General features: G+C 38.8%; 2 protein-coding genes across 3 annotated transcripts; both read right to left on the bottom strand.

Annotated features, from left to right (window-relative positions):
- Positions 1–18,035: 18,035 nt before the first annotated feature.
- Positions 18,036–61,884, bottom strand: lmcd1 (LIM and cysteine-rich domains 1). Of its 2 annotated transcripts, none has more exons than XM_084416158.1 (8): positions 61,762–61,884; positions 61,274–61,463; positions 54,430–54,518; positions 49,716–49,971; positions 29,813–30,130; positions 22,022–22,237; positions 21,155–21,889; positions 18,036–19,047 (listed from the first exon to the last, which is right to left on the bottom strand). In XM_084416158.1, exons 2-7 carry the CDS (start codon positions 61,298–61,300, stop codon positions 21,761–21,763), a joined length of 1,035 nt encoding a protein of 344 aa, XP_084272284.1. In that variant the 5' UTR covers positions 61,301–61,463; positions 61,762–61,884; the 3' UTR covers positions 18,036–19,047; positions 21,155–21,760. The 2 variants fall into 2 exon arrangements, with proteins under 2 accessions (XP_084272284.1, XP_084272285.1); XM_084416159.1 differs by having other exon boundaries at positions 61,274–61,338; positions 61,762–61,843.
- A 967-nt stretch (positions 61,885–62,851) lies between these two features.
- On the bottom strand, positions 62,852–71,684 carry gmppb (GDP-mannose pyrophosphorylase B). Its single transcript, XM_084418006.1, has 10 exons — positions 71,481–71,684; positions 70,769–70,958; positions 70,593–70,673; positions 70,459–70,507; positions 70,237–70,379; positions 68,427–68,585; positions 66,335–66,413; positions 65,353–65,480; positions 64,376–64,558; positions 62,852–63,863 (listed from the first exon to the last, which is right to left on the bottom strand). The coding sequence occupies exons 2-10, from the start codon at positions 70,895–70,897 to the stop codon at positions 63,732–63,734; spliced, it is 1,083 nt and encodes a 360-aa protein (XP_084274132.1). The 5' UTR covers positions 70,898–70,958; positions 71,481–71,684; the 3' UTR covers positions 62,852–63,731.
- Positions 71,685–72,089: the final 405 nt, after the last annotated feature.

Raw genomic sequence — 72,089 nt, 5'->3', positions numbered from 1 at the left:
CGCTGAATCATTCAGCGTTTGAAACATGGCTGAGTGTTCATGTGAGATGCGCGTCATCTGTGCTATCAATCGCCACTTACATTAAATGAAATAAAACCAGAATCATCCTCGCGGTTTCGGTGATTCCCTAGTAATTTTGTTATTTTTTATTTTATGTTAAAAATGATTTTAATCATGGCATTTGTCCGGTTGGGCCGAGTACACTTCTCTTTCACGTGTCCCTTAAAAAAAAACACACACACAAAAAAAACACACAAAAAAAAAACACACGTGTCCCGGCCAAGTTAATGTGGAGCCCTGATATGTTTTCCTTGACTGGTTTTCCCTGAGGAGAGTTACGTGGTTGAAAACGAAAGTAAAAAAGAGTGACGCACGTTCATTGCGTTTTACAGTGATGACTTTATTAAACTCAACACATTATAATGATTTATCTGTCATCCACCCTCGATTAATTAGAATGTTTTTTTATTTTTATTACTTATGGTTATGATGATCCGCAGCGCTATCGGCAAACTATACGGTTTGCATTGCACTGCTTTGGGTGTCTCTGCCGACCTCTTGTGGACAAAAATAGTATAACATGGCATTTCATGACTATTGCCACTAGATGGAGCAAATGAACATTTCTTACGCATGTTAATTTTTCATCTCTGTTTTTTGTGTTTATTTAAAATAAGACAAATCTGATATTATTTTAATCTTACATCTGTTATTTAACAGTTGAGATAGTTGTTTAATGCAGAAACACTCGCCGGGTTTAAACTAGCAAAACCGGTTTAAAGTGCACACAAATTAATTAGCATGTTGTCACAATGAGTTATAATGAATGTTACTATTAGAACTATATATTCTATTCTATACTTTTATCAATTCTATTGAGAAACCATGAGAAAAAGGTGAATAAAGACTGAAATTATTCATTATTATTATGTTTTGAACTATGCTGTATAGCTGTGTTTTGCAGTGTGTGTGTTGTCAAAATGTATTTTTAATTATTAAAATTGCCATTATTTTATATGAAAAAGTTAATTTTATTTTATTGACAAAATATTTTGTTTGGTCTTTTTGTATATTTTTTTATTAGATTAGATAACATTTTAATCTGTCATATGATCATGTGATAATGTACTCCACCTATGGGGCATGTTGTCTCATTTCACTTCATTCATTCAGGGTAAATCAAGAGAAAAGTATATGCTGTATTAATGAAAGTTCCGTGTATCTTTTGATCATTTCATTTCCTGTTTGGAATGGAATAACGAGAAATGAAAACCAGCTCGTTTATTCGTTTTTTAGTTTATTTGAAAAAACGAAAAATTAGATTTTTGGCTTGATTAATTTGCACACGTGGGCGGCGCTGAAACGCCCCTTTCATCTGATTGGTCGAAACGCCCCGCCTTCAGTAAGCGACGAGCTTTTCTTTCTGTCAGGCAGAATAAGAGTCGGTACGAGTGCGGCACTGACAAATGCACTGTAATAAAATAATTTCTGAAACCACCACTCACTGTTAACTAACTACAATATTTGAACGTACACGGACCTACACAGGCCGTCATGTCACTCTGTCATCACTCTCGTCTCATCACGAAACTCTACAGTTTCTCCAAACGTGTTTATTATTTTAGGTAGTTATTATCACGATAATCCATGTCCAAGAGTCCATTTAACATTTAGATTTAGATTTAGATTTAGATTTAACATTTAGATTTAACATTTAGATTTAGATTTAGATTCATATTTAGCATTTAGATTTACTGTAACATTTAACATTTAGGTGTAACATTTAATATTTAGACTTAAAATATCTCTAAGTTGACAAATATTGTTGTAAATGTGCTAAAAAGTGACCGTCAAAAATTCATACCAGTTTTTTAAACATTGTTTGAAGCTAAATGTGACAAAATGTTGCTGTTATTTTCAGTGTGAGCCGCTTTACAAATGGCGCCCCATAAATAGATATATGGAATAGATGTATGGATGTATGGAATGAATGTATGTAATAGATGTATGGATGTATGGAATAGATGTATGGAATAGATGTGTGGAATAGATATATGGAATAGATGTATGGATGTATGAAATGGATGGAATAGATGTATGTATGGAATAGATGGATGGAATAGATGGATGTGTGGAATAGTATGGATGGATGTATGTAATAGATGTATGGATGTATGGAATAGATGTATGGAATAGATGTATGGATGTATGGAATAGATGTATGGAATAGATGTATGGAATAAATGGATGTGTGGAATAGATGGATGAATGTATGGAATAGATGTATGGAATAGATGTATGGAATAGATGGATGTGTGGAATAGATGGATGTGTGGAATAGATGGATGGATGGATGGATGGAATAGATGTATGGATGTATGGAATAGATGTATGGAATAGATGGATGTATGGAATAGATGGATGGATGAATGTATGTAATAGATGTGTGGAATAGATGGATGTGTGGAATAGATGGATGTGTGGAATAGATATATGGAATATATGTATGGATGTATGAAATAGATGGATGGAAATAGATGTATGGAATATATGTATGGATGTATGAAATAGATGGATGGAATAGATGGATGTGTGGAATAGATGGATGTGTGGAATAGATATATGGAATATATGTATGGATGTATGAAATAGATGGATGGAATAGATGGATGTGTGGAATAGATGGATGTGTGGAATAGATGTATGGAATATATGTATGGATGTATGAAATAGATGTATGGAATAGATGGATGTGTGGAATAGATGTATGGAATAGATTGATGTATGGAATAGATGGATGGATGGATGGAATAGATGTATGGATGTATGGAAAAGATGTATGGATGTGTGGAATAGATGTATGGATGTATGGAATAGTATGGATGGAATAGATGTATGGATGTATGTAATAGATGTATGGATGTATGGGATAGTATGGATGGAATAGATGTATGGATGTATGTAATAGATGTATGGATGTATGGAATAGTATGGATGGAATAGATGTATGGATGTATGGAATAGTATGGATGGAATAGATGTATGGATGTATGGAATAGATGTATGGATGTGTGGAATAGATGTATGGATGTATGTAATAGATGTATGGATGTATGGAATAGTATGGATGTATGGAATAGTATGGATGGAATAGATGTATGGATGTATGGAATAGTATGGATGGAATAGATGTATGGATGTATGGAATAGATGTATGGATGTGTGGAATAGATGTATGGATGTATGGAATAGATGTATGGATGTATGGAATAGATGTATGGATGTATGGAATAGATGTATGGATGGAATAGATGTATGGATGTATGGAATAGATGTATGGATGTGTGGAATAGATGTATGGATGTATGTAATAGATGTATGGATGTATGGAATAGTATGGATGGAATAGATGTATGGATGTATGGAATAGTATGGATGGAATAGATGTATGGATGTGTGGAATAGATGTATGGATGTATGTAATAGATGTATGGATGTATGGAATAGATGTATGGATGTATGGAATAGATGTATGGAATAGATGTATGGATGTGTGGAATAGATGTATGGATGTATGGAATAGTATGGATGGAATAGATGTATGGATGTGTGGAATAGATGTATGGATGTATGGAATAGATGTATGGAATAGATGTATGGATGTGTGGAATAGATGGATGTGTGGAATAGATGTATGGAATAGATGTATGGATGTGTGGAATAGATGTATGGAATAGTATGGATGGAATAGATGTATGGATGTATGGAATAGATGTATGGATGTGTGGAATAGATGTATGGATGTATGTAATAGATGTATGGATGTATGGAATAGATGTATGGATGTATGGGATAGATGTATGGATGTGTGGAATAGATGTATGGATGTATGTAATAGATGTATGGATGTATGGAATAGTATGGATGGAATAGATGTATGGATGTATGTAATAGATGTATGGATGTATGGACTAGTATGGATGGAATAGATGTATGGAATAGATATATGGATGTGTGGAATAGATGTATGGAATAGATGTATGGATGTGTGGAATAGATGGATGTGTGGAATAGATGTATGGATGTGTGGAATAGATGTATGGAATAGATGTATGGATGTGTGGAATAGATGTATGGATGTATGGAATAGATGTATGGATGTATGGAATAGATGTATGGAATAGATTGATGTATGGAATAGATGGATGGATGTATGGAATAGATGCATGGATGTATGGAAAAGATGTATGGATGTGTGGAATAGATGTATGGATGTATGGAATAGTATGGATGGAATAGATGTATGGATGTATGGAATAGTATGGATGGAATAGATGTATGGATGTATGTAATAGATGTATGGATGTATGGAATAGTATGGATGGAATAGATGTATGGATGTATGGAATAGTATGGATGGAATAGATGTATGGATGTATGGAATAGATGTATGGATGTGTGGAATAGATGTATGGATGTATGTAATAGATGTATGGATGTATGGAATAGTATGGATGTAATAGATGTATGGATGTATGGAATAGATGTATGGAATAGATGTATGGATGGAATAGATGTATGGATGTATGGAATAGATGTATGGATGTGTGGAATAGATGTATGGATGTATGTAATAGATGTATGGATGTATGGATGTATGGAATAGATGTATGGAATAGTATGGATGGAATAGATGTATGGATGTATGGAATAGATGTATGGATGTGTGGAATAGATGTATGGATGTATGTAATAGATGTATAGATGTATGGAATAGATGTATGGATGTATGGGATAGATGTATGGATGTGTGGAATAGATGTATGGATGTATGTAATAGATGTATGGATGTATGGAATAGTATGGATGGAATAGATGTATGGATGTGTGGAATAGATGTATGGATGTATGGAATAGATGTATGGAATAGATGTATGGATGTGTGGAATAGATGGATGTGTGGAATAGATGTATGGAATAGATGTATGGATGTGTGGAATAGATGTATGGAATAGTATGGATGGAATAGATGTATGGATGTATGGAATAGATGTATGGATGTGTGGAATAGATGTATGGATGTATGTAATAGATGTATGGATGTATGGAATAGATGTATGGATGTATGGGATAGATGTATGGATGTGTGGAATAGATGTATGGATGTATGTAATAGATGTATGGATGTATGGAATAGTATGGATGGAATAGATGTATGGAATAGATATATGGATGTGTGGAATAGATGTATGGAATAGATGTATGGATGTGTGGAATAGATGGATGTGTGGAATAGATGTATGGATGTGTGGAATAGATGTATGGATGTGTGGAATAGATGTATGGATGTGTGGAATAGATGTATGGAATAGTATGGATGGAATAGATGTATGGAATAGATGTATGGATGTGTGGAATAGATGTATGGATGTATGTAATAGATGTATGGATGTATGGAATAGATGTATGGATGTGTGGAATAGATGTATGGATGTATGTAATAGATGTATGGATGTATGGAATAGTATGGATGTAATAGATGTATGGAATAGATGTATGGATGTATGGAATAGATGTATGGATGTGTGGAATAGATGTATGGATGTATGTAATAGATGTATGGAATAGTATGGATGGAATAGATGTATGGATGTATGGAATAGTATGGATGTAATAGATGTATGGATGTATGTAATAGATGTATGGATGTATGGAATAGATGTATGGATGTGTGGAATAGATGTATGTGTGGAATAGATGTATGGATGTATGTAATAGATGTATGGATGTATGGAATAGATGTATGGATGTGTGGAATAGATGTATGGATGTATGTAATAGATGTATGGATGTATGGAATAGATGTATGGAATAGATGTATGGATGTAAAGCAAATTTAAAAGTGCTGGCTAATGCTAATCGTAAATTCTCTAAGATCATTATTCATGTCGGCACTAATGATGTTCGACTCCGCCAGTCGGAGATCACCAAAATTAATATTAAAGAGGTGTGTGAACTTGCAAGTACGATGTCAGGCACTGTAATTTGCTCTGGCCCCCTTCCTGTTCGCAGGAGTGATGAGATAGTTAGTAGATTGTGTTCACTGAATCGCTGGCTGTCTGAGTGGTGTCCGTGTAATAATATAGAATTCATAGACAATTGGAAAAGTTTTTGGGGCAAACCTGACCTGTTGAAAAGAGATGGTATTCATCCCTCCTGGGATGGTGCTGCTCTTCTATCTAGTAATATGGCTCATAGTCTTAGAGCTCAAACATGACAAATTGGGCACCAGGTCAGGAAGCAGACAGACTGGCTAAACCAACCGTCTGCTAGCGGCCTCGCGTCACCCAGGTCAGATAAATCCCATCACATAGAGCCTCTTTCACCTAGCTATCATCATATAGAGACTGTGTCTGTTCCCCGATTTTGGAAATCCAAAAAATGTTTAAACCTATCTAAGGTTAAAAATTTAATTGATGTTCAACAAATAAAAAACAGCTATAATACAGATGAGCAAATGATAAAGCTTGGGTTGCTGAATATTCGATCGCTTACTTCAAAAGCACTCATTGTTAATGAGATGATTTCAGATAATAACCTAGATGTGCTGTGTTTGACAGAAACCTGGCTAAAACCAAGCGATTACATTACTTTAAATGAGTCCACCCCGCAAGACTACTGTTATAAACATGAACCTCGTCTTAAACGCAAAGGGGGTGGTGTTGCTGTAATTTATAGTAATATTTTCAAAACCACTAAGAAATCAAGTTTCGAATATAATTCTTTTGAAGTGTTAGTGCTTAATGTAAAAATATATAGTAAAAATGATAAATCACGTTTGAGATTTGTGCTGGCTACTGTATACAGGCCACCAGGGCACCATACAGACTTTATCAAAGAATTTGCGGACTTTCTATCAGAGTTAGTATTGGCTGCAGATAAAGTACTAATTGTTGGTGATTTTAATATACACATCGATAATGAAAAAGATGCATTGGGATTGGCATTTAAAGACATTGTAAACTCAATTGGAGTTAGACAACACGTGTCAGGACCTACTCATCGTCGTAATCATACTCTAGATCTAATATTATCACATGGAATAGATGTTGATGCCGTTGAAATTCTGCAGCAGAGCGATGACATCTCAGATCATTATCTAGTCTCGTGTAAATTACATTTAGCCAAGGCTGCAAAGCCGACTCCGTGTTACAAATATGTTAGACCTATCACTTCTGCTACTAAAGATTGCTTTATTAATAATCTTCCTGATCAGTTTCATCATTTTAGCATCCCGGATAGCTTAGAAAAACTTGATATTGCAACAGAAACTTTTAACTCTCTCTTTTCCAGCACTTTAGACACAGTTGCTCCTTTGCGCTTAAAGAAGATTAAAGAAAATAATCCAACGCCGTGGTACAACGAGCACACTCAGGCCCTTAAGAGAGCAGCCAGAAAAATGGAGCGCAACTGGAAGAAAACAAAATTAGAGGTATTTCGCATTTCATGGAAAGAGAGCTCGATTGCTTACAGAGAGGCTTTAAAAGCTGCTAGATCTGCTTATTTTTCAAACCTATTAGAAGAAAATAAACATAATCCTAGGTATTTATTTGAAACAGTGGCTAAACTAACGAAAAAGAAAGCTTCAAACACAGAAGGTTCCAAGCAGCACAGCAGTAATGACTTTATGAACTTCTTCACTTATAAGATTGATAATATCAGGGATAAAATTATAACTATGCAACCGTCTACTACAGTATCGCATCAGGCAGTGCATTGTAGTCTCCCTGAGGAAAAATTTGATTCATTCATTGCTATAGGAGAGGAAGAATTTACTAAACTCGTTAAATCATCTAAATCTACAACATGTATGTCAGACCCTATACCGACTAAGCTACTGAAAGAGATGCTTCCAGAGGTCATAGATCCTCTTCTTAATATCATTAATTCCTCTTTGTCTCTAGGATACGTACCAAAAAACTTTAAGCTGGCTATGATTAAACCGCTTGTTAAAAAAATGCAACTTGATCCTTCAGAATTAGTCAATTACAGGCCGATCTCGAATCTACCCTTTCTGTCAAAGATACTAGAAAAGGCAGTATCTTCACAACTATGTTCCTTTCTAGAAAGAAATGATATCTGCGAGGATTTTCAGTCCGGATTTAGACCATACCATAGTACTGAGACTGCTCTCGTTAGAGTAACAAATGATTTGCTCTTATCATCCGATCGTGGTTGTGTCTCTCTATTAGTGTTACTCGATCTTAGTGCTGCGTTTGACACCATTGACCACAACATTCTTTTAAATAGACTAGAAAACTATGTTGGCATTAGTGGAATTGCACTAGCATGGTTTAAATCATACTTATCTGACCGTTATCAGTTTGTAGCAGTAAATGAAGAGATGTCTTATCAATCACAAGTTCAGTATGGCGTACCACAGGGCTCAGTACTAGGACCGCTGCTGTTCACTCTGTACATGCTGCCATTAGGAGATATCATTAGGAAACATGGAATTAGCTTCCACTGTTATGCCGACGATACTCAGCTCTATATTTCTTCAAAACCTAACGAAACTTACCAATTCACTAAATTAACAGAATGCATAGCTGATATAAAAAACTGGATGACTCGTAATTTCCTACTTCTAAATTCTGAAAAAACAGAGATTCTAATTATTGGACAAAAAACTTCCTCACGTAATAACCTAGAATACTGTCTAACACTTGATCGTCGTCGGTTAGGAACCTGGGTGTGCTCTTTGATACTAATCTTTCATTTGAAAGTCACGTGTCTAGTATCTGTAAAACCGCATTTTTCCATCTTAAAAATATATCTAAATTACGTCATATGCTCTCATTGACAAATGCGGAACAATTAGTCCATGCGTTCATGACCTCAAGGCTAGATTATTGTAATGCTCTACTGGGTGGTTGCCCTGCACGCTTAATAAACAAACTACAGCTGGTCCAAAACGCAGCAGCTCGAGTTCTTACCAGAACCAGGAAGTATGACCATATTAGCCCAGTTCTGTCAAAACTGCACTGGCTCCCTATTAAACATCGCATCAATTTTAAAATATTGCTGATTACTTACAAAGCACTAAATGGTTTAGCTCCGCGGTACTTGAGCGAGCTCTTAACGCATTATAGTCCTTCACGTCTATTGCGATCTCAAAATTCCGGCCAGTTGATAATACCTAGAATATCTAAATCGACTGCTGGCGGTAGATCCTTTTCCTATTTAGCACCAAAACTTTGGAACAGCCTTCCTACCATTGTCCGGGAAGCAGACACACTCTGTCAGTTCAAATCTAGATTAAAGACACATCTCTTTGACATAGCGTTCACATAATACATTATAGACTTCTATAATTCAATATTAGGCTGCATAGATTAGGTCAGCTGGAACCGGGAACACTTCCCATAAATCCTGATGTACTTGTTACATCATGAGAAGAATGGCATCTACGCTAATTTTAGTGTCTTTGTTTATCCCAAGGTTTTCCCGCAGCCTGCCGGATCCAGGCCGTTTCCAGATCTGATGAAGGACCTTCGCCTGGACCCGGTGTCAACGCAGTGCTGAAGGGCCAACTAGTCTCTCCCTATGGAGGATCCCTTTCCCACTCTACAGATAACGCGTCGTCGGGAAAACTCAATTTGCGTATCTACCCCGAATTGATAAAATAAAATAAAATTCTGAATCAAAACTTTAAGGAAACACCAGTAATTTGTTTAGGCTTGGTTTGCAGGGAATTCCAAACCTGCACACATATATTCAAACGCACATAACTATAGAACCCGTTCTTAATGCGCATCTGAACGCCATCAGCGTTTCTCACAGGTTCGCTAAAGTCTGTGTAGAGAGAATGGTGTCGTCTTGGCGGCCCTAATTTAAAAACAAATGATCGTTGCGACGGAAGCGAATCAATCAAAACTAACTTTAGCTGGAAAATAACTTTATTAAAGAACCGCTATAAAGCCAAAACAATCTTACGTTAAATTATACATTTATCTCTGTGAAGCTGCTTTGAGACAATCTACATTGTTAAAAGCGCTATATAAATGAAAATGACTTGACATGTATGGAATAGATGTATGGATGTATGTAATAGATGTATGGATGTATGGAATAGTATGGATGTAATAGATGTATGGATGTATGTAATAGATGTATGGATGTATGGAATAGATGTATGGATGTGTGGAATAGATGTATGGAATAGATGTATGGATGTGTGGAATAGATGGATGTGTGGAATAGATGTATGGATGTATGGAATAGATGTATGGATGTGTGGAATAGATGGATGGATGTGTGGAATAGATGTATGGATGTGTGGAATAGATGTATGGATGTGTGGAATAGATGGATGGATGTGTGGAATAGATGGATGGATGTGTGGAATAGATGTATGGATGTGTGGAATAGATGGATGGATGTGTGGAATAGATGTATGGATGTATGGAATAGATGTATGGATGTGTGGAATAGATGTATGGATGTGTGGAATAGATGGATGGATGTGTGGAATAGATGGATGGATGTGTGGAATAGATGGATGGATGTGTGGAATAGATGTATGGATGTATGGAATAGATGTATGGATGTGTGGAATAGATGTATGGATGTGTGGAATAGATGGATGGATGTGTGGAATAGATGTATGGATGTATGGAATAGATGTATGGATGTGTGGAATAGATGTATGGATGTATGTAATAGATGTATGGATGTATGGAATAGTATGGATGGAATAGATGTATGGAATAGATGTATGGATGTATGGAATAGATGTATGGATGTATGGAATAGATGTATGGATGTGTGGAATAGATGTATGGATGTGTGGAATAGATGTATGGATGTGTGGAATAGATGTATGGATGTGTGGAATAGATGGATGGATGTGTGGAATAGATGTATGGATGTGTGGAATAGATGTATGGATGTGTGGAATAGATGGATGGATGTGTGGAATAGATGGATGGATGTATGGAATAGATGTATGGATGTGTGGAATAGATGTATGGATGTGTGGAATAGATGTATGGATGTGTGGAATAGATGGATGGATGTGTGGAATAGATGTATGGATGTGTGGAATAGATGGATGGATATGTGGAATAGATGGATGGATGTGTGGAATAGATGTATGGATGTGTGGAATAGATGGATGGATATGTGGAATAGATGTATGGATGTGTGGAATAGATGGATGGATGTGTGGAATAGATGTATGGATGTGTGGAATAGATGTATGGATGTATGGAATAGTATGGATGTTCAGTTTTGTGAGATTCTAGTTCTCCCTCTCTCTGACACTCTTCTTTCCCCATCACTGTGTCTTCCTTGATCCATGATTCCAAACAAAATCATTCTGAAGACATCCTGATTTACCAAAAGAAAAAAAAAGAAGAAAAAATAGGACAGCTGGGTCGGCTTTCCAGTGAAATTGTAATTAGTTGTACGTGTTTGGAAAAAATATTATTATATTTCATTGTAAATATTCCGCAAAGATTTTATATTTCAATATAATTCATGCGGTCAGTATTATAAACATTATAGACACTACATCAAAAAATGGAGAACAGAATCTGATGCACACTGTTACAGAAAAAAAGTATATTGTAACAAAGTAAACAAATTTTGCAATTACGTAAAAAAGTATAGTAATGACATCTTGCAGTAGTAAGGTGAATAAATTGTATACTTTATGCACTGCATGTATTGTGTTGTACTGAATATTCTATAGTATTGAATGTCTGTATATTCAGCACTTGCATATACTGTGACAATACAGTGACCCAGCGGTAACAGCCAAAAAGGTTCGAGTATAAAACTCTACAGGAAGAGCATGTTACAGTCACTCAGAAGAGTTCAAGGTCAGAGAGAGGTTTATTCTGCTTCAGCATCATGTCTTCATGTTGGTCCGGCCGAGGAGTTTCTCCACATCACAGACTCTGTGGTCTCTGCAGGCAAAGGGAAAACCCTGAAGCAGATCCAGCCTGGGCAACACTATACACACCTGCTCTTCCTCGTCCTCTTCCTCCTTGTTCACCGCCTCTTCCTCCTCTCTGTCTTATATTGTTACTATCCATTGTTGGTATCAAAATTCAATGCAACATTTTAAGTCAGTTTTGGGACTCTGAACTGACTTGTATTATGTATTACAGTTGGTTTGGTCACATCATTAGAAAAAAGTGTGAACAATTTTGAGTCATTGTGTGTAAACGATGACAACTGTGTTGTAGTTGTGTTTAAACCCATACACAAAAGAAATATATGTAAATATATTTTATAGTGTCAAAAATATATGTGGCATATATTCCAAATACATTGACGTTGTCCACTTATATTTATCATTTTGAAATATATTCTGAAATATAACAAAAATATATGTGTGAAATATACAAAAGTGTGAAATATATTTACATTTATAACATGTAATGTAAAATATATGACAAAATATATGGTCAGAAAATGTTTAGCTTGCTAAAGAAGGGTCGAAAATGTATTTTGATCATAGTAATTCCTCTACCTTTTCCCCTATACACAACAGTAGGCTACCATATTTCACTACTGTATTGTGACACACAGCTATTATAAATACTGTACTTACATTTAAATGACTGCAATGTAAAATGACAGATAGTTGCTTTCCTAGGACTATTAGGCCATATTAGGTGGCACGTACCTAACACTAAGTGCAATTATTAGATTTATTGTTGTTTTATTGACATCTTTCCTGAAGTCATTTAAATATTGAAAATATGCACAATATTTATGATGCAAGTATAGCAGTGACACTCCAACAGTGAAGTACACTTAAACAATAGATAGAACTCAGTGTCTAACACTGCATACACACACGATTAAATATCTGCATTCTATGTTGTTTTCTACTGGCCTACTGGTTAGGGCTTTGGGCTTGTAACCGAAAGGTTGCTGGTTCGATCCCCAACTGATAGGAAAAATGTGGGTGTTTGAAGCAGAGCACTGCTCTCCCACATCCACGGCTGAAGGGTCTATCTAAGAAATAAATTGAAAATGTGCTGTTTGTTTGTGAAAATGTTGACTTTTTAAATTTCAAAATATATTTACATATATTTAACTAAAATATATTTATTGGGCCAATATCAAATATTTGCATATATTCCAAAAATATATTCTGAAAATATATTTAAAATACATTTCTTTTGTGTATGGGAAGTTTGCCTGCCTGTGTTTAGCATTTTGACGCATCACAGTGTGAAATGTGTTTTAGTGAGTGAGAATGTGTTTAGAGTTTTGCTAAAAGAGTGCATGAGATTTGCAAACAGTGTTTTAACTACCTGAACTTGTTTAATGTTTTACAGAAAGAGTGATTTATTCGACAAATTGGTTTAGGCTATTGAGAATTTGGTTCAGAGAACGGGAATTTTCTGTCATTTCAAAATGCTAAAAAGCTTTTTTCTACATATACTGACTATATCAAAACACAGCAAACCCAACTCAAAATTGAATAATTCTGTCAAAACATTAGCACTAGTTTTCTATCCAACATAAACCTTATAGTCAATCATAGCGCAATGACTCAAAATACTAACATTTGATTGCATTACAAAAACTGCATTACTTGTCATGTTTCAGTTACACCTGCAGACAATATAATAAGTCCATATTTACAAAAAATATATCATTTTCCTTTTGTCATTCTACATTTTTGGTTGAGTGTTGAATGTGTGTATTTGTAACCCCTTTAGATAAAGGTGTTCCCTTTCGTGGTCACTCCGAGTTACGTCGGATGACGACGATTGGGGTTTCGCTTAGAAGCCTATCACCTTCGAGTATATAAAACGAGCCAATAGCAATGAAATGCCATGGGTCTGCGGAATTTGCATAGCGTATCTCCGCCCACCGCAGGGGGTATATAAGGAAGTACGCCGGCAACATGCAGATATGTCTTCGCTTCAACATCCGTGGAGTTTTCCTCTCACAAAAAGAGCATTGCATGTGGCACGTATTTTTAAAGATGTCTCGCCCGTGCACTTCTGGTTGTGGTCGCGATGTATTTTCTCCTGATGGGCACAATCTCTGCTTAGCGTGTTTGGGCGTTGATCACGCTAAAGCAGCGTTTGTGGATGACTCATGTTCTCACTGCGGGAACATGACCATCTCCATGCTGCGGTCGAGACTCAATGAGCTCACCAGAGCGAGAGTCCCCCTACCCACACCCCGATCTACTGACTCCCAGAGAGCTAGTACTTCACCCTGGGGGTGACTGTGTGGGACACACCGCCGATACGTCCACGGTCCACACGCCCCTCTTCAGCATTGGTACCCGTGAGTGTTCAAACTGAGACCGCTGGTCCCTCTACGGAGGCCCTGCGTGTTTCGTTTGGAGCTCCAGAGGAGGATGCAATGTCGATCGCTGCATCACAAGGTGGGCATGAGTCCTCGGGAAGTGAGGATTCGGCTGTGTTGCCGCCCTCGGGCGTGCCAGCATTGCCCGAGTCTGATCCCGAGCTGACTGCCATGCTTTCCCGGGCAGCTGCGGCCATTGGGCTGGAGTGGTCCCCGCCACCCGATCCAGTGCGCCCGCGGCTGGATGATTGGTTTTTGGGAGCGGCCGCTGACACTCGTCGCCGCCCAACCCCAATACCATTCTTCCTGGAAGTGCATGAGGAAGTCACGCGGTCCTGGGAGGCTCCCATGTCTTCCCGTGATCGTTCGTCGGCTTTCTCCGCCTTTCCTCCCCTCGATGAGGCTGATGCTTGTGGGTACACTGGGATTCCCCCGGTCGAACGTTCTGTCGCGATGCAGCTGTGTCCGGCAAGGACTTCATCGCGTGGTGATCCTAAGCACCCGTCCAAAGCCTGTAGATTCTCGTCTACCATGGTGGCGAAATCTTACAGAGCGGCGGGACAGGCAGCTGCCTCTTCGTCAATCGTCGTCATCCGACGTAACTCGGAGTGACCACGAAAGGGAACGTCTCGGTTACGTATGTAACCCTCGTTCCCTGAGTAGGGAACGGAGACGTTACGTCTTCCTGCCACTTCCGCTGTATCGCTGAAAAACGCCTGGGTCCAGTTTCGACTCCTCAGCGAAGACATATCTGCATGTTGCCAGCGTACTTCCTTATATACCCCCTGCGGCGGGCGGAGATACGCTATGCAAATTCCGCAGACCCATGGCATTTCATTGCCATTGGCTCGTTTTATATACTCGAAGGTGATAGGCTTCTAAGCGAAACCCCAATCGTCGTCATCCGACGTAACGTCTCCGTTCCCTACTCAGGGAACGAGGGTTACATACGTAACCGAGACGTTTCACAGACTCTTAAAAAAAAAAGAAAAAAAAGTAGTACCTACTATTCCCCACAGGAGGGCGAGTAAGGAAGCAGCTATTTTACAAACGAGAGAGAGCGAGCAGAGGAAAAGACTGTTGGAGCGTAACTATTATAAAAGAGTGAAATAAGAGTGTAAGAAAAGAGATTTTTAAAGTTATTTTCCCAGTGAAATCCGGGTGAAGAATCATTTTTCATACTTTTATTTCGAGGAACTCCGGTGAGTGTTTACTTTTGTTCCTCCATTGTTTTTCTGTAATCGTTCATATTTGTTCAATTAATGATTTATGGTAAGAAATCTGATTGATAACTAACAGACGATGAATAAATATTGAAATATGTTGTGACAGCGATAAAAGATAGTTTTGTCATAAAACCAATCGGAGTTCTTTATGTGATGTTAAAATCACATTCCAATTAATGTGCATCTGTTCATGCAAACGGAGCCATTTTGTGATAGTTTGATATTATGAATAAACTCTGGGGATATACTGTTGTATAATGTCTGGGGAAAAGCAGAGTATGTGATTATTTAATGACATTGTATGACATCTGTGACAGTGCAGCACTCAAACCTCTTTTTTCTTTGCAACAGTTACATCATCATCACCCCTGAATGCCAACTAAACCCTGAGGAGACACAGCACTGCACATTTCAGCCAATAATATCTCTCATGATGTCTGAAATGAGGTGACCTGGGCCCGGTTTCCCAAAGCGTTCTTATCTCTAAGTAGTTCTTAACCTATTCCTTAACCTCTCTCTTAACCTTATGGGACGGTTCCCGAAACGTTCGTACGCTAAGTATATCTTTTGTAAGTCACACTTTCGTAAGGTTGGTCTGGACCACTCTTAGCTTTACCTTATCACTGTTGCAGGTCTATATGAATATAATTCTGAAGTTTTAATACACCCAGACAGTATTAAATTAGGATAATTCAAGTGTTTTCATGCAAAGAATAAAATTGTCATTACACTGATTGTTGTTAGATTTTTAATTATATTATTATACAATATTATTAATTTAATTAAAACGCTCTTTTAAAGGCCAGTGAAAGCATAGGCTACTGTCAGTTAAGTCCTATTCGGACGCTAATATTGTTTCTCATGGGCTCGTCCGGTATTTTAAACATTTACAGGGGTAAGTCGGTGATTTTAGTGCCGTCCGAATCCATAATATCAGTGTTTTTCTCACCCAACCCGCGTAAAAATCCCTGGCCAAATTAGTACCTTCTGTTTTTTGACAAACAGGTCGTGTGGTAATTTAATTGCCGTCTGAATCCACATCTCTGAGTTTACAAGAGATTAAAAATTCACGGTTTAAATCCTTTTTGATCACTGCCGAGCACCGTACGCAAGATGTAAACTTTTATTACTGAAATGCTGGAAAGTATTTACAAGAACAATATTTCATCGCAGCTCCACCTCAGCGAACAAAAATGGGAAAGAGAAGAAGGCACGTACATTTTTGAAAAGGTTATTGTGGCAGCAATATATGTTACAATTTTAAAATATGTAGGCTAGGCTATTATAGGCTATTATAGTTTGGATTATTTTTTATAATATCCAATAATCATAATAAATTGCAATTTCAACTATTTCTGAAGTTCTTCATTTATAAAGATCACCGCTTTCTCACATAAACAGCCCCTGCACGAGAGAATAATTGATTGTCGAGCCATCGATATCAAACAATTCAGCACCATCACCACGGACAGAGCCGGGTAACGTCGCACGTAAGAAGGTATATCTTAAGCAGCTTTCCTAAGGTATGGTTCGGGGAACACACTTAGGAACATAAACACCTTTGGTGTAAGATATATCTTTCGAGCTCTCTTAGCGCGCTAAGAGTGAGCGTTATCGGGAAACCGGGCCATGGTCCTTAAAATCATCAGTGTTGTGAAAACTTACACAATAAAAAGATGTCATGTTTGACTGTGTCTACACTGGACGCAGCCGTTGTCACGTCAGCTGGAAACTGTCCACACTAGACGTGAAAAGCCACCATTATTGCAAATCCATTTGTGCTAGTCACAAACATCAGTTTATTGTCGGGTTTGTTGAGTCACTGTACCACGTCCAGTGTAGACAGCATCACTGATTATAATAGGCTCTATTGTCTTTAGTCACGTCTGGCGTAGACATGCCTGAACCAGCTTGAGTAATAATGACTATAAAAAAGTCTATAAAACTGACCATCATGACCAGGGATTCTCAACTCCGGCCATCAAGATACACTTTTCCTGCAGTTTATCTCCAACTCTGTAACATTCTAGTGATCCTGAAGACACTGATTAGCTGGTTCGGGAGTGTTTGATCAGGGTTGGAGCTAAACTCTGCAGGACAGTGGACGTCAATGGCCAGAGTTGAGAGCCCCTGATCTAAACAAATATGTAGATATATGCTCAAATATCTACAGCAGGGATGGGTAAACTCGGTCCTGGAGGGCCACTGAACCAGTTAACCAGTGTCTTCAGGACCACTAAAGCTACAGGCGGCTGAGTTTTTATCAGGGCTGGACAGCGGCCCTCCAGGTTCGAGTTTGTCCATCCCTGATCTACAGTATGTCCCCATCTAGGAGTTCAGATTTAAAATCTGTAATCTTTTTATTCCTTTTAAATAATAAAGTGAAATATACTGTTTTATTTACTTGTTTAAGCTGTGGAACAATGATTATATAGCCAAAAGAAATCTGAATTACCACAGCATCAGATGACAGCACTTCACTTTTTATTTACTTGTAAAATTGTCAAATTTAATCTTGAAACATTGAGCTAATCTCAAAACATTGCTATTTATTCTCGTAAAAGGCCTGCTATGAGATTATCTTCTAAAATTATGACGATTAGTTTTTAGCACTGAAACGCCATTATACTAATCGTGTTAATACTAAATGCAAGTAATAAAATGCAAGCAACCATATCAATGTGCATAGTTTGGATATCAAAATAAGCAGATGTATCAGCTTAGGGATTTGTACTAGTTGACATCAGTGACTAAGCATCCCATCAAACTCTATGGTTTTCTGGCGCATAATATCTTTGTAGAAAAAATAGCCAAATGCTAGCCATGGAAGGCAGCCTCTTAAATGGAGATTGAAATTATCAAGATATTTAGAGAAACTAGTCCTTTGTCAATCATTGTCAGTTATTAATGAATCTTCATCAGTTTGTAGATTAGTGCTATTAAAGGGGTCATGAATTGCATTTCTTATTATTTTATTTTATTTTCCTGATGTGCACTTATAATGTTAGTAGGATTTTCACATCAAATTCGTTATAATTAAGACATCGTTTAAAAATAAAAGGCCTAATTTTAGCCCTCTAATTTAAATGGGTGTCTCAATGTAAAGTCCACTGCTATGACTGGATAACATATATATGTAATAAGTATTATACATGTGGAACTCTTTGGAAAACTTTAACTACGTTTTTACTTTTACAGCTTCTGAAATAACTAATAACTAAAAAGTGTTGATTATAGCATTATATTTAGATCTACTCCCATTGCAAAAGGTTGCTGTATTGTAGCCGATCACAGTCTGTTGAGCACACAAATGCAACAATCTCACAAATTTCAACACGATTTCTGCCCTTTCATGAAATGCTTTCAATATAACTTACAGAGTGCAAACTATGTAAATGAGATTTATTATGCAGTGTATACAAGCATCACTGATTATAACTGGAGTTTTGGCGTTTCAGTCACTGGCTTGGTTGCACTGTAAAACCCAACAAGTTAAGCTAACTCATTTCATTTGAGGAAACCGATTACCTCAATTCAATTAAGTTTATAAAAACAATAGTTATGAGTACTCTGAACTTATTTTAATCGAGTCCACTAAAACAATAATATTTCTTAATACACAATTAAACTTTACACTGCATTTAAATACTTTATATAGCTGAAACTTTACTTTATTGAGTAAAAACAGTGAAATGACAAACTTTAAATGAACTCAGAGCACTTGCAGTTACTGTTAGCTCACAATGTCACACACAAAGTCAAATTCAATAAGTTAAGCTAACTTATTACATTTGAGGAAGCCGATTGCCTTAATTCTTTTAATTTTAAAAACCAATAGTTATGAGTACTCTGCAATTATTTCAGTTGAGTTTAATAAAAGTAGATTTACATTGCAGTCAAGAAATTAAGTGATTAATTAAGTGATTATTGAGCATTAGTGATTAACACCTGCTGTTAACGAGCAGAATCAATGAAGGAAAGAGAAACACAAGAACTACAACTGACTTCCAACCACAGCCTTAGATGAAATCAACTCAAGATAAAAGACGTTTAAATCTCTAAAGATCTCAGCAGAGGAGGATTAAACCACTACACAAACAGCATTACCAGCTTCACTTATTACTAAACAGTTTGACTTTTGTCATGCGTCTACAGAAGTTGTTATTGAGAATGAACAGAGGGTTAGATGATAATGATTTCTTGAGTTTCATTTAAAGACACCATGATAGTGATCAGTGTTTGCTTTAGTTGGGCTCTTGACCCTTGACTTTATAACACCAGTTTTTCCTTTGGCTGCTGTAACTGAGTGTTTATAAAACACATTTGTTATGGCACATACGCCAAAAGAAAATATGAGCATGTGGTTATGTTTGAATGATAAAAATCATCATTTAGTGACTTGATTCTCTGATCTTTTCCAGAGCCTAATCTCTGATTAGACAGGTGATGTATTACTTGTATTAATCATTATAATAGAACTGATTCTGCTGTAAGACCCATTGTTGTGACAATCAGATTTTAAAAACCTCTATGGTCTAATGCTGACTTACACAGTAATCAAGAATCAGCATATGAATCTCAACAATGGTGACCATTAAAAAAGTGATTTATACCGCAATGGATGCTGGGAGCCATGGATAAGTTTTGTATTATGGTAGTACCCAGCATGCATTGCAGCATGAATAATTTTTTAATGGTCACCATTGTTGAGATTTATATGCTGATTCTTGATGTCTGTGAGAGTCTTAGTAATGCAATACTTTTTCTGTGAAACGTTTTGTGCACAACTATTTGTAAAATCCCTCATGTTATCTGACGGTCACAACATGGCTAGCTCTTATGCTGTAGAATCACAGTTTTGAGTAAAACTAATAAGTTGCCCTTTTAATCAGAGATCAGACTCTGAATGAAATCAGTGAATCAAGTCACTAAATGATGATTGTCGTCATCATCAATCCTTCACCATCAACACCCGATCAGACTTTTCCTTGGCTTTTGTGCCATAATAAATATGTTTTATAAACACTCAATTATAGCAGCCAAAGAAAATCTTACGTGCAAAAGTCAAGGGTCAAGAGCTCAACTAAAGCAAACGCTGATCTCCACCATGGTGACCTTAAATGAAACTCAAATCATCAACTTATAAACCTTTGTTAATTCTAATAGGAACTTCTGTAGACGAATGGCAGTAATAAAGTCAAAGTGGTTAATAATAAGTGAAGCTTGTAATGTTGTTTGTGGAGTTGTTTAATCCTCCTCTGCTGAGATCTTGAGATATTTAATGTCTTCTTTTATCTCCCGTTGATTTTGCTGTGGCTGGAAGTCAGTTGTAGTTCTTGTGTTTCTCTTTCCTTCAGTGATTCTGCTTGTTAACAGCAGGTGCTCATCACTAATGCTCAATCATCACTTAATTAATCACTTAATTATACAATTATCATTCTGGGATCTAGAAATGTTCTATAATTCATTCAGTTTGAGTTCTGTTTCAGTCATTCAAGTTTCGGTAATATTTGAGTGCTGTGAGCTCAATTTTATTTAGTACATATTACTGTTAGGTTTTACAGTGTGACTGAGATATTGACTAAACAGGAGTCTGAGATCAGAAATCACTGATAGATTAGACATTACAACTAACGTACATGTTGCCGCATTACTGTTGGGTCCAAATCTTTCCATTAAGTCTGTCCGCAAAGCCTGCGTCAAACTCATTTACCAAAGAACCTGAACAAACCAAGCTCTAACTGATGCGAACGCTCTACTGAGACGTTAATAAACCGCCACCTTCCTAACATTAAAATCCTTTGGTTTTAGGTAAGGTACAGTAATGTTATTTTTAGTCCAGTGATCCTGTTGGTCTTTCTGTCTATATAGAAAGTGGGTTGGTCAAAGAGGAGATGATGACGAAGTAGGCTTGATCTGTGTGTTCATTATGTAATACAACCTTGAAATGGCAGCTTGGTGGCAAGAAAAGCGGTTTTTGGACCAATGTGGAAAACATACAGTATGTTGTTATAGCACAATTATATGTCAAAAGATTTGATTTCTCAGTTCATGACCCCTTTAATTGGTTCTAGACTTTTAATCAAATCATATTTTATTGATATTGATGATCGATGATGGTTTTTCTTGTTGGATGTGAGTGTTCATTGTCTATTTGCCAGGGTGATATTTTGGTTTAGTTTTGTGAACTATTTTGATGGCCGTTTGTCACAGCCACACTGAACTCTGATACTCTGTCCACACAGCCAACAGCACAAGTGCTCCTTATGCCAGGCATGGCCATTGGCCTCCTGAAGGAACATTTCTGAGAAGATCAGCTGCAGAAGAAAGAAAGAAAGAGACAGACAGAGAATTCATAGGTACTTATTTCACATACACATCTCAAGCTAAAGAATATATCATGTTCAGTTTTCTTTTATTGCATTTTCTTTAAGATGAAAGTGTTTTACCTCATCGCAGCCCAGGCAGCGAGGTCTGATGCTCTGGCAGTAATGGCGTCCGCACATCAGGGCTCCTTCCTTCCAAAAGTAAATGAGGTCCACCAGCGGCTCTCCACACTCGCAGCACATGAAGCAGGAGGGATGCCAGAGTCTGGTGTAGCCTGCCCTGTCCGCATACACCACAGGCCTGTCCCGAGCGGCCCGCTGTCCACAGCCGCTGCAGTGCTGCGAGACACACGCACGCACAGCGTAAACATCAGGTATGAAGGAGACAGCATAACAAAGAACGTCAAAATGGGGAAAATAATACTAGTTATTTACTTGCTAACACAGATGACCAAGAAAACGGTCACAGTTGATAAATGTCAGTTTATTTCATTAATTAGCTTTCACTTACAACACTGAATATTTATACAGGAATTGTCTCTGATACAAAAAGTGTTCACTCGCTATAGCAAGTGGTCAGCATTGTTGGTTACCAAATTTGTGCACACATGAAAGCCGTTAAAAACAGAAAGATTGTCGCCTGCACATACCTTGTAAAATGCCCTTTATCAGTGGTTCTTCACCATTGTTATTTATTGAAGTGTTTTTTTGCAAATGGAAGTAAAATAATGAATTTGAAACGAAAAAGCTTGTTGAATTGCACTACTTGAAAAACTATTCATTGCATTAACCCTGCTTGCATTTTAATGCATTGTATTTTTAGGTTTTGCATTTTTATGGGCTGAAATTCAACATGGTTGTATATTTAAGCTGTATATATTTCAATTCAAAACATTTCACACACATTTTTATAATTAAAAATTCAATAATCCATATTCACCTTTCAGATTTCACTTCCAAAATATTCATTCTGTTTAAAAATACAACCTATAATATTCGACAGGCAATTTTCAGTCCATTTTATTTCGCTTTACAAATTCGCCTCCACAAATTCAGTGGTTCAAATTCGACAGAAAATTCAACATTTGACATCCGGGAACGGCAGGAATATCAGTAAATTGCCGATTGATGATCTCCAGTGCTGTTAGTCGGCCTCACCAGCAGGCAAAGAAGAAAACTATAGAGCAGTGAGTGAGTCATTCATTCATAAAAATGGGTTTACAGAAATGGAGCAAGCGGTAAGTGTGTGTGTGTGATGATTATCAGGACCAGTATATGGAAAAGCTGATAAAGACACAAAAGCTGTTTACACATTTAAGTCTTCACAGTTAGTTTTGCACATGTGAACAGTGAACACTTCTCTACCGTGAACGAGATTATAATGTTATCCCCCGATGCTGATGTTCAGATAAAACGTTAAATCTGAGGTAGTAGACATATTTCTCTCGGTTGTTTAGTTTTCTTAACTTTATATCATGGTGCTGTGCTGCAGAACTGGGGATTCCCTCAATACCTCATTCTCCAGGATTCCCCTGCGGTCAGGACACTTAAAGGGATAGTTCACCCAAAAATGAAAATTAGCCCATGATTTACTCACCCTGAAGCCATCCTAGGTGTATATGACATTCTTCTTTAGACGAATACAATCAGAGTTATATAAAAAAATGTCCTGGCTCTTCCAAGCCTTATAATAGTAGTCAATGGATATCTTTTTTTGGAAGTCCATCAAACCCTATCCATCCGTGATAGGTTGTATTTTTAAACATAATGAATATTATGATAGTGAAATCTGAATGGTGAATATGGATTATTGAATTTTTAATAATAAAAAATGTGTGTGAAATGTTTTGAATTGAAATATTCACAGCTTAAATATACAACCATGTTGAATTTCAGCCCATAAAAATGCAAGACCTAAAAATACAATGCATTAAAATGCAAACAGGGTTATTGCAATGTGTATTTTTTTAAGTAGTGCAATTCAACAAGCTATTTTGTTTCAAAAGCAGTTGTCATTATTTTACTTCCATATTTGCAAGTCTATCATTTTTATAACTTTACAACCTTTTCTTCTTTTGAAAGAAATTGGCATAAATGATAACACATATTGCGTTGCTTATTGAGGAGAGGTGTACTGTATGACTGAAGGGATTGGGTATAATCCTATAGACATCAGAAAGTGATCAAATCTTTGCATCTGAAAGTCCTCGGTTCACATCCGTCGCTATGGGCGGGCCATAGGGGGCCGGACCCGCCCCCAAAAATGCTTGTGCACTTGAGGCACAGATCTCTTAAAAAATTACTTTAATTTTAATTTTATATTATCATAGTTGCTAATTTTGTGTTGCATTAATGTTGCATTCTTTATCATTAAAACATTAAAAATATAAAGGATCCATTTGCGATCCATTCCATTCTGAATAAACAAACAACGCAGTTTACATGCTTCGTCGTTGTTGCATTATTCATTAAGATAATAATTAATAAATGCACACACAATTATCCGTGAACCTGATAACTGTTGATAAATGTTTTACTATGCACAAACAAATGCCTTTCAACTTGTGCAAAATTCAGAATTAAATGAATGTGCAGCAATTTGTACAAATAGAGAGTCTACTATAGTAGGCCTACTATACGTGTTGTAGCCATTAAATAAGCCTATTTAGTTTCATATTTGTTAAAATATTATAATGTTATTTTTTTCCATATATGTTGATTATGAAAAGTGAACAGCACGAGTAAGATAGGATGCGCAATATATCGGCAGACATAGAGTGGGTCAGACATGATTTTGACTACTTCATTAAGTTTTGTTTTGTAGAAAAACTTTCTTTAAAGTGAATTTCGTTTTGTATAAATTGTATCTTAATTTTTATCTTTTTTTATCAACCAAGCCTGGATTTAATAAATAAGAAGCAAATATAGCAGACAATATAATCATGGAGGCGCCGGCGCGGTCACTTGCATTGCTCGTGAACTGGAGCGCATCTCATCATAAATTATCCGAAACTCAGTGTATGCCTCACAGACATGAGAAATACATCTAAAGAAAGCTTGAAATGTCTTTAAACGAAACAATTCAAAACGAAAAGAAATAGGCTACTCTCGCGTTCACTACGGAGATGGCGATCGTCAACTTCATCTTTGCAGCCGACACTGACAGAAAACACTAGTTTATTAATAAAAATCAATGCACACGTCACCGAATTTACAAATGCACATCTTGCTTGTTGCACGCACACATATTATGTCGAAACAAGAGATATTATGTTGAAATAACATTATTAATAATAATAAATCTTTAAGAATATTTCATTGAATGCTGGATGGTGCTTGTTCAATTGAATAAAATTAATACTTTAATTGTGACAATTAAAATAATTGAATATTAAATATTAAGTGGCCAATGTTTGCTCATTTATTAATAGCATTTATATATAATATATCTAGCACCACCTCAGCACCTGCGTTAACAAATTCCCTGGCGCCACCCCTGGTTATAACGGCCCACGTATTAAAAAATGGTCGGGTTTAAATCGGGCTCGGGCTCATAATTACAGTTAATGTGTCGGGCCGGGCTGGGCTCGGACACAATGTGCACGGGCTCGGGTAGTGTCGGGCTTGATTTTTTTGGGCCCAATCTAACTCAGAGTACCGGTAGGTTGAAAGTCTCTGTGCGTGTGTATGTGCGTGCGTGCGTCTCATGGCAATGCATATCCCATGTTGACTGCTTTAAAATGCAATGTTTGAGAGATGCGTCTGGTGTTACATCTAATATGTTGTATAGTCAAGTGTTTTATGGATATTCATAACATTGCTTCTATGTAATGTGGTGGAGGCTATAGGCTACCTGGTCATATTGCTGTTGGTCATGTTTAACGTGATGATTACGTGCTGCGCGAATAGAGTATACGATTATTATAAATATACCTACTGTAGGCTAATAATAATTGTGCCCTCCCATGCATTTCATATGCCCCCCTTAAGACTGAGGTCTGGCGACAGCACTGCATTGGTTTACACAGTCGGTGTTTTGACAACCATATTTAATCGCAGTCTGGTTCATACAACAACGTATATGCAGTATTCAAGCCGCTACTGTATTAATCAATAACCAACCTTTTCCATTCTTGTATCTATAGTAACTAAAGTGCAAATCAAAGATAACAACATCCAAAAATCTTTATTAAATGAGTCAAATCAAGGCATCGATGTCTGTGCCGGTGTAACACAGAGAACACAGAGAAAGTCTCGCGACCCACTGGTTGAGAAACACTGGTTTAATTTACAAAAGAAATTGATTCTGCTAAGCAGTGTAGTCGGGGCCATACACATGTAGACACTGTATACATTTCCCCAAGGCTCGTTTTGTTTGTTTTACAGATGGCTCAGCTAAACCGTAAAATAAAGAGACCAATAACTACTATTTTTCCTTTTAATTATACAAATGTCTCATTAAAACATCTACAAATGTATAAAACTGATATACATTTTTATACATTAAATTACATTCAGAGATTAGTTAAAACCCATAAAGACTTTCTGTCAGACCTCTGGTTCAGCGACGAAACAGTTATGACGTAACGAAGCCTTGTCACAGTCACAGACTGTCCTGTTTCTGCTGTCAGTGTGAACCTACATACCCATTTTGTAGGATTCGGCTCATCATTATAAGTTTGTATTCTTATCTTTCTGTCTTGTAGAAGCCTTTTGTTGGCAGAAGGATCGCCTGCTGCCCCGTGTTCAGTTTAAAGGCTACAGTCATCTAAATTAGCCCTCCACTCGTCCTTGGTTCTCACTTCATCCACAAAGAACTGCTCATCCTCACTGTTGTCCTTTGCTCTTTCTACAACTCAAACTTTCTTTTTAGTCAAGCAGAATCGTGCTAAATATTTTTTTTCCACCACACTTGTGACAGTCTTTGCCATAAGCCAGGCATTTCTGTGGTGCATGGTTGTTACCACATCTGTTATAGTCCTTACTGTCCATTCGTCTCGGTTTGCAGTGTTTTTCTTTGCTGCTCTGAGTTGCAAATTTGTTGGCAGATGCGAGTAACTGAGTAACTGTCTTCTTACTTTCTTATCCAGAATGCCAATTTTATCCCTGATCATCAAATCAGACAAACTCTCAAAGTTGCACAACTGGCTTTTCAGATGTAAATCTGTCATGTACTATTCAATAGTCTCTCCTTCTTTCTGCATCCTATTACGAAAACTCTTTTTCTTCGATGTACAGTAGTCTTAGACATCGTACTTATCGTACTCCTCCACAGAGAACTGGAACGCGTTGAAGACATCGATCGCGGATCGGCCCGCCACTGTGAGAAGCAGTGCAATTTTCCGGCGGTCATTATCCCTCTCCAGCCCGTCGCTAACAGGTACAGCTCGAAGCTCTGTTGGAAGGGTTTTCAATTGGCGTGGAAGCATCTTAACCCTCTCACAGACAGTTAAAAAAGAGTCCAGAGGGCGAGACTGGGGCATCAAAGAGAAAGTTTGTCTTTCTCCTTAATTCTCAGTAAATTCAGCCACAGATGCCTCTTCGTCGCCACCATTGTAGCCATTGAACGGCCAATAGTGTGGGCCATCTGTTCAGTGCCGTGGAGGGCTAGATCTGTGGCTGTACGCACTTCCTTCACTGCCTCCGGAGACAACGCACACAGCCGCTCATTTACAATGCTCCAAATTCATTAACAATAAAATTAGATTAAGAAAAAATTTCATGTGCATACTCACATGTTGTGAATCTTGTTCGTACAAACCCGAAATAATCCACACGATTATTAGTGAAGGAGACCCAATGACATTCTTTTTCCTTCTACCTTTCCAATTCTACCTCTCTCTTCCTCTCTTAGCTTGTGTTCTCAATAAATTCCTACAACACTCCTACCCTGGAAACCCAGAGTTCTCGCGAGAGCACAAGCTGAATTTGCTCAGCAAGTTACTCTGGCGTCGAGTAATGATGCTCATTAAATATGCCCTTGTATCCGAGCTGCACCAATCACATCGGGTTATCTGATATAGGCGGGCCAGAGGCAAGATGACAACAGCGCTGTGAAGTCGAAGTCATTAGTAAACATTGCAAGATGGCTATGGATGAACACCAGTTGTTTGAAACGGCTTTGGCCGCTACAATGAACGAGTTAGACTTGGCTTTTTATCTAAAAGAGGAACAGAGGACGCCGCTCGAATCCTTCCTTTGCAAGAAGGGCGTTTTTGCTGTTTTGCCGACCGGATACGGCAAGAGTCTAATCTACCAGTTAGCTCCGCTGGTAGCTAAGCCTATGGGGCTTGTTGTGATTGGTCGTAGTGTTATCCAATTGCGTGCAGAGAGATTTTCAAATGCATGCTTGGTGCCGCCCCTCGAGCTGGCCGATCTTCATTAGTCGATGCCAGACCCTTAATCTTTCAGATTTGGGTCTGGATTTCCAGGCTACAACACTCCAACATCAGACACAGAATTCGACGCAATCCAACTAACCTGCTTCCTCTTCTAGCATACTTCTCACTCTTTCTGTGGGTCTTGCAGGTCAGCTGTAAACAAAGTAGATTTTATTCCAGCCTTCACCACCCAAACAGCTGGGCACCTTAAGCTTGACTGATACCAGGATTCAGAGGACAACACTTACTGTTCTCTCCAACAACTTCCACGACCAGTTAGGCTGGGAGAACAGCTCATTTCTAATAGCTTGAAGTATTAACTTTTCTGTGCAACAATTCCCAAACAGCTTAATGTTCTTGTAATACATCTCCCTTGAGGTCAGCTGGGACTTTCTAAGGGAGTTGGATGTGTGACTTCTGGTTTGTGGGAACTTCATTATGCAGCTGAAGAAACCTTATAGGGCCCTGATATACTTAAAGCAAAATCGAAGAACAAACTGGTGTGAAGTCATTTAAAACAAAATCAGGCCAAAACAACATTTGTTTTATGTTTGTTTTGGGATTTTGAAACTTTCCGGAGAAGTTCACACTGGCTGGTAAATTCACATCACTGTGATCTGATGCTTTCTTAACACCACTGTAATTTTTTGATTTACACTTTCATCTAAACGTCACTCTCAGCAGCGTGGGTGGCGTCAGGATCTCCGCTAACAGTAAACTACTGCTCACATATTTCAAACGCACGTTCACGGAGATGGATGCTGGCGTAGGAAGCGTCGTGACGTAGAATGAACGTAGAGTAGAATGAACGTAGAGTTTTGCGCTGTCACGTTCGTTCTACGTCACAACGCTTCCTACGCTACGTCCTACGTCATACGCCAGCATCCATCTCCGTGAACGCGCGTCGACCGCTACCGGAAGCCAGTTATTTTAGTTTATAAAGTTTTAAATATGTATATTTTTACGACAAAACCGCACGGATTACCCTCAGAAGCCTTCGTTTATCCCCCTGGAGCCGGATGGATTACTTTTGTGAAGGATGCATGCACATTTTGGGACTTGAACGAGGTGGACCCCATAGCTTCACACTATAACCACTGAAAGATCTAAGACATTTTCTAAAATAACTGAAAATGTGTTCGTCTGAAAAAAGATTGACATATGCATCTCGAACGGCTTGAGGGTGAGTAAATCATGGGTTAAATAGCATTTTTGGGCGAACTATCCCTTTAATGAATCTATTTATTTATTAATTTATCTGAGGTGCCGGAACGCAGTTCCGGACAGTTCCGGACCGTTCCGGCCCACTTTAACCCCTGAGTGTACTACAAGTATACTTAAAATGAACTTGAAGTATACTTATTTTTTGTAAGGGTGCTCTAGCCTCAGTTGACATTAAACAGCTCATTACCAAATTTAAAAGTGCTGGCTAATGCTAAATGTAAATACTGTAAGATTGTTATTAATGTTGGCACTAATGATGTCTCCGGTTAGTTAACCCTGTTAACCATCTGCAAATCCTTCACTAACTTACATATTCACTGAGAGGAGACTGTGCTGTTCCATTAGTGCTCTCATCATCTGGCTGTTCCTCGGGGGCATTTTCATTCTTCTTCGCTGTACCTTTTTCTCCAGGCAAGGCAACTTCTCCCACTCCTAAGGATTCCTCCTTATAGTGTTTCACAAACTGAGCCATAGCTTTCAGCTCCATCTCGGACAGGCTGTGGCAGTATGCAGGGTCGTGATCATAGGAAGGTAGCTGTCTGAACAGTTGTCTGTGACGATATAACGATCCTTCTGTGCCAGCCACGGGTCGTCTTTCTTCAGGGAGAAGCTCCATGTACTGCATCGCCTGACAGAAAGACAGAATTATGTAAGAGAATAGCAAAAAAGGGAAAAACATTAAGTATCTTATATGTACTCATTTATTTATAGAGAATTATCAAAAGAAAATTGACCGGTGGCATTTTTTTGTGTCTCACACTGAGGAAAAGTGTGAAATGGTAGCAGTTTTACATCCTATACGATGCTATGCTGGCTTGAGAAAGTCAAGGCTTGATGGTTTTCCTAAAACGGACAATCAAAACTCCCAAAATTCCCTAGACTTAGATTGACAGAATGTTCAAATGAGACAAGACTCTTCAGAGAATATTATAGGGCACCTTTTGTCAATATGATTTACTGTCCACCATCATAAAATGTTCAACCATTGATGTTCAATACTCAGTGATTGTTGAACAATATATATTTTTTCGTTCCTAATAAACTAGTTCCTAAATGTTTGGTGAAAAGTTGTTCACAGAGGACAGTGAAAAAGTTAAAAAATGTAAACACTGTCTAATTATTTAATTATTTCAAATTAACAATTAGGTCCATATAATCTTATTTTACTAGGGTATAGTGTTTCTAAATCAAATAAACGAAAACCAATGCAAGAAATGGTGTAAAACCCTACATTTTCAAATAATTGAGTGCCCAACTCAATTACCAATTAATCTACCTTCTGTGTGCAGGCGGTGTGTCTGAGGGTTTGATACAAGACATGTAATAGTTAAATGCATGAAGACTTTTCTCTTTAAGATGGTAATATTGGAACACTGATATAAAACAGTGGCAATATAGTTATGTCACGATATGCACAAATCGCACAAAGCAGGAGAATATAAAACAAACAGACTTTAATCCAACAATCCAAACGATCACTGGGCATAGAAACTCAGGAGAACAGGAAAACAACCACGATACATAGATGACACCAGACAAAAAAATAAAAAGGGAGTATCTGTTATTGGGACAGAAGACCAGACATAACAATGCAACAAGTAGTAGAAGCTAGTGATGTCCAGAATCCATCTCCTGACCCATTCTCTGATTTGGAACAAAGTGGTCAGACAAACACTTCTACCATCACCTTCGTTGTCTGCCTCTGCAAGGTGGATGAGTGCAGTGGGTGTCTACTCCATTGCTCACTCTTCTTTGAGATGCAACCACAGGTATATCCAAAGGATCAAGCAAAGATAGCATACATCATCTAATGTCTATCCGGCAGAGCGTTGCAATGGGCTAATTCCATCTGGGAAGCAAGTGGACCCATGATGAATTCCTTGACAGCATTTACCAACCCAGTTCAAGGAGGTTTTTGGCCAAACGGTGAGCCCATTGTCAGTGCATGATCAACTTTTCAGTTTACATCAAAGTAAACTTCCTGTTGCAGATTATGCTTTGAAATTCCACACATTAGCAGCGACATCTGGTTGGAATGAAGCTGCATTAATAACAGCTTAACGTGAAGGACTTAATTCCACCATTCGTCAACAAATTTATGATGACATCATTGGTCTGGAAAGTTTTATTCAACGCTCAATCCACATTTTGCCTGTATGCCTGTTTACTGGATCACTCGCCGATCCACCTCACCACCTGTTGCAACTCCAGCACCAGAACCCATGCAAGTCGACACTGTCTATCTGTCCAATGCGGAGAAACGCTCTTCATGAAGAAAATATCTCTTTCTGGTGCTGGAAGGATCCACTGCTGACGTCATCCTGGGACGCCCTTGGATGCTTCAACACTCACCTACGGTATGCTGGACCAGGGAAGAAATCCTGAAATGGGGAGATAGCTGTTTAAACAACACAGCAAGAAATACGTCCTGAGTTCCAGGATGACTTCAGTAAGCAGCTGGCAACCAAATTACCGTCTCATTGGCCATGGGACTGTGCCATCGATCTGCTGCCTGGTTCTACTCCAACTAAAGGAAGGATTTATCCACCCACAGGTACACAGGTAGGAGCTGTACTATCTCAGCGGCAGGGGGAACCTCCGAGACTCCATCAGTGTGCCTTTTTTCAAAGAAATTGATATTGCAGAAACTACTCGCAACGAACCAGCTCTGCCCTGGAGGTCCGAGCGGCGGATCTACGTGCCAGCATCCATTCGTCTGCCCCTCATGGACTCAATCCACACCTCTCCGGGCTCTGGACACCCAGGCAGCCAACAGACCCTCTCGCTCTTCAGTAATCGTTACTGGTGGCCTAGTATGACCAAGGATGTCTCCCAATACGCCAGAGGATGCTCGGTCTGTGCCATGTCGAAGGTTCCGCACCACCTGCCTGAAGGGAAACTGGTACCCATACCACGGAGGCGCTGGTCACATTTGGGAGTGGACTTTTTGTCAGATCTCCCTCAATCTGGACACCTACACCTGCATCCTGGTAGTCGGTTGATCGCTTCTCGAAAGCTTGTAAACTGACCCCACTAAGGAGTCTACCAACAGCCTGAGGCGCTGTTCCAACACATTTTCCGTCACTTCGGAATTCCTGAGTATATCGTGTCAGTTTGATTCATTCTCACGGGTATGGCCTTACAGCACTTGGGAGTGTCAGTGAGTCTGACATCTGGGTACAACTCTGTCCAACGGCCAGACTGAGCAGAAGATTCAGGAGATTGGGAAATATCTGCGGTCATATTGCCACCAGCACCAACACGGCTGGAGCAAATTCCTTCCTTGGGCCGAGTATGCTCAGAACTCTCTGAGACAAGCTACAACTGGATTAACACCATTTCAGTGCATACTCGGTTACCAACTGCCCCTGTTTCCCTGGTCAGGTGAGCCCTATGAAGTTCCAGCTGTAAACCATTGGTTTGAGGAAAGTGAGAGGGTCTGGGACTCAGCTTATGTTCATCTTTAGTGGGCAGTTCGGAGACACGAGAGCCAGGCCGATTGCAAGAAGAACTGCTACACCCCAGTACCATGTGGGACAAAAGGTCTGGCTCTCCACCAGGGACATCCGTCTTCGACTGCCCCGTAAAAAGCTGAGTCCCTGCTACATGTGTCCATTCACTATCCAGAGGCAGATCAACGATGCCACTTCAATCTTCCACAACACAAGCAAGGAGACATGGAAAGATGGTGATATGGCAAGTGGTTATGACGTGTAGCCGATAAGCCGCGTTGCTTTGAGCTGTCGCTAACTTTCTCTCAAAAAGAACCCTGAAAAAAACAAGGCCTACCTATTGGTGTTTAAAGTTAAGGAATGTGATCTACGAGAGATTATGCCACCGAAGAATATAAAATCAGGGCAACAACTGAAATCACAATCTCAAAATGACTCTGAACCCATGGATCAAGCTAGCAAACAAGCAGCTAGCGAGCAGAGTTTGGGAATGTGGCTACAGATGCTATTCTTTCGGCCATTCAATCGCTAAAAGGTGATTTGGCTAAACAATCCACTGATATGATTGAAGCCATTAAAAGTATCAAAATGGAGTTGCTATCTCACTCCAAGAGAATTGGAGAAACTGAGGACAGAATTTTGCATGCGGAAGAAGACCTCGCAACACTCCAGCAGAAAACTAAGAGGCTAGAGGAGACGGTAGAGACATTAAAGTCCCTGTAAAGTCAAAATTAAGTATGTGTTCTGAGTTTGTCACACCACAGAAACATGTGTTATTAGCCACCCAGCCAAATTTGAATGATAAAAAAAGCCGGCAAGTACATAAAATAAGCTATCAAAATCTTGAAAAAATGAGCAGTGGTCTCTGCTCTCAAACGCTGGGGGCGTGTCCGCTGGCTGCGCTGAAACCACGCCCACTCGCGGGAAAGCTGCCGTCGCCGACTCGCCACACTCAACTGTCACCGCTACAGCCGGAATGGATGCTCCTAGGTTTTACAAAGCCATGTTCGAGCCTGGACTAACCTTACCTACTATAATTATAACATAAGCACACAAGGCAACTTACACTCATTGGTGGGCTCGCACTGCCGACGATGGCACCAGTTGTCGGCGCGACGGGAGGATGAAGGCCGAGGCGGGAGATAATCGGTTCGGCCCCATTCACCAGTAACAGCGGATTATCTGTGAATCCCAGTTGTCTCAGACGAAAGTTTATAAAACTAACCCGTGTAAAATGATCACTACAGAGGCGGGTTTTGGCGGTGATCCTCAGCTGTCCATCAAGGTGGCTCTTCACAAAATTAATCCACCTCTTCTTGATGTGATCGTTTTTCGTAAATTTAAATAAGGACACCGATCTGTTTTGTACGTGATCGCATCCAGGTAGTACTCATTTCTGTGACGAAGGCATAGCTAGCTAGCAAACTGTAGGCTGTAGTAACTAATAGTACTGACAGTAACTCGCGATCGGCAAACTGATGTGAATGAATGTGCTATATTGTTAGGAGAGGGGCAGCGTCAGGGGCTCCAGTGCGTCATCAAGTAGGGGCGTGTCCAGGAGCTCAGGGGCTTCAGTGCGTCATCGAGCCCCCGTTTTAGCCCCGCCCAAAAAATCCGGAACACAGCAATGGTGAAAAAATGTTTAACGGTCTAACTCGACAATTCAGTACTTCACAGTTCACAGTCTTTGTAATATGTTTTAGTAATACATTTCTAACATTTATAATGTGTTTAGATTTTTTTTTTAGAATTGCCTTAACAGGGACTTTAAGTAACAAGATCCAAGACCTGGCAGATCGAGGACGTTGCTCAAACCTGAGTTTAGTCGGCCTATCTGAAAAAGTAGAAGGCGCAGATATGTGTGCTTTTCTGGAGGACTGGCTTCCCAAAGTTTTGGCCAACACCTTTTCTGTCGCTCCTATCATTGAACGTGCCCAATGATCTGGTGGGCCAGATCAATCCGAACCGTCCTTCTGCTCCCAGAACAATTGTCATGAAGTTTCTGAACTATAAAGATCACGAAAAGACACTGAGAGAGCGGCTAGGAAACATATTAAGATAAAATACGGAGACCAGCGAATTAATCTCTTTCCGGATCTGTCAGCTGAGACCCGTCAACAGCAGTGACGCTTCTTCGCCGTGAAAGCCCTGCTGAGATCTATGGATGTTCGGTACTGCATGCTTTATCCAGCGCATCTGATAGTAACCAATGCAGAACAGCGGCGAATTGTCAAGACCATCTCAGAAGTGGAGGATTTGATTCTGGGTTTGTAAAGTACCACATAAATAGAACTATGCAGTATAGCTTGCTCTAATGGGCTGGTTTATTTTTTTCACACTTAGAAGAAGGTAAATCTTTTATATGATATACTATCTTGTCCTTTTGCCAGTGCATAGAAACCTGAACTAGGATGATCTATGAATACTGTAAATACCTATATATGGTATTTAAGCGAAATTCAGATGGTCAAATTAAATTAAAATAAAATAAAAAATTCATATATGGGCAAGGTTTATGGTTTAATTGTACAATTTGTAGCGCGTTTGAAATGGAGTAATGTTTACAAAGTCACACCATGTTGCTCCATATAATGTGGATCAACGTTTTTTCATAACCGAAGTTTGTAATTTGGGTTACTCTCATGCATTTCGTTTGGGGAAATGAATTGTTGTGTATATTAATGGGGTTGGTGTTTTTTTGTTTGTTTGTTTTTTCCTTCAGCTCAAACGAACTGTCACATCAACAGATGCAAGGAACTCCTCAATCCACATCATCTATTAGATGTAAGCTAATATGTTAGAGTTAAAGATTTGTAGTTGGAATGTAAGGGGATTGAATAAACTTGTTAAACTCAAACAGGTAATGGATAGGCTTAAACAAATGAAAGCTAACATATTTCTACGGGAGACTCATCTGCTAAAAGATGACACTAACCGAGTTTCAAAGAGGTGGCCGGGGCAGGTTTTTTCTTCCCCCTACACCTCATATGCTAGGGGTGTTATGATACTCATTCACAATTCAGTCCCATTTCAGCTGCATATATCCACTGCGTAGATTTATAATCCTTAATGGTTTGATTGTGAATACTCAAATTAATTTAATCAGTTTATATGATCCCAATGAAGATGATCACTCCTTCTATCAAAATTTATTTTATACATTTTCATCATATCCTGGACAGTATATAATTGGAGGTGACTTTAATTGTGTATTGGACATTCAGCTTGATCGCTCCACAGGTATAGATAAAACTCACCACCAGTCAAGGAAAATAATTATAAAAGGTATAATGAGCTAAATTTAATAGAGATTTGGAGACATCTTAATCCTAATAAAATTGAGTACACATGTTTATCGAATACCCATAAAACCTATTCAAGGATTGACTACTTCCTAATCTAGTAGCTTGATATCCAAAATTGGAAGATGTTGGTATATGATAGCATTTTGCTGTCTGATCATGCTCCAATAACGCTTATATTACAAATAAGTAGTTTAAACCCGGCTCCATTTAGATTTAGATTTTAAGCAAGTTGGCTTCAAAATTCAGATTTTTTTTATTTTTTAGATAAGAAAATGTATGAGTATTTTCAGTTTAATACAGACCAGAAAAGTGCTTCAGTGAGGTGGGAAGCCTTTAAGGCCTATATAAGAGGTAAAATAATGAGCTTTACAAGATTTAAATCCAAAGAATACTATAAACAGTTGGGAAAACTTGACAACAACTCTACCAGAGACAATCCCGGGAAACAAAGAGAACTTGTTTTATTAAAAGCTCAATATAACAAACTGACACTAGTAATAAAATAGCTAAAAAATTGATGTGCACTGTTAGACCTTACCAGTTTTTTTTTTACAGTAAAATAATAGTTTACTGTTAATTGTACAGTTCTTTACTGTAATCTACAGTATGTTACTATAAAAATGCACTAACTTAAAACTTGAGTTAAAACTAATTTAACTTGCAGAAACCGATTGCTTTAAATTGACCAACGGTCATTTAAATATATTAACTAAAATGTATAATGCATCATTAACGTGAGCAAAGTATTATTATGAATTATTTCATTTGAGACCACTAAAAAACTTTTGTACATAAAAAGATCTCCACTGGACCAGCAACTACACAGTCACGGCCTTTTAAATAAAGCAACATGCAGCGTATCATCAATGTTTGTAGATCTTCTCCTGGACTGAAGCACAGGCTCTACTCTTCAGCACAATGGTGACCCAAAAAACAAGATTTTACAGTAAACTACTGGCAACAGTGTTACCAGTATATACCTGTTTTATAACTTACAGTTTATTACTGTTAAAATACATTTTGTGGGTGTGTCTTTTTATCTTAGACTGTTAACCCTTTCAACCTCACAGGAAAGTCCACACTAAAGAGTAAAAGTAACATTGACACAGTGTTGCAGTGAGATAATTAAGTGAATATGTAAGTGATTTGAGCGTTAGTGATGAACACCTGCTGTTAACAAGCAGAATCACTGAAGGAAAGAGAAACACACGAACAGAAAATAGAGAAACACAAGAACTACGACTGACTTCCAGCCATTACACATTTTTACACTTATTATTAACCAGTATGACTTTATTTCTGTCATACATCTACAGAAGTTGTTATTGAGATGTTTAATTGAAAATGTTTGATTTGAAGTTACCATTATAGAGATCAGTGTTTGATTTAGTTGGGTTGCTGATGCTAAAACATTAGTTTTTTTTTTTTTTGCTGCTTGAGTTGTGTTTTTGTAAGTCACACTTGTGCACACACACAGTTTGTGAATGATTGCGGTTATGTTGATTATGGTGACAAAATCATTCACTAAGGAATTAATTCTCACTCATTCAGGGTTTAGTCCTCAATCAAAAGTGTTACATTAGTGCCACTGTGAAACCACAGCAATAAATTAAAATTACTTTTTTTTTTTTTTTTTTTTTTACACATCATGCATAACCAAAAATAACAAAGCTACAATGTCTTGTAGAAACACAGAGATATCACAAATTAGCACATGAATCTCAACAATGGTGGCAAATTTTTTTTTTACATTTTTTTATTCATGCAGAAGGGTATGCTGGGAGTTTTATACTATCCTGGAACCCAGCATGCATTGCGACATGAAACTTTTGATTGTCACCATTGTTGAGATTCATATGCTGAATGTTGATGTCTGTGTGTGTCTGAGTCAATCAGGAGTTAAAAAATGTTTTAAAGGTGCTGTATGTAGGATCCAGCGGCCTCTAGCGGTGATGTTTCAGATTGCAACAACAGCGCTCGTGCTCGTGAAAAGCAATAAAGTTACAACTGTAGTCTTTCAGATCAGATAACGTTAGCAAATGGTCGGCGTTAGCTGGCGAACTAATGATGTCTAACTTGAGCCAACTAAAGCACAAAATCACAATATATTTTACATGCTTTGAAGTATTGTTAGCTTACCTGTCCAAAAGGATGAAAGCCAACTCAGGGTCTGTTTTTATACCTAAAACAAAGCGGAGGTCTCTCCATAATTCAAACGCTCTGCCAATGTTGATTCGTGTTTTCGTCCTGAGTCGATCCGATTGACGTTTGGCCTGACGAGCTTCAGCAGATACTTTTTTTTTTTTTTTTGGAGTCTGTGTTGTGCTGGAGGCAGGTAGTTTTTTGGTGTTATCAGACTCCGTGTCGTTAGCTGCAGTGCCGTCGCAATAGACTGTATATATAAAACAGAGAGGCTCGGGAGCGCGCATGCACGTCACATCCGGTGGATTTCGCAGAAAATCCGACCCGGAGACTTCACATAAAAATAGGAATACTGGCCTTCAGAGGTAATAGCAAAACGCGAAAAGTGGATCATTGTAATGTGTGATTACAACCCCTTCACAGACGGGCAATAAAAAAAGGATTCATTTTATAAAAAAAGTTACATACAGCACCTTTAATGCACTATAAGATTTCAATATTCTTCAGAAAACCTGGTTATTACAGAAATATTGCTGGTTTTCATGTTGTAGATTATCAGATATATGGTAAATATGAAATACCCATAAATTCAAAGCTCATATACAGAATAAGACCAGAAAATCAGAAATGATTACGTCCAGGATGATTATGACATCATCACATCAGCCATTAACACCTGATCAATTTTCTCTTGACTTTTTCTTACCATAACAAATGTGCTTTACATAACACTGTTATAGCAGTCAGAGTGAGATGAATGGTAAAATGTCAAGGTACAAGAGACCAACTAAAGCAAATACTGATCTCCATCATGGTGACAACAAACTTTATTATTAACTAAATCTCTGTTAATTCTCAACAAGAACTTTTGTACCTGTATGAAAGAAATAATGTTAAACTGGTTTGTAAACTGGTTTCACACTCAGTGTGGCTGGAAGTCAGATGTAGTTCTTGTGTTTCTCTTTTTTCTGTTCTTGTTTCTCTGTCCTTCAGTGATTCTGCTTATCAGGTGTTCATCAGTGTCTCAATTCACTCACTTCTTTTCATTCACTCTGTCAAGTGGACTATATCAGTGAACTAATGTAGGGAATAGTGAATGAGGGTATAGGGTATGATTGGGAAAACAGCCTCTGAGTGTCGACTTTGAGCGCTGTTAATTCACAGTATATTCCTGTAGGCTACTTTTATTTTCTACGGTATATGACTGTTTTAATGGCAAATGGTATGATATTGTCAGAATTTGGCCTTTTTTTACAGCAAGGGTTAACAGTGTGGTTAAAACAATCATACTATGATCAAGGTGAAAAACCTGGGAAATTATTGGCATGGAGAATAAAAAAGATCAAAATGAACAGAACTATACACTCTATAACGTATGATAATGGACAAACTTTGACTGACCCATTGGAAATTAATAATGCTTTTAAATTATACTATGAAAAATTATATAGTTCCGAATGCTTGGATACTTCTAGATGAACTTGAATTCCCCCAATTGACTGATGATACAAAAATAAATTTGGAAAATAGTTTAAGTGTTGAGGAATTATTGGAAGCTGTACAATGTATGAATAGTGGAAAGGCTCCAGGCCCAGATGGAATACCTGTAGAAATGTTTTAGAAATGTTCTAAGAAGCTGCAACCGCACCTTTTGGAAATGTTTAATGAATCATATAAAACTGGGATTCTTCCCCCATCTTTAAAATCTGCAATAATTACTCTTGTGCTGAAACCGGGTAAACCTCCTATAGACAGAGCATCATATGGCCCTATTTCATTGGTGTCCTGTGATACAAAAATACTTTGCAAGGCTCTAGCTAGGAGGATTGAAGTGTATATTCCAAAAATCATTATGAATGATCAGAATGGATTTGTTGTGGAAAGGCAAGCCTTTCATAATACTCCCAGAGTATTAAACGTAATACCTAAGAATACATTTTGGCTTCAATTGCCAAATATTAAATTCTATTACTGGGCAGCACAGCTCCAAACATCCATGTTTTAATTTTCAAAAACAAATAATCCAGCCTGGATTGATATTGAAAAGGATTACCGCTCTCATTATACTCATATATGTATATTCAGTGCAAATCAAAACACTTAAAGAGACTCTTAACCCCTTTCTTAGAAACACCATGCAAGTTTGGTATGAGGCTCATTCTTTTTTGGAGGAGACCAATAACAACTTCAGTATTTTTACCAATTTGGGGGAATAAAGATTTTATACCAAGAAGGAATGATATGGGGTTTAAAAACTGGATGCTTAAAGGGCTGCATACATTAATAAATCACAATCAATTCTAAATGTAGCGCGGCTTCATGTCATGCCAGTTGCCCATAAATAGTCCGTGAAATGCCCACAAGTTAATATTCATCATTTGCCACATCTTCAAAGAGCGCAAGATCAGCCATTGTGCGTCATTACGCATTGTGATGGCATCATGGCATTTTATTACCATCCATTTGATTGCATCTGACAATCTACAGATGTGTTATGAGGATGAATTGCATAACATGCCAATATTATTGCAGAACATATTTCACTTTTCTTTTTTGCAAATATGTGTTAATTTGCATTTCTGTTGTAATCTTCGTTTGATTTTGTTTGTTTTACACTGCAGATCGATCAAACGGGTGTTCGTGTAGGCTGTTAATTGTAAGACTTGCTTTATGAAGTCTTCATGCTATTTATGAGAGGCAGTATTGCCATTTCTTTTACACAACGGTCTACAGTTTCACACACTTTCACGTGTTTCTTCCATCTGCTGACGGTGTCGCCATTTCTCATTTCACTCGTTTTTGTGCGTACGCCTGGGTCAGAGTTTGCGTGAAGGACCGCACATTTTCCCGTCAAGTTTGCTTTTTATAAATACCAATTATTGCGTAGAGAGGGGTGTACGCCTTCTTTTGTGCGTACGCAACGTTTATAAAATGAGGCCCCAGGTGCCGATGACGTGCCTCCTCCTCCTGTCGACACTAAAGAAGGTTGTGAGTGCAGCAAGTTGACTCACTAGCTTAGGACTTCAAAGTTCTTTTGTACTCAACACAAAACGTCAGTAAATAAAAGTCTTGAATCCAAAGTTCTTCGTTTGACTGATTAATTGTGAATTTCAAAACATACAAAATAAAAACTTAGGATCTTTACTTTTCTTACAAATTAACTGTGCAGTTCTGTGTAGGTCAAAAGACTGTATTGCTCCAAAAGTCCAGTGGCTTCTGGCTGTTTCGCAGTGTTCTATTTCTTTCATACTAAATCTAACAGCCAATCAAATTACATTATACCAGATCACTGGTAAACTGTTTGCATTCCAATTTCTACGTTCCATTTGCAACACAGGTTTTCTCAGGTTTTACAAAATAAACTCAAAATATTATTATTTCAATAGAAATGGCTTCAACAAAGGTCAAGTCTACCGAGTCAAAACTATCCTGGACTCCCGGTGACGGGGCGGCCGCCTCAAATACCTTGTAGACTACGGTCCAGAAGAATGTTCATGGGTTGCTCGAAATGACATCTTGGATCCTTTACTACTCAACGTATTCCATCACAACAACCCCCGCCATCCAGCACCCAGAGGTAGAGGTCGTTCTCGTCATCGGTCACAGTGGTCATCATTATCACCCGAATTCTAATCACCTGCACATACTCATATAAATACAGCCACTTCTCACTAGCACCTTTGTCTGGTCTCATCTATGCCTTCATTTTCCAGCAGGATTTGCACCTGCCCACACTGCCAAAAGAACCAAAACCTGGTTCAATGACCATGGTATTACTGTGTAATTACTGTGTGATTTCATTTCTAATTTTCTGGGATTTTGATTTCGTGGGTTTCATAATCTGTAAGCCATAATCATCAAAATTATAACAAATAAAGGCTTGAGATATCTCACTTTGCATGTAATGAGTCTATATAATATATTAGTTTTACCTGTTAAGTTGAATTCTTGAAATAAATCAACTTTTTGATGATATTCTAATTTTATGACCAGCACCTGTACATATACACTGTAATACACTATCAGACACTGTAATTTGCTCTGGCCCCCTTCCTGTTCGCCGGAGTGATGAGATACTTAATAGACTGTCCTCACTCAATGGCTGGCTGTCTAAGTGGTGTCCGCAAAATAATATAGGGTTCATAGACAATTGGAAAAGTTTTTGGGGCAGACCTGATATGTTGAAAAGAGATGACATTTATCCCTCCTGGGATGGTGCTGCTCTTCTCTCTAGTAATATGGCACATAGTCTTAGAGCTCAAACATGACAAACTAGGGCTCAGGTCAGGAAACTGACAGACTGGCTAAACCGACCGTCTGTTAGCGGTCTCACATCACATAGAGACTCTTTCACCTAAATGATATCATATAGAGACTGTGTCTGTTCCCTGAACTCTTCTTAATATCATTAATTCATCTTTACGTACCAAAAACTTTACGCACCAAAAACTTTTAAGATGGCTATGATTAAACCGCTTGTTAAACTGCAACTTGATCCTACAGAATTAGTCAATTACAGGCCGATCTCGAATCTGTCTTTTCTGTCAAAGATACTAGAAAAGGCAGTATCTTCAGAACAATGTTCTTTTTAGAAAGAAATTATATCTGTGAGGATTTCTAGTCAGGATTTAGACCGTACCATAGTACTGAGACAGCTCTCATTAGAGTCACAAATGATTTGCTCTTATCATCCGATTGTGGTTGTATCTCTCTATTTGTGTTACTCGATCTTACTTATCCAAACATTAACAGACTGTAGTAGTAAATGAAGAGATGTCTTATCCATCAAAAGTTCAGTATGGAGTACTACAAGGCTCAGTACTAGGACCGTTGCTGTTCACTCATGCTACCCTTAGGAGATATCATTAGGAAGCATGGCATTAGTTTTCACTGTTATGCTGATGATATGCAGCTCTATATTTCTTCACGCCCTGATGAAACTTACCAATTCACAAAATTCAGGGAATGCATAGCTGATATAAAAAACTGGATGACTAGTAATTTCATGCTACTTAATTCTGAAAAAACAGAGATTCTAATTATTGGACAAAAAAACATCCTCACGTAATAACCTAGAATACTGTCTAACACTTGATGGCTGCTCTGTCAAGTCTTCGTCGTTGGTTAGGAACCTGGGTGTGCTCTTTGATACCAATCTTTCATTTGAAAGTCACGTGTCTAGTATCTGTAAAATCGCTTTCTTCCATCTTAAAATATATTTTCTAAATTACGACATATGCTTTCAATGGCAGATGCAGAACAGTTAGTTCATAGCACAATTCAGGCTAGATTATTGTAATGCTCTTATGGGTGGTTGCCCTGCTCGTATAATAAACAAACTACAGCTGGTCCAAAATGCAGCAGTTCGAGTTCTTACTAGAACCAGGAAGTATGACCATATTAACCCAGTTCTGTCAACACTGTATTGGCTCCCTATTAAGCATTGTATACATTTTAAAATATTGCTGATTACTTACAAAGCACTAAATGGTTTAGCTCCGCAGTACTTGAGCGAGCTCTTAACGCATTATAGTCCTTCACGTCTATTGAGATCTCAAAATTCCGGCCAGTTGATAATACCTAGAATATCAAAATCGACTGCTGGCGGTAAATCCTTCTCCTATTTAGCACCTAAACTTTGGAACAGTCTTCCTAACATTGTCCGTGAAGCAGAAACACTCTGTCAGTTCAAATCTAGACTAAAAACACATCTCTTTGACCTAGCATTCACATAACACATTATAAACTTCTATAATTCAATGTTAGGCTGCATAGATTAGGTCAGCTGGAACCGGTAAAACTTTCCATAAATCCTGATGTACTCGTAGCATCATAAGAAGAATAGCGTCTACGCTAATATTAGTCTCTCTGTTTATCCCGAGGTTTACCGCAGTCCGCCGGATCCAGGCCGTATCCAGATCTGATGAAAGACCTGCGCCTGGACACGACGACAACGCAGTCCTGAAGTGTCAACTAGTCTCTCCCCTGTGAAGGCCCCATTCCTTCCCTTTACCTCTGTACAGACAAGTAATTTGGTGAGGTCAATTTGTAAAGAAAGACTACGCACCTGTGCACATACAGTATATATTCAAACGTGCATACCTATACACTGAACACGTAATTTGCATGTGCACGCCATCAGCGTTTTCACAGATTTAAGTTTACGCAGAGATGATAATATAAAAAAAAAAAATAATTCAATGTTTGCACCTTGGAACCCATTTCAAGGTTTGCGTTCTCAAGCCACCAGGTTGTTGTGCAAATGAGCGACCGGAGCGCGTTATGGGTTTTCTGTTAGAACGGTGTCGTCTTAGCGGCCCCTAAGTTAATAACTACTGATCTTTGCAACGGAAGTGAATCAATCAAAACTAACTGGCTGGATAATAACTTTATTTTAGAGCTGCTGTAAAGCCAAAACAATCTCTGTTACTTAAATTTCCTATTATCACTGTAAGCCTGCTTTGAAACAGTCCATATTGTTAAAAGCGCTATATAAATGAAGGTGACTTGACTAGACTTGACTATTATTTTAAGAAACACTTATTACTAATGCAATTCTTGTCTAATAAAGGTTGTTTTAAGCCACATAATCAATGACATTTTCACATTTTATATGACCTAATCTAAAGCGAGAACTATTAACAGTTAATAAGTTGTTAAAGCACAATGAATGAAAAACTCACTATTTGTATAGCCTATTAATATATTAAAACTATAGAGACTACAATACATTAACTATGAATTAACTATAAATTATTTATTTATTTATTATTTATAAGTTTGCAAATTATTTGTAAATACTTTATTACTGTATACTTAATATAAAGTGTAACAGAATAAAGTATATTTGTAATGCAATGCTAATCGACATAGCCTTTATCCCTAAAAAAATACTATAAAATAATAGCATTTCTGCTTCATATGATACGAAGCCACATCAGATCACAAAAGGAAGTTATTTCAAACACTTGACTGACGTTATGAATTAAGTTTGGAGCAAAAACTTGTCATTAAATGTTCTCTTTTGTTAGACAAGTTTGGAAAGATGTTTGGCGCATTGCTTACAAGCGACTCAAACTCGCAGCGCTTGCAGATATGGATTTTATACTCGCACTAAGCCAAATCTCGGGCTCAGTTTAATTTCAGTTGATCATGCAGTCCTAGATTAACCTCACACACAAACAAACACACAACATTGCACGGCCGTAACAGGCTCGTAACGGGATGAATGGGATGAACGTCGTGGGCTCAGGCTTTTTATCCCAATGTCTCTGCTTTTGCAGGGGGCTCTGGCTCGTATTTCGTTCTCTTTAAATGTATTTGTGGATCAAAATCTATTTATCTGGAAATATGCAACAATTATACATACAAAGCTCTCCAAAAGGCTAGATTTTAGAGAAAAGATGAAAGGGCTTTAGTAGGCGCACAGGCGGCATGCTTCCTGGCAGCCAATTGTGGACAATAAAGTATAGGGCTTATTTCCAGAGCCCTGGCCTACTCTGAATGGTCCACTGCTGGACTAAATAAGAAGTTTGTGTAAGAAAAGCTGGCCCTGTGAGCTGCTGTACTCCCTGGAGGTGGTGCAAAACGCCAGCGCATTCTGCTATCAAAATAAACCCTACAAATCCCGACCTAGTCTGGCATCCTTCATTCCACCCCTCCTACAGTACCTTGCGATTGAAATGATCCCCTTAAATGCATGTGAGATCAGTGGGACAAATTTATATGCGGCTCTTTCCATTAAGTCAAATGTGAGGTATGTGCCCAGTGAGATGATAAAGCAAGGCCGTTCCATACCTTTAGCTCATGGAGAGGGTTATTTTTAACATGGGATGTTTCACCAAACACCAGCCAAATTCCTGTAAAACATCAGACTCTAATTTGACAAGAAATGCTAATGCTTAGAATAAATAACCTTCGAGATAGTTGAGGATTGTTGTTTAACTGCACTGCTGCGTTCGCATTACAGTTTCATGATACTTCATCAAAGTCTTTCAGTTATTTAAAATCAATGGATAATGGATTACAAACACTCCTGTTAATCTAAGTAGTTCTTTTTTTAAAATCAGAAAGAGTACTTTTTAAATTGTTTAAAATTGTGTATTTTTACTTGAGTACATTTTATGTACAATTTTATTAACGTGATTGGATAGGGAGAGAGTAATCGGTCTCCTGACTCCTATCAAATCTATTGCACATACAAAACCTTAACCACAGGTTTAGGTTTGGATCTAAACCGGCAGGTTCTGCTTACTAGATCTGTAGGCTATATCTACAGGGCCTAAAATTTGGTGCGAGGTTGTCTTGAGTACAATCAGTGCCTGTCCTCCCTATACACAAAGCACGCAAGTTGCGTAGGGCCCCGAACCACCAGGGGCTCTCAAAATAATGTAGAGACTAGGGCTGTGTTTTAGTTTAGTTTCTGATTTTGTCTTACAGGCAGCGATTGAGAAAACATGCATTCCGTTCCTTTCCTTTAGAGCGGTGCGCTGTCGTCCTTTCTACGTAACATCAAAATTAGTCAAATCATGTAGCATGACTGTCGTAATATACAGTCTCCTGACCGACGTGCTCGATTCTAAAAAAAGAGTTAAAAGCGTATTGAGCCGCGAAAGAGGCGGGTTCCCCAGGCGGCTTTCTATGCACACGATCCGAGATGGAGCGAAACACAGATAGCCTACTTTGGACTTCAGGTGTCCGCTTAGACGAACATATAGAGAGAGGTGCGATCTGCACTGCCGCGTCACATTCTCTTAATAAAAAGGAAATATAGCTTACCATGACTAAATGTACTATAATTGGAGGACCAGATTCAGTATGCACCTTATTGATGACCTATGCGTTGGTGATAAAACTACAGCTCGTTAATAAACACTGTTTTTTGTTTGATTCATTTCATACAATCTGCACTTGCACAAAAATATTTTTCAGTCAGCAAAATGTTTTGTTCCAGTCAGTTGTGAATGCTTCCAATATAGCAGTTTATTTGCCGAGAGCGCCGCGGCCCTCCAAAGAGATGTGCTTTTGTGTGTGTATTTTTATTTTCTTTTGAAAAAGTTTCCCCAGAAATACTTCCATATTTAATGCAAATTTTCCTTACAGATTATATTATCAGCATAGCATCTTGAGTGAATGTAGCTGTGTAAAAGGTAGGGGATGATGCTTTATAACTATGTGCATTTACATTTAAATTGTAACATATTCAATGGAATTGGATTACAATGTAGTTCATGTTAGCTCGCTATCTTAACCTATTTCAGTGCACTAGGTGAGGTAAACGGTTTGATAATATTGGTGATCACAAAACACTAAAGAGAGAAATACGACTTTTTAATCTCTCTTTTTAACCCATCTCTTTTGTGTAATGAACTCTTGTCTGAGTTTCTAAAGGTTTTTGTATTCTTTGTACTGTTCTGAACATTGATATTTTATGTGCAACAATTGATCGCTCGGTGTTTAAGGCCTTACAAATGATTTTAAATCTATTTTTGTTCATACATTATGATATAAATGGTGATGAGTGTACTGCAATTTCATCTTTTCATCTCTGTAATAGACATTTTAAAAAGTTGGCAGTCAAAATTAAAACTGGTGGATGATAGATATTCTTTCTGACAAACAACAAAATATAATGTGAGTTACAGTATAACATTTTTATACAGGTTTGAAATGTTTTGAATTGCTGTGTACAGTGTCTATTATAAGGAGGAATCTGCAGTACTTTCAAATAAGCTAATCTTTTACTATTACTCAAGTAGTTTTTTTTAGGCAAGTACTTTTTACTCTACTCACACTACATTTTTTGGAAAGTAATGGTACTTTTTTACTTTCACTTTTATTTTTCAGTACTCTTTTCACCCCTGCCTACCACAGTAGAATAACCAGAAAAAGACAAAGGTATTAGGAAAGGATATTTTATAGTGGCACGTTTTAGCACTGTTGGTTATCATTATTTGTGAAATAATTAATTAATAATTAATGCATTATTCGTGAACTTCATTATTTGTGAAAAATACTGTTGGTCGACCACTACTTGTACGGACTGAGAAACCAAATGATTTTGTTGGTTCAATGTGGCCCAGCACAACCAGTGGAAGACAGGTTATAAGGTTTCCTAGTCTTTGAGAATCATCAGTTTATCTTTCATAAGATAATGTAACTCTGTATAGTAACATCCAACTGAATTCAGGTCACTTAAATTTAAAATAGTCTCTTTACTTTACATTCATAGTATTCTTTTAGTAGTTTTGTTAGCTCATTTATTTTTTGTTAATCAAATCCCCTGTGTTGATAATACAGCAAGAGGCTCTACAAGTTATCAATATCTCACAAATCCTTCAGACTGGTCAGTTGACAAACTCACTCAAATATACATGATTTAATTAGAATCAGATGTCATGCTTACTGATAGTGGGCCTTTGTGATCAAGGTCGGCACCACATAATTGTTAGCAAGCAATTTTTTTCATGTCTTGCCTCCAGAAGATTTTTTTCTCCATATAAAAACACCAAGGGAGGCCTCAGGAATGCCAGCTAATGCCCATTATGACCAAAGCAAGAGCAGTGCAAATTAGCATCGCAGATAAGCAGAGGCATTCCTAACAAATGAGTATGAGTGGAGAAACATCTCTCCCTTCAACACGCGCTGTCTGTGGTGCGTCCTCATACAGCAACAAGCACAAAATGGGCTAAGACTGCTTTTTTTCTGATTTTAAATAATGGTGCAAATACCCGTAAATTGACTAGCGCAAACCTTTGAGTGGTATATTATAAACTCTCCTCCCATAAATTTTCCATCTGAAAGGGAAACGCCAACAAACGCATATGCAATAACAACAAAACATATATATATATAATGTGTCCATGCCTTTTCAGCACTAATTTTTCAATGCGTGTCTTCAGTAAATCAGATAGGGGGAGTTGAGTTAACTGTGGTAGAAGTATACTGTTGTGCTGTTCTCTGAAAAAGTTCAAGATTCTGATTTCATGGTAATTCCAGGAGCCACATTTTATCACAAGACACAAAACTAAAGCACACCTTGTGATTTTTGTTTTTCACCTTGTGGTTCAGGACTTAGACATTTTAGAAGCTGGAGAAATAGCACCACCAGGAATATTTACCAACTAAACCCTGGTTGTCTTGCTCATTACTGGGACCATCAGTAGCTCATCTGTATTCACCAGGAGCATGTCACCAGAACAATGAACTACGTTCATTTCACATTACAGCTAGTAACACCGCCTGACCGCAACCATGATAAACTACTAAATATAAAGGATGCATTGATTTGTTTGAGCTTTCATGGTTCTCTTACCAGTTTCTGGGTGAGGCCTGGTGGGACCCAGTCATAGGTGACTGTGTTGAATGTTGGGTCTTTACGGGTGACCACTGGGTTGGTGACAATCATGTGGTTGCGTTTATAGACCCTCATGCCGTCTCCTCCCTTAACCTTAGCTGTGAGATGGGCATAGCGGGACTCTGCCAGCAATCTCCCCACCTTGCGGTCGTCTTCGCTGTCAGAGCTGGACACATGCTCCTCCTGACCACAGTGACACTGTGTGCAAGCTTTTCTGCAAAAATTAAGATTAGATTGTAGTTTATTAGGCACTGTACCAGCTACGGGTTATCAGTAGAGGCAGAGCCTCATCAATAATAATAATACGTTTTATTTATAATGCGCCTTTCCCAAACTCAAGGTCGCTGTTCAAGAAGATAACAAAAACACAGCATTAGTATGCATCACATAGTACATATACAAATATACAATACCAAAACAGCAGAACACTAAACAGAGGAAGGTTGGAAATTTTAGTTGAGATTTGAATGAGGATATAGTAGAAGTGTCACGTAAAGTTAGAGGAAGATAATTCTGGAGATTCGAAGACAAAAACGAGGTACAGTAAGTTTCAAGTCAGATGATGAGAAGAGGATAAGAGAGAGTGAGGAGGTGAATAATAGTGCAGAAGTTCAGATAAATAAATGGGAGCAGTCCATGAAGACATTTAAAAGTTAACAAGATAATTTTATACTGAATGCGGAGAGGAACAGGTAACTAAAGAAGACTATAGAGCAGAGGGGTTAATGTGATCAGATTTCTTGACTTGATTGATGATTCTGGCAGCAGAATTATGAACATATTGTAGTCTAGGGATTGTTTAGCGGGCAAGCAGCCCAAGAAGTGAGTTACAGTAGTCGAGACAAGAGGTTATCAAAGCATGAATTCGTTTCAGTATCTTTAGTGCTGAGAGCAGGTACAGTAGCAGTCGGGTAATATTGCAAAGGTGGTAGAACGCCGTCTTGGAAATAGAACCATATTTTAATTTCCGCAATACAGGTATTCAGTATGTCCAGAGGAACAGCAGAGATGGAGCGAGCTGTGGCCAAGCAGAGATGGAACATATACGGATAATGTGACCAAGAGGTAACAAATAAATATTGAACAGAAGTGGTCCAAGAACAGAGCCTTGAGGGACACCTTGAGAGAGAGAACACACAGAAGATTTGAAGTTATGGACAGTAATAAAAAAATGTCTATCAGTAAGATATGATATAAACTAAGATAAAGCACTACCTACAGTGTCAAAAGCTGCTGTTATGTCAAGCATTATAAGAACAGTAAGACAACCAGAATCAGCAGATATTAGGAGGTCATTAGTAAATTTTACCAATGCCATTTCAGTGCTGTGGCCTGACCAAACGGCAGATTGATAGGGATCAAGAAGATTGTCAGCATAGAGATGAGCTTGTAAATGCGAGGTAACTACTGGATCTAACTGACAAGTAGATGAGCTAGTTTGTGCAATTACTAACAGAATGGTGCTGGTGGTGAATAACAGGGCTGGTGAGAGTAAAGCTAGAGGATGTGCTTGAGTAAGAACCAGTTATAGGAAACTTCTGAATGATGAGTTTGATGAAAAAGTTGTATTAATAGGTTTGATTTCATTTTCAAAAAAAGTGGAGGAAGGAGTTGCAAAGGTCAATTGAGCCAGTAATAAGATGCGTTGAAGGGTTAATAAGTTTGTTAACAGTTGAAAATGATGTCGACTTAGATCGACTTCTAGCAGCGTCAATTATGGAGTAGTAGTATGCTGTACGTGTGGCATTAAGATCAGACTTGTATTTCAGAGGGTCTGCTCTACCGTCACAGTCAGCAGAGAGAGTGGAGACTGACTCAGCCAGAGGTGTCGGACGATCTGAGGGTCTGCACTACCGTCACAGTCAGCAGAGAGAGTGGAGACTGACTCAGCCAGAGGTGTCGGACGTTCAGAGGGTCTGCACTACCACTGTCACAGTCAGCAGAGAGAGTGGAGACTGACTCAGCCAGAGGTGTCGGACGTTCAGAGGGTCTGCTCTACCGTCACAGTCAGCAGAGAGAGTGGAGACTGACTCAGCCAGAGGTGTCGGACGTTCAGAGGGTCTGCTCTACCGTCACAGTCAGCAGAGAGAGTGGAGACTGACTCAGCCAGAGGTGTCGGACGTTCAGAGGGTCTGCACTACCGTCACAGTCAGCAGAGAGAGTGGAGACTGACTCAGCCAGAGGTGTCGGACGTTCAGAGGGTCTGCTCTACCGTCACAGTCAGCAGAGAGAGTGGAGACTGACTCAGCCAGAGGTGTCGGACGTTCAGAGGGTCTGCTCTACCGTCACAGTCAGCAGAGAGAGTGGAGACTGACTCAGCCAGAGGTGTCGGACGTTCAGAGGGTCTGCTCTACCGTCACAGTCAGCAGAGAGAGTGGAGACTGACTCAGCCAGAGGTGTCGGACGTTCAGAGGGTCTGCACTACCACTGTCACAGTCAGCAGAGAGAGTGGAGACTGACTCAGCCAGAGGTGTCGGACGTTCAGAGGGTCTGCTCTACCGTCACAGTCAGCAGAGAGAGTGGAGACTGACTCAGCCAGAGGTGTCGGACGTTCAGAGGGTCTGCTCTACCGTCACAGTCAGCAGAGAGAGTGGAGACTGACTCAGCCAGAGGTGTCGGACGTTCAGAGGGTCTGCTCTACCGTCACAGTCAGCAGAGAGAGTGGAGACTGACTCAGCCAGAGGTGTCGGACGTTCAGAGGGTCTGCTCTACCGTCACAGTCAGCAGAGAGAGTGGAGACTGACTCAGCCAGAGGTGTCGGACGTTCAGAGGGTCTGCTCTACCGTCACAGTCAGCAGAGAGAGTGGAGACTGACTCAGCCAGAGGTGTCGGACGTTCAGAGGGTCTGCTCTACCGTCACAGTCAGCAGAGAGAGTGGAGACTGACTCAGCCAGAGGTGTCGGACGTTCAGAGGGTCTGCTCTACCGTCACAGTCAGCAGAGAGAGTGGAGACTGACTCAGCCAGAGGTGTCGGACGTTCAGAGGGTCTGCTCTACCGTCACAGTCAGCAGAGAGAGTGGAGACTGACTCAGCCAGAGGTGTCGGATGATCTGAGGGTCTGCTCTACCGTCACAGTCAGCAGAGAGAGAGAGTGGAGACTGACTCAGCCAGAGGTGTCGGACGTTCAGAGGGTCTGCACTACCGTCACAGTCAGCAGAGAGAGTGGAGACTGACTCAGCCAGAGGTGTCGGATGATCTGAGGGTCTGCTCTACCGTCACAGTCAGCAGAGAGAGTGGAGAGAGTGGAGACTGACTCAGCCAAAAGTGTCGGACGATCAGAGGGTCTGCACTACCACTGTCACAGTCAGCAGAGAGAGAGAGTGGAGACGTTCAGAGGGTCTGCACTGCCGTCACAGCCAGCAGAGAGAGTGGATACTGACTCAGCCAGAGGTGTCGGACGATCTGAGGGTCTGCACTACCACTGTCACAGTCAGCAGAGAGAGAGTGGAGACGTTCAGAAGGTCTGCACTGCCGTCACAGTCAGCAGAGAGAGTGGAGACGTTCAGAGGGTCTGCACTACCACTGTCAAAGTCCACAGAGACTCATTCACCAACAGTAACGAGGCAGACAACTGGCAGACCATAACCCAGCAGACACAGCAAAGGCAGGTGAGATGAAGAGTGACAAGGTTACCGGAGAATCCCAATGGTTGGAAAGCAGGATGAAATCTCCACTGGCCAAAAAGTATAAAAAATTATAAAAAAAAACAAAGCAGAAGAAACTCAAACAAAAAAGAAGGACAAAACCGTTAGCGTGAAGCGTGAAGCGTGAGCCAGACGCGCTCAGCGTTCTCACACTGGAACCGAGTGTCAACAATAGTCATCCAATTGAAAACATAGACCTCTATATAAACACTCAATCCTACATTTAACTCATAACTTGACCATCCTTTGATGTTTTGTTCTGCAGTATATAAAAAAATCTAAGCACTAGTTTCCCATATATGGAAATATATTATGTAATATGTTGCATTATATTTAGCAGTTATTCCCATATATTTTTGTTCCATAAGGGTTGGCCCAGAAGCTGATAATGAGCATGCCTGAGTGAACTGCAGAGGTTATGATGAAGAAGGGTCAACACTAAATATTGACCCTGCATATATTGAATCGTCCCTTATTGAGGGAACTCAATGCTGCATCATAACGTTGAAGCCTTCAGCGTGTGGCGGATTCGACCACACGTGACATCACGCCAATCCTATTGGCCGACAGTGGTCATGTGATGAAGCTCTTTGATGAAAAAGCCAAATCCTGAGTTAACCGGGACAATTTTGTAGTAGCGGCAGTTGTAGTATCACTTAAGCCGGCTTGGATGTGTTTGGTTTTGTCAAATCAAAACCACTCTTGCAACCATGGTTTTGTTCAGCTAGTCACTAGTACAGGCCCCAGGAAAGTCCCCCCATAGCAGTAAAGTAGATTTGTTTTTTTATTTAAAAAAATGACAGTGTTTATAGTATTATATATTTATCATATAATTAATATAGACAGATTAATTAGGCAAACACCAAAGTCGTGACATTCTGAAAATATTGAGCCCATGGAAATTCACACAGAAGCACTCACAACTCACACTCATTAATCCAGTTTTCCACATACACATCCAGAGAACTGAGGCAGGCGTGGAAGCCCTTTCCTCTCTTTTTTCATCTTTAGTCAAGAGAATAAATTACCTCCAGGAATGTGGCTGGAATCCAGAGCAGATCCCTTTACATGTCAGACATGCTGCACCCTTTCCTGCTGGCAGTGGCCCCACCAACATCTGGGAAATAAGAATAAGAGAGAGAGGTCAGAGGAAAAGGACAAAGTATTCACAGAATAGCAGTTATTCACAGAATAGCAAATTACTTAACTCACTGCAGAGACATCTCATGAAACGCAGATTAATTAAAATGTAAATGATTTTGAGGTTAAGATTAATTTTCAATTTAATTTGTTTACAAAATTGTGTAATAAGTTGTAGATATAATCCTCTTGCAAAGGCAAACTCGCAATGTATGTGAGGAAACATTCAAATCACAGAACTGACCAGAGTGCTCGGCGTGAGGTGATCATGTAGAGGGGCGAGAGGTGATCAGCCTTCTTGTGCTACTTGAAATTTCTATTGCCAAGACATTCTGTCGGGCGAATATAAATATGATGGTGTCATGCTATAGCATACAGTCCAAGTACTCTTGCAAAAAGACAAGGTGACTAACAGGGGCTATATCAACATAAAAGTAGATGATATAAGTTCAGGTGATATAATCCAGTCCCCCGGCCAAACCTGTGTGAGGGTCTGTCTCAATGCTTACAGTAAACCGGAAACCGAGTGAGCTGATGCGGGAAAGGTACGTGATCCACGCTGCCCAAAACATGAGAATTCTTTAATTTAAGCTTCAAGCTAATGCATAAGCGTCATGTTTAACATGGCTTGCCTGTCAGGTGCGTTGACAGATGTGTGTGCTGTTTAATGTGTGATGTGTTTCCTCAGCGCAATTTCATTTTATGGTTATATCCTTATCTGTACTGTTTTAATCCAATTTATTCAACCCCAATTGCAAATCAGGCTTATTAGCTAAATTTACAGACTTCTAGCTATTTGCAATGAATAAATCAAACAAAAGTAATTGAAATAGCTCAACACAACAAATGTTTCAAGTGGTTTCCCCAAATTCAACTGAAAAAGATGCTTTTAATGATTTCTGCAGTCTCAAAATTATTCAACCCCTTCATGGCAAGCATCTTTTGTACTTAGTAGAACATCCTTTTGCTGTTATGAGCTGCTGCAAACGAGCTGTATAACCAGAAAGCAGCTTCTGGCAGCGTTTCTGAGGTATCTCAGCCCATTCCTCATGAGCAATGGCCTCCAGTTCAGTAATATTCTTGGGTTTGCGTTCTGCAACCGCCTTCTTCAAATCCCACCAGAGATTTTCTATGGGGTTCAAGTCAGGGGACTGTGATGCCACTGTAGACTCTTCCAGGACATCTTCTGCAACCAAGCCTTGGTGGAGTTTGAGGTATGCTAGGGATCGTTGTCCTGCTGGAAGGTCCAATGACACACAAGTTTCATCTTCCTCACTGACAGCATGACGTTTTCTCCTAGGATTTCCTGATACTTAAAACAATCAAAAAAAACTTCTGCTTAAAACAATTTTTGTCCAAATCTGATGTTTTCATAGCATTCAGTTGGCATGTTTGTTTGAAGGACAGCATTGGGCAGGATATGGAATAGTGCGTTTTGTCAATAAAAGAAAAACCTTAAAAAAAACTTTTTTTAAATGCAGTTAACCAATTTAACCAAATATATAATCAGCCAACTAATCAATTCTCAAAATAATCGTTAGTTGTAGCCCTAGACAGAACAATGTTTTTAAGCAGGATTACTCAAAGCTTCCCCCATTCTCCATTGGTCGGCCAAACAAATGATCCTGTTTGGCTGGTTAGAACTGCCCAAATAAACTAAGCAAACCTAGTTACTCTCACTCAGCATGTGTACTGAAATAGTAAAAGAAAAACGTAACAATGTCCAGTGGACATAAAACATGATATAAAAAAAATAAACTAAACAAAGAAAAATCATATTAGAAATTTTGCACTTTTAATGTAGAAATTAAAACCACATATCAAAGAAAAAGGATAAAAATAAAATGCAATCTAAATGCATAAGTGTGCACCGTTTAATAATAGGTTTGTGGTTGTGTTCAGAATGAACTAATCGTCAAGCTCATCTAAAACAGTGCACACCTGTCTTCAGCTGAACTAACTCCAAATAGCTCTGTTCTTGTGAGATATGTCTGACATCTTGTTGCTGCTACTACAAGAGCCATAGACAACAAAGAGCTTGCAAAGCAACAACGTCACTGTTGAAAGGTGTCACTCAAAGGTGAAGGCTACTAAAAATTCTAAAGGCATTTGATGTACCAAAGAGAAAACTGGTCAGGGAGGCTGTCAACAGGCAACATGGTCGGCTGATTGCTTCGTACAGGACAGATATCAAATATCAGGACCCATATTCTCCATCTGTCTGGGCTATGGGGCCGTGTGGGAAGACGCAAACCTTTCTGACTAAAAAAAAAACACCTGGTCTTTCAAAACCATGTGTAAAAATGTGTTATGATCTGATGAGATATTTTGTCCAAATCTGTGAAAGGTATGTTTGGCTCATAAGTAGAAGAACAGCAGATCTGTGGAGGAGCATCATCACGCTTCAGGCTGCTTTTCTTCAGCCGGGACTCGGGCTTTAGTGCTTCAAGAACCAGAACCTTCACCTTTCAGCTTCACAACGATCCAGAACATCTCAATCCACTAAAGATGAATGTTGACCAGCTCCGCCTGAGGCCAGAACTGATCCTGTAGAGAGTGTGTGAGGGCCTGAAGAGGAGATGCTCTCGCTATCATACACATCTGGAGGCTCTGAGCAAAGAAGAGTCTAGAAACACTCCTGTCCACACAGACTGAGTGCTATACATGAAATACTTAGCTAAGTAGTTCACATTTACGCAGTTATAGTTATTTCAAGTTTTTCTATTAAATGTGTCACTTTGGTTTTCAGTTGCATTGCATAGATTGTAGTTTTTACATTAAATGTGCAAAAGATCTGATTTATACTTGTTTAATTCTTTACATGACACAAGCCAGCTGTTTTAACAGGGGTGCGTAGACTTCAGTGAGGCTAATGCTTGTCAACCATATGAAACAATTTTGATACAATCATCACATTTCTCACACAACATTAAATAAAGACTACTGATACAACATTATCGATTCATGTATTCAGCAAACTAGCTATCCAAATAACAAATAAAAAAATACGAAATAATCAAATAATAAGCGACAAAAAAAACTATACAAAACATATACTGTACATGTCTGATGGTGAAAATGAATAATTTGGGCACACTTCTGGGTGAATCTTATAAAACAGTTCAAGGACATGTCAAGAGCAAATTCTTACTACTTTATAAAAAATGCTTTATGCTGTTTTAAATAAAAAACTATTATACTTTTTATTACTGTAATACAGTAAAATGGCATTTTTATAGTGATGGCATGAATAAAAGGGTGAGACTGTGTTTGTCTATTGGTGAGAAATCAGCAGAAACTCTGATCAGGTGATGACAAACACCACATCCATTCACTTTAAATCACTCAACAATAGCTTGAAACACAATCCATAATAACAAGCTGTGAGCACAATTCTCACTCGATACAGAGGGCTTATCTTTCATCACAGAGCTTAATATGACCAAAATAACAGCACACAGAGATAAACAGACCACAACAAAGCATGCAACCATGGCGTTAAAGCCCTTTAAAACCTTCTGACCTTGTGACCATATCATGTTTTTCAAAAAAAGAGGACATTGGCGAGTACACGTTTACTTTTTAATGGAAAAAATGTGCTAACTTTAGTTAATGCATTAGCTATCATTATATACTATTTATTAAGGTTAACATTCATTAGTGTGTAAAGTTCCAGAGTCCCTCCAGCGGGAGTTCTTCTCTACATCAGTGTCAGTGTTTCTGAACTCCCATTGTAGTCTTGAGTTTCTTCCGGGAACAAACACGTCACGATATTCCTCATTTAAATAATAAACACTGCGGGCTCACTCTCGCTTGTATCCAAGATAAATGGATACATTTACTCGCGCACCTGAGTCCGTGTTGCTTTCACATTCACATGAATCGCTCCACAGTTCGAGTGCAACTGAACTCAGGACACCTCCTTCAGGTAGTCTCGGATTGGCCAGCTCTGCATGAAGCTTTCACAACAGCATTGTTTCATGTGAACCGTGTCCGAAATACACTGCTGGTGTGAAAGCCCAAAGCCCCCTTAGAAATCCCAGTCGAATGGTTTTTTGTTGTCCAAATAAAAGGAAAAAGTCTGGGAAAAAGAGGACGTATAGTCACCCGAATCAACCGAGGCTGCATTATACTATGATTCAATGATTCAAACTAGTCATGATTCAATGATAATGATTCATGATAAACTTGGTCACTTTCAAGGCCAAGCTCAAGTTCTGGTGAAGCTAAAGATCATTGAATCATGACTAGTTTGTAGCTTGGTAAACTATTTCAAAAACTACAGTCAATAAAAGTAGAAAGTACACTAGCTTTTTTGCTTGTGTCATATTCACATGGCACATCAAAAATAAACATGTCTGGTGTTGTTGTAGGACACCTACTGGAAGTGGTTGTGTTGTTGTGAAGTGCAGGTCAAGCAGAAAGTTGGCTTGGACTCTGGATTTAGAGACTGGTGGAAATAGTGCATTGAATAAAGCAGAATAACATTTCTGATTTTGTTCATATTCTGGCCAGTGGTGACAGTTAAAAAAAATGGGAAAATGTTGTTTTTCCCCCAGAGTTTGCACGCCTGTAACTTAAGAAGTATTACATCTTAATATCCTTTCAAAGCCCTATATGGAGATCTCAATGTGGCTCCATGCATGAATTGTTAAATTGTACACATTTTCAGTAGTCAAAACCCAAATGTAGGTCACTTTGCAAAACAACTACACTGAACTATACCCGAGTGCCAAAAATACACTGAGATGGTCAAGCGCATTAACTTGCTGCATTCAAAACATCCTATATTTGAATCAGTTTCAAGGATAAAGTGTCAAATAAAGGTAAAAAGTGACTGAAATGTTTTTATTTCAATAAAATGAATGTAGTATATTTTAGTTCAATGTTTTTTGTTTAATATTTGGTGTTTTTAGGAGATTTTATGGCACTAAATTATATTTATGGAATAGTTATAATACCTGAAAATTACAGTTCCAACTAAAACTGTGATATATCTTGAATGCTTTGTGGCACATACTGAAGTTTGGTCTCTTTTTAAAGACAACACTTGGCAGATTATTGCTGAAGCTGAAGTTAAAGTTAAAATTTTTATATGAAATATATATTTTCCAAAACATATTTTACTCAAACTGTGGGAAAATTTGTGAAACGTGAAATTCGTTTCCCATTAATTTCCAATGCGTCCATTTTTTTTTCAGCTCAATGTCCATGATTTTGTGTGTGTTCACATAGCAAGTGACAAAATCTTTACCAAGTTTCTTAAAAAAAAAAAAAAACATAAAATGTTTTGGTCAAAAATGACTAAAGAGCACCAAAGTGTTTACATAATTTACATAATACCTGAATCACTGCGAAATTTAAGGGCTTTTTACACTTGAAATGGTTAATCCTTGGTCATTCTAACCCTTGGGTAAATGGAATCCTGGGATATCTTATTCCATTATCGTTATTAGCATTAACTTTCCGGAGCTTTATAGATCTACCTTTCTGAAATTCAAAAGAGAAATAAAGGTATTGTACCAGCTAAATTGGCATGTTTTCTTTATAATTAATAACAATCTATAGACAATCAAAAATCAAGATATTTACATTATTGCTTTTATGTCAATAAAGGTACATTTCTAATTTCAACATATTTCTTTTTACTTCAAACATTCATCTTTCAAAACAAGTTACTTTAAAAAGTAATTAGCTGCATGAAAAGTGGTTTTCTGTATGCATATTTCAGCAATTTACTCATGGAGCAACATTAGATCCCCATATCTCTAGGATTAGACCATATAGGGGCTTACAAATGAAGATGCCAAAAGAAAAGTTTGTTAAGAACCAGAATGTAAAAGGATATTGAGATATCTTTAATACTTCTTGAGTTACAGGCATGCAAACTTTGTAAAAAAATAAAAATAAAATATTGGCATGCTCTATGCAGTTGATTTGATGGAGGGAAATAAGATACATTTCAACATTAGTTGTTCTTCCGACATTCCTCTTCAAAAGAAAAAAAAAAGAAAGAAAATATGTACACCTCCTTTTCCCAGGTCTTTAAGAGGGTCATGACATTCACACTTTTGCTGCACTCCTACTTTAGCTCTGGTATTAAAAAGGATGATACAGTATATCCCAGTCATTCATGTACCTAATGCATTCATGTACTCATTCATGTATCCCAGCCAACACTGGCTAGTATTCAATACATTTTCAAGAGTTTGTGAGTGTCCTGGGCTACCTACAGAATTAACTCAAGAACTAAACAATTGTTCAGCGGCAAATAAAAATCTACAAAAGCATGTGTAATGATTATGAATATGATTAATCATTCCCAGTTGATCTCGGACCTCAGCTCCAGGGTTGCCAGCCGTCTCGTTTTGGCGGAAAATGAATTCCAAAAACGGGACGTTTAGAAGTTCCTAATGCTAAACTATGAGTAAATAAAATCTTATCGAAACTTCACACCCGGCGCATTATTGTTTTCGTATGGCTTACTGTACACGGGAATCAACACTCAAAAAGCCCCCACCCAGTGTATGAGGCCAAAACAAACATAATTACTGCGCAAACGCGTTTCTTTTCACTTTATAAAGGTCAAAACAGAAAGCTCAAGTTTTAAATGTGGTGTTAGCAATTCAACAAATGTGAATTCATCAATGAAAATAAACACCATTTCGTAGAGTTAAAACCTCAGCGCGCATTGACGAGTTGAATTGTTTGAGAGTGAGTCAGATAACTTACCTTCTGATCCCTCGCGATCATATCCATTGTGCTAGTCCAAGTCTTATTTATTTAAGCCTGAAGTTCTGTGGAGTACAGCTGAGTTCAGTCCAGTTCTGTGGAGTAGAGCTGAGTCCAGTCAGTGTTTGGTGAGGTGTGTGTGTTTGACGAACTGAGAGCCTCTGTCTGTCTGACTGACTGGCCGCTTCCTCTGTGCAGGAATATGAGACATTACATCACCCGTGAATGTGAGATTAGACGAAACTAACTGAACTGAGTCTAAAACGGTACTCTGTGTCAACTTTTTGTTTACAGAGCTGATGTGATTAGAAGAAATGTGCTGATATATAACAACAGCACTCTGGCTCGTGTGATGTACTTCTTATAAAAGTGCCGTTGCACAGCATCCATTGTGGCAATTGCAATAAATCCACGTTAATAAAATTACATACAGTATCTCAGTACTCAACAAGAGTTCCTATAATGTCAAATGCAATAGATTAACTTGCCTCCTGGTCACTCGCGCACATGTCCGTTCAGTGTCAGAAGGATAGACTTCATCGCCTGGTGTTCTTCTGTCAGTGTGTGTGTGTGTGTGTGTGTGTGTGTGTGTGCTTCAGATTTATTTCAGATGCTTTAAACTACTAGAAATGCCCGTGGTCTCTGGTGCAGGAATGATACATCATGATTAACACTCAAAATACTGAGATTTACTCCAAATACTGCATTTAATTGTAGAAGCAGCCAAAAAGGCAAATGCATCGACCTGAAAACAAGTTTCAGGGAATCTATTTAAAAGAATGAGCAACTTTTTGTGAACTTTGTTGTGAATCATGTTCAATGTTATTCTTTTAAACTGTATTATTACTGTATAACACTGGTGTCCTATTTCCTTAAATCCTTTTCCTATTCAGCAACAAAACTCTGGAACAGTCTTCCTAACATCTTAAGAATCAATGCCGTTTCCAGATCTGAGGAAGGACCTGCGCCTGAACATGACGACAACGCAGTCCTGAAGTGTCCACTAGTCTCTCCCCTGTGAAGGCCTCCCTCCCCTCCCTTTACCTCTCTACAGATAAAACGTTGTCAGAATGAATATGTAAATTTCTAAGATCAGACAAGTAATTTGTTAAGGTCAAGTTGTAAAGAAAGACTACACGCCTGCGCACATATATATTCAAAAGCGCATACCTATAGACTAAACAGCGCTAAGTCAGCATTTTACACAGGTTTGCGTTTTTGAGGTTTGCACAGAGATAACCTTTTCTCAAAATTGTACAATGCTTGCACCTTGGACCCTATTTCAGGGTTTGTGTTCTCGAGCCCCAGGCACTGCTGTTGTGTGGATGGGCGGCCGGAACGGGTTTTCTGTTAGAGCGGTGTCGTGTTAGCGGCCCCGAAGTTAATAACTAATGATCTTTGCAACGAAAGTGAATCAATCAAAACTAACTTTATCTGGACAATAACTTTATCCTAGAGCTGCTGTAAAGCCCAAACAACCTCTGTTACTTTAACTTCCTATTATCACTGTAAAGCTGCTTTGAAACAATCTATATTGTTAAAAGCATTATGTAAATGAAGGTGACTTGACATTGTTTTGGTATTTCACAATTTAATAGAATTGATTTCAGCGTGATTTTTAATGCCCTTCATGTTGCTAGGACATTCAAGACATCTCTTTATGGTTTATCTACATTTCATGTGCATGAATCACTGCCGTCTTATTTCCGTTTACATTCCCAAAAGCTGCAGCAACTACAAACATTTAAAAGTTTTAAGGGTTTAAACTGCTTTCAAGTAAAAACAACTCAAAAGAAAACGGCAAAAAGATGTTTCATGGGTTTATATATATATTTTTTGATAGAAAAGACATCAACAATCTTAATCAGTGTACAGAGACATGACTTCACGAGTCTGTTTCATCTTTGTTCATCTGCACAGCAAGTATCCATCACATTTCTGCGTGACCTTGAGTGATGAATAAAATGTGATTTGCATAATTTAGTGCATACTACAGGTGTGAAAGTCTTCACAGTCATCAGCCACTGCGTTATCTGACACACAAACATACTTGTCATTCTTTCTACAGGCACAGAGTTTTATCCAGAAAGCAATACATGGCTCCCTTTATAAAAAAAACTAAACAAAAAACTATGAAAATGAATACCAACATAATTACTAGACAGCCTAATGGCATCTCAAAATCAACAAGATGAACCAAAGGAAGGGGAGTCCTGGTCTTATTGTCAGTAACACAGAACACAGAGGGAGATAACAGCAGCGCTTCATGGGTCATTAATGTGTGACACAGCCTTTAGTTGGAGAACATCTACTATAGATGAGATTTACCTGCAGAAACAGCACAATCAGTAACTGCACACTTCAGATATCCAGATACAATCAACACCTTTCCCATCATGCTCCTTCTCAGCCTGAACCACACACACTCGGGCACTTTGTGAGGGGTGTGAAAGGTGTTTCACATGATGATTCGCGGTTCGGGAACAGAGTCTGTGATGGATTTATGAGGCAGGACATTGGCACCGTTGATGTAGAGTTCATCGTTCACGATCACATCCTCGCCCAGAACTGTGACGTTCTCCATCCGCACCTGACCAACACAAGCACAGAACCAAACCTCATCACACAAATCACACACAACTGTACTTACTGTACAACAGATTATGGAAAACAAGAGTAGGGTTCAAAACACCCATTCCCATGTTTGTGTTATAATGTTTATAATACATTTATTTGATCCTTAAAAGGATTGCTATAGTCTATACTTGTTTCCCTCATTTTCCCCCCCCATTACATCATTCACAATGTTTTATGAGATGAGTAGTGATTATTGGCCAGAGGAGAACTGAGCGACTGATCCTGGTTTCCATTATTCGAGGTATAATGGATGGCAATTGATGGCACATCCAAACTGAATAAATGATTTCCTATTTTTCTTCTGTGCTTTGAATTAAAGTCTTTTTTATTGTTTATTCATCTTGGAGTTTGCTTGGTTCTTGACTTAAAATTCTTTATAAAAGGATTCCTTTGAAATTGCTATGGAGAAAATCAATGGTTGAATCAAACCAGTTGGTGGCTCTCTTACTGAGAGAGTGAACTCACCCACTGTCCCACCGACGAGCTCCAGCCCACTATGCTGGACTCCAGCCAGGAGTGTGAGCGTATGTGCGCCCCCTTCAGAACCGTACAGCGCTTCACTCGCACCCCGTCCTCCAGAACCACCCCAGCGCCAATCGTCACGTTAGGCCCGATGGTGCAGTTGTCCCCGATCACAGCCGTCGGGTCCTGGGTGGAGGTTAATGGCATATATGTTTAGTACATGCACCATGTTCTGCTTCCAACAGGGAACTGCTTCCTGCAGTTCAGCTCCAGCCTGGAAGAGCTTGATGAGCTGTTCAGGTGTGTGTAGCTGAGCTGAACTCTGCAGGAACCGGACTGGACACCCCTGCCTAACAATATACTTAAAAGAATAGTTCACTTCAAAATGAAAATGAAAATTCTTTGTTTATTGCGGCTTTAAACGTCCATCTTTTAAAGTGAGCAAAAATCTAAGCAACTGAAGGCAGTGACAACTATCCCAAAACTGTCCTCTTTCTTTACTCATGTTAGTATTGGACATATAGTGTGTAGTTATGGATCTCCACTGTGACCATATTTCCTGAAAATTCTGACTGAATTGTTTACCAGAATAGATGTCCCCATACTAACAAAAATCTTTTTTAAAGAGCTTATTTTTTTATATATATATTTTGTGTGAGCATCCCATAACCTTTCCATTCTTTTGAAAGTCTCACAAGCCTGTTACTGTTGCCTGAGTTTATTCTTGATTTAATGTTAATAAAACATCATTTTGACAAACAGTTAAGTAGATTGATGTCTCTCCTCATTAAAGAAGCTCTGTTTGGTGAGAATATTTGCCAGGGCGTGTGACAAATATGGATGTCAAGTGAACTGACTTGAGCTATAAAATATTACAAGTGAAATTATTTTGTGGACACAGACTACATAATTAATATGAACATGTCAGACTGAAGGAGCAGTGAACTCCAGTTAATGCATGTGTCAGTGATTTGTCGCACCACGAGGACGTTCCCGAGGAAGCCCGGGCCCGTGCGCAGCCTCTCGGGCGCCTGCTGCCGGACCGACTGCAGGAACATGCACATGCCTGTCAGGAAGTCTTTGGGCTGGCCGATGTCCATCCAGAAACCTGGAACACAGACGGTTAGCTTAGTTAGCAACAAAACCGTTCCGGCGCCAGCTTGGCTCTCCACTTCTTCTCCTGGTTTTGTTTGTTTGTTTGTTTGTTCTGTGTTTAGTCATTCTTTTCCGATCAGTTCTTCCAAAGACAAACTATTGAACATTAGCCAACATTATTTTTAGAGACAATATTTTTCTGGTTTTTGATTATTCCGACATTTTGTTGGACATTCTAGTCGGTGGTGCTGGGGTGCAAATCATATCAGCCAGAAGGAACTGGATAATATTCTGAATGTTCTGATCCAGTCTGACCTCTGACCTGTAATGCTGCCTGGATCATAATCATACACTGTTCGCTCGTTGGCCAGAGGAGAACTGAGCGACTGAGCCAAGGTTTATTTCTGGGTTTTCCCAAGGTTTTCTTTTATTGTTTGAATCTCTTGTTTTAATTCGTCAAATAAAGTGACCTCTATGAGTAGTTGCGACTATTTCATTAGAATAAAATAAAATAATGTGAATTAAAGTGTAACAAAGTTCAAGTTCAGGGAAGAAGGTGGACATTAAACATTAATCTTTAATCATAAAATATGCATAAACAACAAAACGACAGGACTTGGACTGCGGTGACTGTGGCATATAAAAGCATAATAAAATCAGCAACGTAAAATATCCCGGACTCTCGGCCCGCCCTGCTTCATACCACAGTAATGTTCATTAAACTTTAATACATAAGCTCATCCATGATTTCTGCCCGAGTCCCGTCAGATTGCTCTCCAGCAGCAAAACTTACATACTGTGCCTTTAAATGTATCATTATATATGGTTTATGAATGTCTCTAATTAAGCGTGTGTGTGATCCTTTACCTTGCAGCTCCATGGCGTACAGTTGTCCCTCCTCTGCCATGACTGGAAATATCTCCTTCTCAATGGACGTGGGTCGCAACTGAAGTACAAAATACAGGAAAATGTTGGAAACTTCAGCAATATGTGCTGAAGTATGCAGAAAAGAATCCCATTCCCTGAAATCACTGCAGAAAATGCTTTTCTTACTTAGTATTTTTGTCTGGTTTCCAGTCCAAATATCAAAAAAACTCTTAAATCAAGATGCATTTACTAGATAAATAAAATTAGATAAGATATTATGTCTTGTTTTCCGGGGGAATTAATCAAAACTAAGAGAGTTTGCTTAAAAATAGCACAATGATCTGTCCATGGGCTAAGAAAAATAATCTTAGTTCAAACAGAAACACTGTCTGAGCTACACTGATGAACTGGAGAAGTGTGAAATGCTCACGATTTCTCATTGGTCAACAACGGCTTATGCAGTCACACGTCTTGACAGGAATAGAGGAAAATAACAGGACTGGCAACTTTGGTTCCCAAGTAAATCACTCAGGCCTATTCAAGGTTTTGAGGATCAGCAATTCATTTTTAATTAAATCTCAAAACTATTAATTACCCAAATACTTAATATTTCTAGAATATACATTTAATCCAAATATTTAATCTGTACTAGATGCACTTTTAGAGCCTTTTTCCTGTATGTCAAGACTGCAAGCTGGTTAGCTATCTCGCTAGGTACCTAATTACATTTACAAAAATATAATTTCTTGCAAAAAATTTGACCTAGACAACATTTTTGATCAAAAACGTTGGTCTACATTATTGCGCTTGTGTCCTGCGATGGACTGGCCATCCATTCAGGGTGTTCACTGGGAAAAGCTCCAGCATCCCGCCTACAGATCCCACGGAGGACAAGTGCTTTGAGAATGGATGGATGGATTTACAGAATAAAGAATAAAGAAAGTTATGTGCTGGGGACAGCACTTCTCCTTCACATCCAACTGCACAAGTGCTTGGTCACTGCACACAGCAACCGACCCACATTAAAAGCTAGCGATGGCTATGGGTGTTTATTTCCCAGGGAATGCATGAACTAATAAAAACAGTTGGTGTGTGTCGTTTTTGGATAAATGATTCTTCCAAACACATTAATGTAAATACTGTAAATCAGATGAGCTCTTCATTGCTGGAGAGAGCCGAGGATTACATCTGAAGAACTAGCTTTGTTTAACGCACATTTAAATCACTACATTTAACAGCTTACTACAATGTTCAACTAGTTATGAATTGTGATAGTCCTGCTATTAAACACATCACACATCACACAAACCATGTCACATTTCACCCTAATATAATATGTATTGACAAACAATCTTGTTGATATTGTCAATTAATTACATGATATTTTGCTGAGTGTTTCTTGGCTAGTTTAGGCCAAAGCTTTCCATATTCTTCATATTCAGTTCAGAAGTTAACTTTTCCATTAAGGGGTGATATTTGCCCCTTAAATTGATTTCCAGTGGCATTTTTATCTTTATAAGGGTAATTTTTTCTAACCTTATTAAATGTCTCTTTTATATAAAATTCTTACAGTTAATCAGTAAATTAGGGCAATTGTGAAATCAGTATCAACAAAACCCACTTTTGCGCTGCAGAAGAGGCAGAAAAGCTGCATCTGAAGTGCCATTTAGATGTATTTAGAGAGATTAATGCAAATTCACCCCATCCTTTTTCTAAATGCATGTTATCGATCTTATTTTGAATAATTCATCCATGTATGCGTTTCATTTTAAACCTTTTTTTGACCTTTTTATAATGATCATAACTCGATCTTCGATCAAGAAATGTATTTTACTATAGTTAAATGCTTTGAGAGCCTTTACTTAATCCTTACTCAGAGACTTTTGTGCACATTATAAATGAAAGGCAGTACAATGAGTTGGTAATGAAATTGTCGCAACAATGCAAAACAATATAGTTTACAGAACTAAAAATATGCTTCATTTAGTTTAAGCAGTATGTACATATACTGATCGCAGTTGTTACTAATAAAAACTAAATGTTTTTGAAAAGCCCATTTAAACTGATGATGGTGCAGTGAGTCGGTCCTGACCTGGATCCTCCTCAGCATGGCAGGGCTGAAGATGTACATCCCCGCGTTGATCTTGTTGGAGACAAACACTTGCGGTTTCTCAACGAAGCGATGTATTCGCCCAGTGTCCCCTTCATAAACAACCACGCCATACTTAGACGGTTCCTCCACTTTCGTCACCTGAAACATCAGCCAGATGTTAATGTGGGTGAGTGACAGAGAGTCAGGCGAGAAATGTCCGGTATACTCCTTTACAGATGTAAGATGCATGAGGCAAGAATTCAGAGAGATAGAAATTTATATCACGTTAGGATCTAAAAATGTACTTGTTCATTGAAAGAATCTCTGAAATTTCTCATACAGGTTTAAGTCATATTCAAATCTCTGGCAGTGAGACTATGGGTCCTATTTTAAGGATCTAAGCACACATAGTCTAAAGCGCACAGTGTGTCTGCATCCACTTTTGCTAGTTTAACGACGGGAAAAATGGTCGGCGCTCCCGGCGCATGGTCTAAAAGTGTTGTCCCTATTCTCTTAATGAGTGATGGGTGAGTTTTGGGCGTAACGTGCAATAAACCAATCAGAGTCTCATCTCCCATTCCCTTTAAATGCTTGCGCCACGGCGGATTCGCTATTTACATGAGGGAATTTGCAAGTGGAAAGACTGAACGCATCTCCAGAGCGCAAACGGATCTGCTTGTGCACGAGGTTAAAGCTGTGTGTGTGTGTGTGTGTGTGTGTGAGGTTAAAGAGCAAGCAGACCATCTACGGGACAAGCCGGATTCCTATCTTTATGTACACAATATTAATCTTTTACATTGTGGTCCTTTCATTTTTAATATTTGGCATGTTTGTGTGCTGCTGCGCATCCCTGTGTGTGTAATAAGCAAGAGCGTGTGTAATAAGCAGAGTGTGTGTGTAATAAGCAGTGTGTGTGTTTGTAATAAGCAGAGTGTGTGTGTGTGTGTGTGTGTGTAATAAGCAGAGTGTGTGTGTAATAAGCAGAGTGTGTGTTTGTAATAAGCAGAGTGTGTGTGTGTGTAATAAGCAGAGTGTGTGTGTGTGTAATAAGCAGAGTAAGTGTGTGTGTGTGTAATAAGCAGAGTGTGTGTGTGTAATAAGCAGAGTGTGTGTGTGTAATAAGTAAGTGCGTTGTGGACCCGCCTATAGACCTTATGTAGCCCCGCCCCTTTTCAGCGCTACGCTCATTGTCTTTTGACTTCCGGTCTGTATTTTCACAGCGATTCTGCGTGTTTATTAATGAACGGCTCGTTTTAAAATCTTCCCGGTCGACTGACATTTGTTAAGTCATCTGCTTTAAACATTACAGTCCTCATGATAACTTTTGTTAACTTTACATTAAGTAAATCCACTTCAAAAGCTAATTACTCCTGGACAGAAGCGCCATGGAGATATACAGAGCGACCGCAAAAACGGAAGTTACAAGACAATATTCTAAAGATGGCGGCGCCCTCGTTTCTCTGGCACATAAGGTCTATAGGCTCATATTACTAACAGTGCGTTTAAATAAGAAAATAAAATGCGCCATTGACTTTAGAGCAGGTTTCAGTTGGTCAACGGCTCAGTCCATATCAGTTACTCATAATAGCAACGCTCCAGCAATGCGCCAGAACACACTCGTTTTCAGCCCAGCAGCCCATGGGCCACAGATGGGCGCAAATGCATTTGCTATTAAAACAACGTGGCGCAGGACGTGAAAATGAAAACTGCGTCGGGCTGAAACTAGCAGAAAACACGTTGCGCCGGGTGTGTGATCGGGCCCCATGTTTTACACAACATTTGAGATTTGCAAATGAAATCGATTCCTTACAACAATCGTGCCCTCTCTGCCACGCTGTTGGTGGAACTTCAGCATGTCCTCGAAGGGGAAATCACAGATGACGTCGCTGTTGAGAACGAAGAAAGGCTCCTCGCTGTCCGTCAGCAGCTCTCGCGCCAAAGCCAGAGGACCAGCTGAAAGCACAGACACAGAGTCACAGGGTCACGTCGGCTGAGGACTGCGCCGTACAGCGATGAGAAGATGTTCACCTACCAGTGCCTAGAGGTTCCTTTTCATGTGAAAGCGAGATTTTTATTCCAAGCTGTCAAAATCACAAATGAGATTGTGTTACTCTGATATTCTCCACATGTGACCGGCTATCATAAACACGAATGTTCATCAAATACCCTTTGCTCCTGAGCTCTCATCTCTCGCTCCAATAGATCAGACATGTAGCTCACAGCCAGAATGACATGACGGACTCCGGCCTGAACACAAACACACCAACAATCAACATCATATGAATGTGACGCTTCAGAGAAGGCTTAATCCGCCTGTATGGAGGAGTGTGTGCCGGCTGTACCTTGACTAGCGCCTCCACCTGATGGAGCAGGATGGGTTTGTTGCAGAACTCCACCAGTGGTTTGGGCACGGTGAGCGTGAGCGGGCGTAACCTTGTGCCGTAGCCACCGACGAGAATCAGGGCTTTCATTATGGGTCAGCAGAACAGCGATCAGTCCAAGCAGACAGGAGCAATCATGTGGGAACAATACCTGAGAAACACAGTGACAAGGAACTATCAGCTCTAACAGGTCCTCATTATATCAATATTTATAAAGGCACCCGGACACTAGTGTTCACTGAAAGTATTTGACACCTGTATGAACACAACACAACACACCCACGTGACGCAGCACACCTGTAATACCTGAATATCATCTATCTTACACTACAAAGAGCTTGCCAACCAGTCAAGTCATTCTTTATTATTAATATTTCCAGTTTTTAATAATAGTAAAGTCTGCTTTTTAACAGTACTGAAGGAGTTCCCATGAGCAGGACACTTTTGTGCTGTTTATGTGCTTAGCCACCGCAACTCATTCATTTCAGAAATGTTGATGATAATATTTGTCTGAAAAACGAATTTCTAAGCATTTAATATTTACCTATTTTAAAAAAATGATTACATATAAATAATACAATTTAACAAATTATTAATACTATTACTATTATTATTATTACTGCACAGTAAATCTGTACAGCTCATGTTTTATTAGATTGAATGATAAACTCACCCAAATAAACGATTCACCTGCTGCTTTTACTTGACGATTACGCTCAGTACGTCAACAAAACATGTATTTTAAACTCACTTCCACAAATAACCTCTATTAATCTGTAATGGTGCGTCTATCTGACAGGTTTACGGCTCTATAATATTCTGTGATGATGTGAGTTGAGTTCCGTACAAGTCAGTGATGACGAGGCAGCGTGAGGGCGGGGCCAGAGCTGGGACTACGGCGTGACGTCACGGGTCAATGGACCGTACCAGTTACTGCGAGGGAATCTCTGGACTTTTTCCGTTTTGTACGGTAGATTTTACGACGTACCAACATAATTTAAATCGTTGGAGAGTATTTCGAATTCATTTATTTTATGACAGAATACGTTATAAAGGTAAATTATAAACAAAATAATGGATTAACAGCCTAAATTGGCTATAGTATCCCCCATTGAAATGACACACGCGGCCTCATGGACCAATCATTTCATAACAACGTGGCGGAAGAAACGTTTCATAACAAGAGCCAGAACAAAAATAATAACATTTATATAAAATTTGTTTGGATATATATATATATATATATATATATATATATATATATATATATATATATATATAT

The sequence above is a fragment of the Rutilus rutilus genome (genome assembly GCF_951802725.1).
Source record: "Rutilus rutilus genome assembly, chromosome: 8".
Classification (NCBI taxonomy): Eukaryota; Metazoa; Chordata; class Actinopteri; order Cypriniformes; family Leuciscidae; genus Rutilus; species Rutilus rutilus.
Note: the sequence above shows the minus strand (reverse complement) of the source record. Positions and strands in the feature narration are given on the sequence as shown.

Coding starts and splice junctions, on each gene's coding strand:
- lmcd1 (XM_084416158.1), bottom strand. CDS start 61,300: ATGGATATGATCGCGAGGGATCAGAAG. Junction 49,972..54,429: donor TTCCAGCCACATTCCTGGAG/GTAATTTATTCT, acceptor TAATTTTTGCAG/AAAAGCTTGCACACAGTGTC. Junction 21,890..22,021: donor GCTGCCTGGGCTGCGATGAG/GTAAAACACTTT, acceptor TTTCTTCTGCAG/CTGATCTTCTCAGAAATGTT.
- gmppb (XM_084418006.1), bottom strand. CDS start 70,897: ATGAAAGCCCTGATTCTCGTCGGTGGCTACGGCACAAGGTTACGCCCG. Junction 70,674..70,768: donor AGGTGGAGGCGCTAGTCAAG/GTACAGCCGGCA, acceptor GTTTGTGTTCAG/GCCGGAGTCCGTCATGTCAT. Junction 65,481..66,334: donor GTACGCCATGGAGCTGCAAG/GTAAAGGATCAC, acceptor TCTGTGTTCCAG/GTTTCTGGATGGACATCGGC.